Genomic DNA, 72,089 nt, shown 5'->3' with positions numbered 1-72,089 from the left:
GAAAAGCCGGTTCCACCAAAAGCTGAAGACCCCAAGAGCAAAGTTGTTTGCTTTCACTGTAACAAGGTGGGGCACTGGAAGAGGAACTGTAAGGTTTACCTTGCAGAGTTGAAGAAGAAGAAGGGGAGTGAGACTACCGCTTCTGATTCAGGTTTGTTCATGATAGAAATGAATATGTCATTAAGTCAAATTTCTACTTGGGTATTAGATACCGCCTGTGGTTCTTACATCTGTAATTCGTTACAGGGACTAAGGAGAAGTAGGACTCTTGAGGAAGAGGAGGTGATTCTACTGATGGGAAATGGAGCAAGAGTTGCTGCTGAAGATGTAGGATCATTTCATTTACATATGCCTACGGGCAAGACTATTGTTTGAAATAATTGTTATTTTGTTTCCTCGATTGTAAGGAATATTGTTTCTATTCCTATGTTGGATTTGGATAGTTTTTCATTTTATTATTAAGAATAATGAATGTTCTATCCTTAGAGATAATATTCTTTATTGACGTGGTATTTTAAATAATGGTCTGTATGTATGTGACATAATTTACTTCAGATTGAACAAACTAATAAAAGAAAAGGGATGATGAAAATCTCACTTTCTTTTGGCACTGCAGACTTGGTCATATTAGTGAAAATAGACTGCGGACATTGCATAAGGAAGGGTTAGTTGACCCCTTTTGATTTTGAATCATATCCTACATGCGAGTCTTGTCTATTGGGTAAAATGACCAAATCTCCATTTAGTGGATATGGAGAGAATGCTGCAGATTTGCTAGGATTTGTACACACATATGTATGTGGACCAATGTCTACGCAAGCCATGGGTGGATTTTCATACTTCATTACTTTCATAGATGATAGATCTAGATTCGGATATGTGTTTGATGAAACACAAGTCTGATGCCTTTGAAAAGTTCAAAGAGTATAAGTATGAAGTGGAGAAACAAACCAAAATGGTATTATAACTCTTCGATCAGATCGAGGTGGTGAATTCTTGAATGGAGAGTTTCTAGATTATCTCAAATAAAAGGGTATAGTCTCCCAGTGGACTCCTCCAGATTGGTATCTGAAAGGAGAAATCGAACTTTGTTAGACATGGTTCGGTCCATGATGAGCTATGCGAGTCTTCCAGTATTCTTATGGGGTTATGCATTGGAAACCTCAGCATATTTACTGAATAAGGTACCTTCCAAATCTATTCCTCAAACTCTGTATGAGATATGGAAAGAAAGGAAACCGAGTCTTAAACACGTTAAGATTTGGGGATGTCCAGCTTATGTCAAGAAAGTTGATCCAGATAAGCTGGAATCTCGATCCGTAAAATGTAGTTTTGTGGGATATCCTAAAGAGACTTTAGGGTATTACTTTTACACCGATCATCGGGTGTTTGTCTCCAGACATGCTACCTTCTTGGAAAAGGAGTTTATCCTTGAAGGAAATAGTGGGAGCAAAATTGAACTTGATGAAGTTCAAGAAGCACAAACTACTACGAATCAAGTGGAAACACCTGTTCAGACTGAACAACCTTCTGTGGAACAGCCCATTCGTAGGTTAGAGAGAGTGTCTCGCCAACCTGAGAGGTATTATGGCCTTGTCATTGAGAATGACAATGAGTTGTCAATCATTGATGATGACGACCCTATGACCTATAATGAGGCTATGAGTAGTGTTGACTCAGAGAAATGGCAAAGTGCCATGAAATCCGAAATAGAATCTATGTATACGGTATACAAAAGAAATATTAGAGCAGATGGCCAGGTGGAGACCTTTAAAGCCAGGCTTGTGGCAAAAGGATTCAAACAAAGGCAATGGATTGACTTTGATGAAACCTTTTACCTGTAGCCCTGTTAAAATCAGTTCGGATTTTGCTTGTGATTGCTGCTTACTACGACTATGAGATCTGGCAAATGGCCAGATGGTTTTCTTTCCAAGGGAAATAAAAACCTAGTGTGTGTAAGCTGCTGCGAACCATATGTGGTTTAAAGCAAGCTTCTCGTAGATGGAACATCCGTTTTGATGAGACAATCAAAGAGTTTGGTTTTATCAAAAACGTAGATGAACCATGTGTCTACAAAAGGGTTAGTGGGAGCGCGGTAACATTTCTTGTATTATATTGAAAGAGAGTTGACACACATAATAACATAGCAGACCCACTCACAAAGCCACTTTCTGAAAGTCACTTTAATCGTCATAAAGACAGGATGGGTATTAGATACCAAAGTGATTGGCTTTAGTACAAGTGGGAGATTGAAAGAGATATGTCCTAAGTCCAATCAGTATGAGGATTTAGGAATAACTTTTATGTAATCTGTTTTGATTTCATTTATAATTAATAAAAGACTTGTTTTGTTTTTTTATTACGGGCTCTATCTATTTAAATGTTTAAATAAGATATACCATAGTTTAGAGTAAAGCTTTTTATGGATTATGATGAGATCATAATAGTGAGACCTAAAAGATGATAACTCTAAACTTAAATAGTTCCCGGTCATAGGATTACTAACTGGTAATTAATAATCCGCAAAGATTGGTACATACTATGCTTGCTCCCTTCAGGAGGATGTTTGTTCTCATAGGCATTTGTGTGGTGACACTATAGCTAGTATGTAGGTGCTTATTATAGAATAAGTTCACTGAACATGACTCGCACAGCTGAACAACTGATGGAGTTCACTCACGTGTCAACAGTTGTTCACATAGTGATAGTTGTACAAGTATCCTTAGACTTGAGGTCATCATAGTCATCTTGTGTACACTGAATTATGCTTTGGTTTAGTTCTTAGTCTCCAGGGACAATTATTAGGGCTCTACTGGGTATAGGAATTTGTACACGAAGATAGTGTATGATCAATAAAGGATCTAAGGAGTTTCTAATTTACATAGAACTGAGCATAGTGAATGGGAAAGCAAATGATTAAATTAGATAGGCTTGACACAAGATCCATGCCTTGTATTTAATCAGGACATTGGAGGGTAGAAGGAGTTAATTTTATGGTAACTATTCACTGAATAGGTTCTTGGTATTCTAAGCAGTGAATTCATATTATCCGGATAGTCGCGATATGTTGAGAAGCATCACTCACTATGTAGAATAAATATAATTAATCAGTTAATTATATTTAGTGAATTTTAATATTCATATAAATAATTAATAATAGTTTATTATTATTTATTTCTACTACCGGCATAATTTTGAACCTACAGGGTCACACCATAAAAGAATATTTTCTTTGATGAAAAATGAGAGAGAGAATTATTTTCTAAATAGTTAAGAAAAAGATATAATGATTAAAATAGTTTTAATTATTATTAAAGCATTTTATGAAGATAAAATGTTGGGGTTAATATATATAAAGATATATTATAAAACCCTAGGAGAGTCCTATAAATAGAATGAGATGGATGGCTCATAAAATACATAACACACAATTTTGGTTTTGTGAAAACCCTAGCCTCCATCTTCTTCTTCTCTCTCTCTCTCCCAAAACTCCATTTTTATAAAAGCTTAGTTTTATAAAAAGGTTAATCGAAGCGGATCATTCTTGGTGGATACCGGTAGAGTGCTTCACACACTGAGGAGCAACTGCTAGCACTCCAATCATTATAAAGCTTCGATTCACGAGGTATGATTTCGATTCCTCAGTTTTTCCCTTTTATACGTTTTTCTATATGTGCGGTATATGGTTTTTACGGAATAAATGTTTTTTCGCGCTTCCGCTCATCCGTAAATTCCTTCATTGGCATCAGAGCCAGGTTCTGCATATAGAGATTCATATAAAAATTTCAGATTTTTTAATGCATGTATGGATTTGTTATGATTTTTGCAAGTTTATTTGGATTTAATTATGAATTAATTCGAAATAATTTTTGCATGAGATTTTGACTACTGATCTGGATTCTATAAGTGTTGTAGATCATCTAGGTATTTTTTTCATAATTTTGTGATGTGTAGATTATTTGTTATGAATTTTTTAAAAATTGTTTTAATTAAAATTCATGAAATAATTATGCATATGAATAATTATGATTAAAATTTGCACAAGGATCCATGGCTAATTTGGTATTTTTCTGCTACTCCCTGATTTAAGAAATCATATTATTTTGATTTTTATTCATTTATTAATTAAATGTTAATTAATTTATTAATAATAAGATTAAAATAATAACATATTAATAAAGAGTTATTAATATGGGAGTACAGGAAAGGGGGAGTTACTTCTATTCTTTTGTAACAACAAGAAAGACCAACAGACACGGCAGGAAGAAGAAACAAAAAAAATAAAAAAAAATAAAAACCTGCTATCGATTGCTGCAGGCGCGTGCAGCGCACGCAGGGTGGGGGGTGTGTTGCGCATTCCGTGAATGCATTACACACTGTTGCGCATTTACGGAATGCGTTACACACGTAAATGGCTCAACAGTGTTGTAACGCATTACGTGAATGCGTTATAGACCTTGTAACGCATTACTGTAATGCGTTACAGCCCATCTGTTTTTTTTTTAAAATTTGATTTTTGGGAGTTTCGTAACTCCGTTTTGGGCGTGCAATATATCGTTGGATTCATTTTTCCGAGATGGATCTAATGGAGTGGTCGAATATTTTTTATATAAAAGTTTTGAACTGTTTATATTCCCGAAAGTGTTTTAAAGCATGTTTTAATTGTTTTAATTGCTTTTAAATGCTATAATAAATCCATACATCATTATATCAATGTGTGACATGATATTACTTGCATGCTTACTTGTTTTTATTTATTTTTATATATGAGATATATGTCTGTGTTTACCATGCGATGATAGATTTAGGTGAACTTAAATTAATATAAGGCGTGCTCTAGAAAATCTAGAATAGAAATCATTTCTTGCCTTGACAATAATATTATGAATACAATCATGAGATTCTTGTGTTTATGAAACACGTAATTAAATTTGAATTTTCAATTTTGAGAGAAAGGATGATTCTGTCAACAACAGATTTCTATCTGTAAGAAAGTGTTATTAAGTGACGCCTCTTGACAATGCTCCACCCGATCTGGGAATCATCTGATTATCGATTATTATATTTGAAATATTTAATTTAAAAGGAGGAATCTCTTTATAATATGATTATGATTGTAATGTAATATAATCCCTCTAAAATTAAATAATATCAAGTAGTAATTGGCCAATGACACAACGGGCTTGTGTCGGTCATAGCCTTCTAACATGATAGAAAGTGGATCTTATATTTTAAATCATTGTCGTTTCGTGCTACAGCCGAGGGCTTTGATTTCGAAATAAGAAATACTTGTCTATTACATAGAGATGTGTACATTAAATTAGAATCTAAAGGTCGTTACGTGCCACAGCCGTGGGCCGTTGGAGACTGATTCAATTGTACGGAATGTTGGGTTAGACTTGACTTAGAATATTGAGTTTGTCGTGCCACAGCCGTGACTCAAGTATTCAAGAGGCTAAAGTTTGATTAGGGAATAATATAAATGTAACTGATAAAAGTTGTCTGCCTATTGAACATCACATGACGTTTCGTGCCACAGCCGAGGTTGTGTGATGGAATGTAGGATCCCTATTCCCACTAGCATTATGAATGCTTAATTTTTCACGTAGGGGGTTGAATAAATTAGATAAACTAGTGGGAGCCACTTATGAATAAAGACCCGATTCATATAGTGTTTTGAAATGAAATTGAATATTTGTTAAGTGTTGTTATGTGTTTATCATTCACAGATTTACTATATTCGTTATGTCTTCTGCACTATCACTCCGGAGTATACTAGATGCTCACAAGTTGACTGGTCCTAATTTTGCTGACTGGCTTCGAAACTTGAGAATTGTTCTCAGGGTGGAGAAGCTGGAATATGTGCTTGACTCACCTAAGCCTACTGAACCTGCTAACGATTCACATAATGATGAACATGTTGTGTATCGTAAGTGGATAGATGATGCAAATGTTGCTCAATGCATCATGCTAGCTTCCATGAACATTGAGCTACAGAAGCAGCATGAGCATATGGATGCTCACACTATCCTTATGCATCTACAAGAGTTGTATAATGTGGCAGGGATGACAGCTCGATATGAGATATCGAAGGAGCTGTTCGGTTGTAGGATGTCTGAGGGATCATTCGTGAATGACCATGTACTTAAGATGATCAATTTGATTGAACGTCTTGGACAACTTGGTTTTGCCATGGATGGGGAGCTGAGCCAAGACTTGGTCTTGCAATCACTTCCGGGTTCGTTTTCACAGTTTGTTGTGAACTTTCACATGAATAAGCTGGATGTCAGCCTGGCTGAACTCCACAACATGTTGAAGACTGCGGAATCGAATTTTCCCCCTAAGAAGAGTTCTGTTCTTCTAATTGGTGAAGGTTCCAATCCTAAGATAAGGAAGAGGAACCCTTCCAAGAAGAAGAAAGTAGGTGAAGAAAAGCCGGTTCCACCAAAAGCTGAAGACCCCAAGAGCAAAGTTGTTTGCTTTCACTGTAACAAGGTGGGGCACTGGAAGAGGAACTGCAAGGTTTACCTTGCAGAGTTGAAGAAGAAGAAGGGGAGTGAGACTACCGCTTCTGATTCAGGTTTGTTCATGATATAAATGAATATGTCATTAAGTCAAATTTCTACTTGGGTATTAGATACCGCCTGTGGTTCTTGCATCTGCAATTCGTTGCAGGGACTAAGGAGAAGTAGGACTCTTGAGGAAGAGGAGGTGATTCTACTGATGGGAAATGCAGCAAGAGTTGCTGCTGAAGATGTAGGATCATTTCATTTATATATGCCTACGGGCAAGACTATTGTTTGAAATAATTGTTATTTTGTTTCCTCGATTGTAAGGAATATTGTTTCTATTCATATGTTGGATTTCGATGGTTTTTCATTTTATTATTAAGAATAATGAATGTTCTATCCTTAGAGATAATATTCTTTATTGACGTGGTATTTTAAATAATGGTCTGTATGTATGTGACATAATTTACTTCAGATTGAACAAACTAATAAAAGAAAAGGGATGATGAAAATCTCACTTTCTTTTGGTACTGCAGACTTGGTCATATTAGTGAAAATAGACTGCGGACATTGCATAAGGAAGGGTTACTTGACCCCTTTTGATTTTGAATCATATCCTACATGCGAGTCTTGTCTATTGGGTAAAATGACCAAATCTCCATTTAGTGGACATGGAGAGAGTGTTGCAGATTTGCTAGGATTGGTACACACATATGTATGTGGACCAATGTCTACGCAAGCCATGGGTGGATTTTCATACTTCATTACTTTCATAGATGATAGATCTAGATTCGGATATGTGTTTGATGAAACACAAGTTTGATGCCTTTGAAAAGTTCAAAGAGTATAAGTATGAAGTGGAGAAACAAACCAAAATGGTATTATAACTCTTCGATCAGATCGAGGTGGTGAATAATTGAATGGAGAGTTTCTAGATTATCTCAAATAAAAGGGTATAGTCTCCCAGTGGGCTCCTCCAGATTGGTATCTGAAAGGAGAAATCGAACTTTGTTAGACATGGTTCGGTCCATGAAGAGCTATGCGAATCTTCCAGTATTCTTATGGGGTTATGCATTGGAAACCTCAGCATATTTACTGAATAAGGTGCCTTCCAAATCTGTTCCTCAAACTCCGTATGAGATATGGAAAGAAAGGAAACCGAGTCTTAAACACGTTAAGATTTGGGGATGTCCAGCTTATGTCAAGAAAGTTGACCCAGATATGCTGGAATCTCGATCCGTAAAATGAAGTTTTGTGGGATATCCTAAAGAGACTTTAGGGTATTACTTTTATACCGATCATCGGGTGTTTGTCTCCAGACGTGCTACCTTCTTGGAAAAGGAGTTTATCCTTAAAGGAAATAGTTGGAGCAAAATTGAACTTGATGAAGTTCAAGAAGCACAAACTACTACGAATCAAGTGGAAACACCTGTTCAGACTGAACAACCTTCTGTGGAACAGCCCATTCGTAGGTTAGAGAGAGTGTCTCGCCAACCTGAGAGGTATTATGGCCTTGTCATTGAGAATGACAATGAGTTGTCAATCATTGATGATGACGACCCTATGACCTACAATGAGGCTATGAGTAGTGTTGACTCAGAGAAATGGCAAAGTGCCATGAAATCCGAAATGGAATCTATGTATACGGTATACAAAAGAAAGATTAGAGAAGATGGTCAGGTGGAGACCTTTAAAGCCAGGCTTGTGGCAAAAGGATTCAAACAAAGGCAATGGATTGACTTTGATGAAACCTTTTACCTGTAGCCCTGTTAAAATTAGTTCGGATTTTGCTTGTGATTGCTGCTTACTACGACTATGAGATCTGGCAAATGGCCATATGGTTTTCTTTCCAAGCGAAATGAAAACCTAGTGTGTGTAAGCTGTTGCGAACCATATGTAGTTTAAAGCAAGCTTCTCGTAGATGGAACATCCATTTTGATGAGACAATCAAAGAGTTTGGTTTTATCAAAAACGTAGATGAACCATGTGTCTACAAAAGGGTTAGTGGGAGCGCGGTAACATTTCTTGTATTATATTGAAAGAGAGTTGACACACATAATAACATAGCAGACCCACTCACAAAACCACTTTCTGAAAGTCACTTTGATCATCATAAAGACAGGATGGGTATTAGATACCAAAGTGATTGGCTTTAGTACAAGTGGGAGATTGAAAGAGATATGTCCTAAGTCCAATCAGTATGAGGATTTAGGAATAACTTTTATGTAATCTGTTTTGATTTCATTGATAATTAATAAAAGACTTGTTTTGTTTTTTATTACGGGCTCTATCTATTTAAATGTTTAAATAAGATATACCATAGTTTAGAGTAAATCTTTTTATCGATTATGATGAGATCATAATAGTGAGACCTAAAAGATGATAACTCTAAACTTAAATAGTTCCCGGTCATAGGATTACTAACTGGTAATTAATAATCCGCAAAGATTGGTACATACTATGCTTGCTCCCTTCAGGAGGATGTCTGTTCTCATAGGCATTTGTGTGGTGACACTATAGCTAGTATAGGGGTGCTTATTATAGAATAAGTTCACTGAACATGACTCGCACAGCTGAACAACTGATGGAGTTCACTCACGTGTTAGCAGTTGTTCACATAGTGATAGTTGTACAAGTATCCTTAGACTTGAGGTCATCATAGTCATCTTGTGTACACTGAACTTGTAAGTCATATGTCATAGGCCTATTTGTATATTCGAGGATTCAACTCAACTCAAATAAGAATGTAATAAGTAAATAGTGGATCGACCGTTAGAGAGATCTCGCAAAGTAATATCTGTCAAAGGATTCAGAAACAAGGTTCATCTACAGACTTGAGGAGTTAATTCACTGGAAGAAGTTCAAGAAGTTGATCATGCCTCAGTGATATAAATCAAGATCGTGGATTTAATCAAGTGACAGAGATCTCGTCAGAGTATCATTAATTACAAGGATTTAATCTGAAGAAAATCAAAGTGTCAAAGTCAAGACATGAAGAAACGTCACGGAAGTTAGTCACTCATGAACCAGACAGTACATCGAGTGTCAACATTGAAGTGGTGGAATTGATTCATAATTTTCAGTGATTTTCAGAAGATTTGCAGAAGAATGGTTGCTGCTCAAGACTAGAATTAATTCTCTATTAATTAATTAAGTCATCTAATTTAATTAAGAAAATAAATTATATCTGCGAAGAATAATTTATTTATTAATTGAATTAATTGATTAATTAATTCTGAATTAATTTTAGGAATTTTCAGAATTTAAATTGGATTAACATCTGCATTAAATCAGCAAGACAATTGAAAATGAACTAGCATGACAATCAGGATTGTCATACCGATTGTCATGCTAGGCCATTTTCAATAGTCTCACCGAAAGTTACACTAGGAGAAGGATTGTCTTGCTAGTTCATTCTGATTGTCATGCTAGTTCATTCAGATTGTCTTGCTAGTTCTAAGGATAGTCCTACCGATTGTCTTGCTGAGCTCAGGATTGTCTTGCCAGGTCAATTCTATTCTGTTGATTAAAAAGAAGCAGACAAGCAGCAGTCAGAACACTACAACTCAATCATCCAACATACAGAACCCGAGAACAAAAGAAAAAGAAGCAGAACAATATTACATTCTTCTCTGCAAACTTCAAGATCAATTTCTAGATTGTAAAGTTAAATCCAATCAACTAGAAATCTTTATCTTGTTCTTGTGTAACAATCTAGCGGATCAAAATCCCTAGAACTTAATCTCAAATCGCGTTTAGCATTTGATTCTAATTATTGCAAAAATAGAAAAAGTTCATGTCGAATTTATTCTAGATTTGTGATAATTGATTTGAGATTAATACCTTGTAATCGATACAGTTGTTGTAACACCTTTCAAGTTTAATAATATTTTTATTTAACTTGAATTTTGTTTCACATTTTTTATTCCGCATTTAATTCGATTATTCGGTACTGTTTGTATTCAACCCCCCCTTCTACAAACACATTGGGACCTAACAATTGGTATCAGAGCCTTCTGATTAACGAACAAATCAAGATCCTAGACTTTTGTGATTTTTCAACTCCTTGAATTTTTATTTATTCAAAAATTCACAATGACTTCACATAAAGTTGGAACCGTTAAAATTCCACAATTTGATAAAGAGAATTATATCATGTGGAAGAAGAAGATGCTATTATTCTTACAAGTTGCAAATCCCAAATATTCAAACTTGTTAAAGAAGGGTATAAAAACTCCGATGTTATTGAACCGGAGGTAATAATAGATGGTGTGGTGACTACTGAAGCTAGAACCTATCCAAAAGAGCCTGAAGATTTTACTCCTGCTGAGAAGGAAGAAGCCTCCTTGGATGCCAGCCTTCAATTAATATTAATTGATTCCCTTGATCCCTTGATGAACAGACATGTGATGAACTGTAAAAATTCCAAACACATGTGGGAAACTATTGAGGTGATTAATGAAGGCACAGAGGAAGTTAGGGAGAACAAGTTGGAAATCCTAACCTCTGAATATGAACATTTCAAATCAAATCCAGGAGAAGGAATTACTGAAGTGTTTGAGAGGTACAATGCGTTGATCAACAACCTGAACATCAATGGAAAGTATTATTCAATCAGGGAGGTCAACAAAAAGTTCCTTTTAACACTACCAGCTCATCTTGAACATAGAATCACTGCCATTAGAGAAGCTAGAGATCTGAGTGAGATTTCTTTGGACAGGCTCTATGGAGTGTTAAAAACCTATGAGTTGGAGCAGATTCAACAAAAGGAAGTCTACGGGAAGGATAGAATGGTCAGCACATCTACTGCACTTGTAGCTGAAGGTCAACAACAACAACAATCTCAACCGTTAGAAAGAATGGTACAGTTTTCCAAGGGTGAGGAAAATGAGTTAGTAGCAGAATATGATCCTCCTACTACAAATCAATCAAGTGATGATTTTTATTCCTTGGAAGAGCTGGAGCAATTGGAAGATGAATCAATGGCCCAAATTGTCAAGAGATTCTCCCATGTCAGATTCAGGAGGAATCCCAAGCTTAAGTACAAGTCCAACTACAACAAATTCCAGAAAGGTGGATCTTCATCCTCTAACACCAGCAGTGGTGGGTACAAAACAGGGATGGTTGATCGAAGCACCATTAGATGCTATAACTGCAATGAGTTGGGACACTTTGCCACAGAATGTAGGAAGCCAAAGCAAGTAAGAAAGAACTCTGAAAGGGCTTATCTGGCAAAGGGAAGAAGCTGGGATGATACTGACAGTGAAGATGAAGATGAAGGAAATCTTGCTCTTATGGCTGTTGATGGAAAAGCTTCATCGTCAAGAATAGAGGTAAAACTTTCTGATGCTGAAATGGTTTATCATCTAAGAGGTAACTTAGATTGTGCACGTCGTGATAATGAACTGTTAAGTTTACAGATCACGGACCTTGAGAAAGAGGTCAATGAATTAAGACTTGTGCACATTAATCAAGACAAATTAAAAGAACAGGTATCTTTTCTAGAGAATAGAGTTGACTGTTATAGAAAACTCGAAACTATTCTCAAAGACAAGATCACCGGTCTTGAGACTAAGGTTAGTGCCTACTTCAATTCTTGTTCGAAGGCTAAAGAGTTCTACAGTAAGCAAGCTGTTAATCAAACATCTGGAATAGGTTATGATTACAATGCTGCTATTGGAGAATTAGGCATAAACTCCCCTCCTCATGTCTGTGCTAAAGGGAGGGAAGTACCACATGTGCTTAAGGGTGTTGATGAACCCCTCTATAAAGCATCAATTGCTGAACCATTTGATGCGACCTCTTCTGTTATTCAAGAAGAAATACGTGCTGAGGATCATGCTAATGAGAAGATTGTTTCCAAGTCAAGTGAGTCGAAAGTTCCAGTCAAAGTTGTGAAAGCAACTGAGACTAACTCAGACACACATGAGTTGGATAACAATAATGCCATGTCTACCATGCATAAATTGCCTGCTGTTAATCACTCTCATAAAGCATGTGGTGTTTCTAATTGTATGTCTTGTGATTTTAATATGATGTATGCTTATTTTAATGGTAAGCATGTGTCTAATGATAAGACTACTCCTCGTCAGCATGTGAATAACAAGAAGCATGATAGGTCTAAGACTGCTAGTCCTTCTAAGGCTAGAAAGGAGACATTTGTGCCTAAGCTTAAACAGAAATTTGTTAACGCTGTTTACAAGGTCAAATGTTCAGTCATTGAGAAAGTTGAGACCATTAAAATTAAAAATGTTGTTTTGCCTGACAAAGGACAGTTCTACAAGTATGCCGGGCCCAACCAAGTTTGGGTTCCGAAGAAGGTCTAATCCATTTGAAGTGCAGGGCAGTATACAGGTGTAACCGGTAGTGTGGATTCTTGACAGTGGATCATCAAGACATATGACCGGAGATAGAGCCCTGCTATCAAATGAGGATTGAGAAAGCTGGCCCCCTGATTACCTTTGGAGATAACAGCAAAGGTTTATCTGAGGGATATGGCTGGTTGCAAGCTGGGAATGTTATCATTGTAATTTTGTATATTGTGCTAGATTATTATCAGGAAGCAGTATCTAACATATAGCACTAGTGACGAGACTTGAGAATATTACGACATATCAGGCACCTAATGCACATTACACTTGGAATTGGACTCTAGTAAGATGTGTACAAGTGTACTCCTGGTTGGTGAGTCAAAAGAGGAAGTCAATGCACCACAGTTCATGGACTTTGCAGCTGCAGATCTATTGGACTATGCAATCTCTTCTGCACAATCTCACTTTAGGTTGGTATGAACTAGTATACTGCTCAAGCAATCGTCAAGGACATGGTATGGCACTCTAACAGAAGTTGTAATTTTATATGAACTAGTAGAGTCGTCATATTTATGCAACATAACAATTAGTATCTAAAGTACTTGACAAGTATCGGTCAATGATATGTTGTTAACATTATGTTGCAGATATTTGTAAGCTTTTGACATGAATGAGAATTACTTAGACTTTACCCTAAGTGATCAATGTTTTATCAAAAACTCATTCATTTTGAAAAACAAAAATTAAACTTCTTTCTACATTAGTGATTTCTTATTTCATGTAAAATCTTTTGAAATCACTATTGTAAATCATTTTCTCTCTATTACCATATGTTCTATGATACAGGTTCAGTCTCCAATGACTTTCTTTCATTGACAGTCATGAGGTTGAAAACCCACAACGTCTATCCCAGACTGTAAAGACAAACACAAAAGTAGAACCAACCAACACTCTTTTACCACTAAAAGTAGTATGAATGAGCGTGAGGGAGATAGTGCCTTAGTGCACCACATAAGGAAGGTTCTGTAGTCAACCCAGTAGCTCTGTCTCCTACATAGATGAGTAGTATTTAAACCGAGACAACTGCTAGCCCCCATACATCTTCTCAAAAAGATGTAATGGCTGAAAAGGCACAAAAACAGTTACTAGATTCATTCTCTCAACAGGGTGAGTCTATTGAATTTTGCCTGTCGGCCAAGGTATCCTATGTAGTGTCACCACTTCAAACATAAACAATTCTTGATGCACAAGGAGAGGTTACATACACAAAGGATGAGTTGACGGAAACAAGAGTTTCGACCATTTTAAGGTCAGATTCAATTGTTCAAGGTTCGTTAGTGGACCAATTGCCTTTACAGGTGTTAGGAGAGGATACTGATCCAAAAGCCATATGTCAGTGGTCAGTGTCTACCTCCCCAGGCTTAAATCCCCTGGATGCATCTGCGGATAGTGGATCTGACATAGATGCAGATCGGCAACTTGTTGACAATGATTCAGATATTACCTGATGTGTCACAAGGAAATGTCTTCACAGACATTAGAAGGGAACTTTGATATTTATGCTAAATTCGTTGGATCATTGTTTACCTTCCCAGAATTTAAATCTGGAACCCTAAAAGGGAAACTAGCAACTTGTAGATTATGACTCAGATTCATCTGACGAGTTTAACAAGGATGGGGATTTGTGAACTCCCATTGCACCACCTGTGACCTCCTTAAGGATGGCTAAGGTGATTTTCCTTGCAGGTACAGCTGGATTATGGAGCTATGAGAGAAGAGTGATATACTTGTGAGAATGCGTGTAAACACGAGTGGAGAGAAGAGTGAAAAACATGTGAGGTACACTAAACAGAATCACACACTCACAGTGAGGAAGAAAGAGAAACTACTTGTTATTTCTTTTCCAACCAAGTGAAATATGAGAACTCCTTCAGACAATAGCATACATTCCTTCTTTAAGGGGGAGATAAAAGCTTAAGTAATAGTTTGGAGGATTCCTCAACTAAGGGGGAGAAATAGCAGGGAGTAAGAAAAAGATCCTAAAAATGTACACTACACCACACCATTGTTGTTTGTAACTACGGATCCTATTGTACGGGAGAGGTGGTAAACACAAGGTGATTTCCTAGTAAGGGAAGAAGCTGTTAGGGGAGTACCATTGGTTTTTATCTGCGGATCCTATTGTACGGGAGAGGTGGTAAAATGAAGGTGATCTTCTTTAATCAGTTGATTCTCATAGGGGGAGAAGCAAGAGATATGGGCTTCTCAACAGGAAATGTGGTTGTACAAATGAAGATGGAACTACTTGAAGATATGTTCAGTCTAGAGGAACATCTACTTGGAATCTGGAAAATGTTAAATCTCATCCAGAACTTTTCTGCTATTTACTTTGCATGTATGTTTATATCTTTTTCTTATTTGTTAGTTGAGTTATCCTCTAGGTATTTGTGTGTTATTATCTAACAAACAAATAGGGGGAGATTGTAAGTCATATGTCATAGGCCTATTTGTATATTCGAGGATTCAACTCAACTCAAATAAGAATGTAATAAGTAAATAGTGGATCGACCGTCAGAGAGATCTCGCAAAGTAATATCTGTCAAAGGATTCAGGAACAAGGTTCATCTACAGACTTGAGGAGTTAATTCACTGGAAGAAGTTCAAGAAGTTGATCATGCCTCAGTGATATAAATCAAGATCGTGGATTTAATCAAGTGACAGAGATCTCGTCAGAGTATCATTAATTACAAGGATTTAATCTGAAGAAAATCAAAGTGTCAAAGTCAAGACATGAAGAAACATCACGGAAGTTAGTCACTCATGAACCAGACAGTACATCGAGTGTCAACATTGAAGTGGTGGAATTGATTCATAATTTTCAGTGATTTTCAGAAGATTTGCAGAAGAATGGTTGCTGCTCAAGACTAGAATTAATTCTCTATTAATTAATTAAGTCATCTAATTTAATTAAGAAAATAAATTATATCTGCGAAGAATAATTTATTTATTAATTGAATTAATTGATTAATTAATTCTGAATTAATTTTAGGAATTTTCAGAATTTAAATTGGATTAACATCTGCATTAAATCAGCAAGACAATTGAAAATGAACTAGCATGACAATCAGGATTGTCATACCGATTGTCATGCTAGGCCATTTTCAATAGTCTCACCGAAAGTTACACTAGGAGAAGGATTGTCTTGCTAGTTCATTCTGATTGTCATGCTAGTTCATTCAGATTGTCTTGCTAGTTCTAAGGATAGTCCTACCGATTGTCTTGTTGAGCTCAGGATTGTCTTGCCAGGTCAATTCTATTCTGTTGATTAAAAAGAAGCAGACAAGCAGCAGTCAGAACACTATAACTCAATCATCCAACATACAGAACCCGAGAACAAAAGAAAAAGAAGCAGAACAATATTACATTCTTCTCTGCAAACTTCAAGATCAATTTCTAGATTGTAAAGTTAAATCCAATCAACTAGAAATCTTTATCTTGTTCTTGTGTAACAATCTAGCGGATCAAAATCCCTAGAACTTAATCTCAAATCGCGTTTAGCATTAGATTCTAATTATTGCAAAAATAGAAAAAGTTCATGTCGAATTTATTCTAGATTTGTGATAATTGATTTGAGATTAATACCTTGTAATCGATATAGTTGTTGTAACACCTTTCAAGTTTAATAATATTTTTATTTAACTTGAATTTTGTTTCACATTTTTTATTCCGCATTTAATTCGATTATTCGATACTGTTTGTATTCAACCCCCCCTTCTACAAACACATTGGGACCTAACAGAACTATGCTTTGGTTTAGTTCTTAGTCTCCAGGGACAATTATTAGGGCTCTACTGGGTATAGGAATTTGTACACGAAGATAGTGTATGATCAATAAAGGATCTACCCCTTCCAGTGAAGGAAGAGAATGTTCAAAGCTGATCCACTTATGCTAGTTCAGGAATCTCTGGCCAGAGTGAATGAAATTAGAAAGGAGTTTCTAATTTACATAGAACCGAGCATAGTGAATGGGAAAGCAAATGATTAAATTAGATAGGCTTGACACAAGATCCATGCCTTGTATTTAATCAGGACATTGGAGGGTAGAAGGAGTTAATTGTATGGTAACTATTCACTGAATAGGTTCTTGGTATTCTAAGCAGTGAATTCATATTATCCGGATAGTCGCGATATGTTGAGAAGCATCACTCACGATGTAGAATAAATATAATTAATCAGTTAATTATATTTAGTGAATTTTAATATTCATATAAATAATTAATAATAGTTTATTATTATTTATTTCTACTACTGGCATAATTTTGAACCTACAGGGTCACACCATAAAAGAATATTTTCTTTGATGAAAAATGAGAGAGAGAATTATTTTCTAAATAGTTAAGAAAAAGATATAATGATTAAAATAGTTTTAATTATTATTAAAGCATTTTATGAAGATAAAATGTGGGGGTTAATATATATAAAGATATATTATAAAACCCTAGGAGAGTCCTATAAATAGAATGAGATGGATGGCTCATAAAATACATAACACACAATTTTGGTTTTGTGAAAACCCTAGCCTCCATCTTCTTCTTCTCTCTCTCTCTCTCAAAACTCCATTTTTATAAAAGCTTAGTTTTATAAAAAGGTTCATCGAAGCGGATCGTTCTTGGTGGATACCGGTAGAGTGCTTCACACACTGAGGAGCAACTGCTAGCACTCCAATCATTATAAAGCTTCGATTCACGAGGTATGATTTTGATTCCTCAGTTTTTCCCTTTTATACGTTTTTCTATATGTGCGGTATATGGTTTTTACGGAATAAATGTTATTTCACGCTTCCGCTCATCCGTAAATTCCTTCACTATCAACATTAGAGAAGTAATGCTTATAGAATACCTCCTTGAATCTATGTCATTCTAAAGCCTCTGCATACTGCTCCCTTCTAGTAGCTTTCACTCCTCTCCACCACCTCTGAGCATCCTTCTTCAAATTATACACAGCTAACCCGACCTTCTGAATCTCATCACAATCCAATGCATCAAAAATCTTCTCGAGATGAACAATCCAATTTCCAGCATCAATAGGAGTCAGTGCTGCTAAAAGAGTCTGGTTACTGCTTCACAAACCTCTCCAACCATACAAATGGCTCCAACTGATGGCCTTGACCGTTCTGATTCTGATTCCCATTACCATTCTAATTTCCTTGTCCATTCTGATTTCCCTCTCCATTCTAATTTCCTTGTCCATTCTTATTTCCCTCGTCATTCTGATTTCCTTGGTTTGCCAAAGCCTACTATACAGCCTAAGCCACTGTTTGCCATATCATCTCCGTAAGCTGAGCAGGGTCAATATAAAAAGGATCACGTCTAGGAGGCATCTACAATATAAGATAGCGAACGAATGAAGTTTACGAGAACAAATATGATGAAGCAGTTATCAACAGATTTCAAAATGATGAAGTCAAATGAAATGATAAGGAGTAAAATGGAACCAAATTAAGTAGAACACCCATCCTATCGTCTACCCAATTTCACAGGTCAACCTAAGTAGGTTTTCTACAAGAAAGAACCTAAGCTCTGATACCATCTTTTTAACACCCCATTCTCAAAAATAGAAGGAGATATTACTTATAATCCATAAACCTGCAAGCAGAGCACTAATATATTTCTAAATAATAATTAAACAATCTAAAAGCTCCAAAATAATATTAAATCTCCAAACTGTCTAAACCAATAATATAATTGCTGAAATCTCTAAATAAATAATTAAGTCTAAATAATAAGAAAGTCTGAAATCCTAATCGATAAATGGGACAATTCCCCATCACACAGTCCCAGATCCCCTTAAGCACCTGTCAGAAAAAGAATACGGCATGAGCCAAAAGGCCAATACGGATTTGGAATACAGTTTATAAAATAAGAGATCATAAATAAATGATATGCTATGTATAATAAAACAATAATTTTAAAAATAAATAAGGCTGAAGCAACGAGGGGTTAGGATATTTCCTACCGAGATCAGAACAGATAAAAATACACACATCATAGGGTACCTAATGCATGCAACAGAATGGATAACATGTATGGTATATACAACATCACCATAAATCAAATCACAAATCAAATTTTGGATGCACCCACATATCCTTAACAATTATCAAAAGCATAAAAACTCCTCCAAAGAGCTAATAGAAGGATACGCCGTGACCAATCACAGTGTCACAGAATTGTCGTGTCACTGGTGCCGCGATTACACGGGTGTAGTACCCCTATAGTTAGTTAACTTGGTATACCCTAAATCACACTAAGGGTCCAAATGAAAAATATTATTCCTCGAAAAATTTAAAATCACTTGAGACAAATAATCCAGATTTCCATAGCAGAGGGTGTCATATATAATTTTTGAAAACCACATAAACAGATTTAAAATTTTCCAAATCAAAATTTTAAACAATTTTCGGAAGTCAAAATAATCAAACAATATTAAATGAGCAAATAAAATAATGAATTGAACAAATTTGAGATATTTAATTTCTAAGAGGAGTAGCGCCGAATAAAAAGGAGACAGAATCCATATCTCGAATATCGCAAATGAAGTAATACCAAAATCCGCAAAACGATATGCTAAATTCCCGGCCCGCGATCTAAATACAAAATTATAATTTATAGTTAACGTACATTCATCTAATAAAACTAATAATTACTACATCTAGTACTCTAACAAGTATACTAGGAAAAGCAAATGATTAACTTTTATTATTTGGTTAATCAATCACTCGGCACCTTAAACCAAATCATGTTACTATACATAGATAAATAAGAACAAGTCAGGCAACCTAGATTCTATAACCAGAATTTGAAGAAATATTATATTAACATGCTAATACATGAGCCTTGAAAATAATAATAATTAACGCATGACAATGCTAATCTGACTTGCAAAACCAGACCTCATATACTTAAGATTTCGCCATAACCATATTATTAAGTTCACATAAAATTTACCTAGTACAATAAATATTAATATAATATATATTAGATTATAAATATATTACATATCCGGTTTGTGCAAAATCATGACCAAAACAAACTATCAAAATACGTATACATGAATGTGTAAATTATGTGGATCAAAATAGTTTGTGAGCGTAATTAATTAAATAAACACAGGGCTATAGATCTGTATGTACCTAATGAGAAAATAGGGGAAAAGCGTAAACAATCGCTCCTCCGTGGTCTAGTTGGTCTCACTCTCAGCTCTCCGTGCAGCTCAAAAATATTATATTATGGTTATTTATTAGGTAATGATTGGCCGAATGAATGTTTAGGTGTTTATATATATAATAATTAGAGGGACCAGAGAATAATGATACAATTATGATTATAAACTGTTGCATACGATTTTACTTCTATTATAATTGTAATAATAATAATAATAATTGTTAGGTCACACAACACTGTAGAAGGGGGTTGAATACAGTGTAGAATACAATCAAATCGATTTCGAACACAAGTAACAGTAAACAGATATAATAATCATCAAAACTTCCATCAGAACTTGTCCTCGGAATTTATGCAAATGACACTTAACTGTTTGTCAAAAACAATTTAATCACCACAGTAATTTTCATCATTCATATGGAGTGAAAGTGTGTGCATTCAGCAGAATATCAGATAAAGATTAAAGTCTGATAAACTTCAGTACATCTTAGAAATAAGGCATAACTAAGAAAAGTGCTTAAAATTTGTCATCAATCATGAAGTCTAATATAGAACAAATTTATGCAAGAGTCCACCTCAACTATTTATGTTCATTTTATGCATCTTTTGAAATTCCTTTTTACAGTGGCTTCTCAGTGTAAGTGAGTCACGACAGCTTATTAGAATTTATGTTGTTGTCATAGTATTTCTCCAGTAATCAAAGAATGTGAAAAGTCACCAAGAAAATTTATTTGCTTTTCTAATGCATATTACTTAATACCAGCAATGCACTTGGGTCTTCCCTTCCACATATTTACTCTAGATCTCAAAGGAGTACCTGACTTTTATTTCCTTTTCTTTTCTTTTCTTTTGATAAGTGAGGCTTATCAGTATTTAGTTCATTCTTAAGATTTACTAACATCAGAATCTGACAGATAAAAAACAAGAATCTAGTTTGTGACTCAGTAATAAGATACACAAAGTAAACTTGACTAAGCTCAAAATCAGAATTTGCTTGTGTTAATGAGTTTCCACATACACAATTAATTCAAATATGGGATTTCTAGTATATTAAAGACTACTAGGTCAGCATCTAGCACAGTTATCCTCATTGGATTGAATAGTCACAGAACATTCAAAACACTATCAAAGTTTAAAGATCCACATCAGATAACAATCAGTATTTAATGAATTTCAATTAAAGAACAGATTACATGAAGATAAGATAATCTGTAAACACTGATCATAAAGTCTGATGCATGAGAACAAAAACTAAGTAGATTTAGAGAAGAACCTGAAACCATTCCAAGTTCATTTACCAGTCTTGTAAAAGTAGCTTCACATAGTGGTTTTGTGAAGATATCTGCTAGTTGTTGATCTGTTGGAATAAAATGCAATTTCACTGTACCTTCCATCACGTGTTCCCTTATAAAATGGTACCTAATGCTGATGTGCTTTGTCATTGAGTGTTGAACTAGATTACCTGTCATAGCAATAGCACTTTGATTATCACAATAAATAGGGATTTTAGAAAATTCTAACTCATAATCCAGTAACTGATTCTTCATCCAAAGAATCTGTGCACAACAGCTTCCTGCACCAATATATTCTGCTTCTGCAGTTGATGTGGAAATTGACTTCTATTTTTTGCTAAACCAAGAAACCAATCTGCGTCCAAGAAATTGGTAGCTTCCACTAGTGCTTTTCCCGTCTATTTTGCATCCTACAAAATCTGCATCCGGGTAACCTTAAAATCTGATTCTCTAGGATACCACAATCCCAGATCAGCTGGACCCTTAAGGTACTTGAAAATTCTTTTCACAGCTATTAAGTGAGATTCTCTTGGATCAGCCTGAAATCTTGCACAAAGACAGGTAGCATACATGATATCAGGTCTACTTGCAGTTAAATAGAGTAAAGGGCCAATCATACCTCTGTAGTTAGTAATATCTACTGATAAACCAGTATCTTTATCTAACTTGGTTGCAGTGACCATGGGAGTGGATGTTGTTGAACTATCTTGCATTCCAAACTTCTTCAGTAAATTTCTGGTGTACTTGGATTGACAGATAAAAGTACCCTCTTTATTTTGCTTGACTTGAAGTCCCAGAAAATAGCTGAGTTCTCCCATCATACTCATTTGATATCTTGACTGCATTAGCTTTGAAGAGCTTCTTCCACTTTCTTTGGTTCAGTCTGAGATAGAAAAGAATGATAGAGACATTCATTTGATGTTGCAGTTCTAGTTCTGACACCTGCTTCAGGATCTCCAATAATTAAGTCAGGTGTATGTGATTTGGTCCATTTCCTTGCAGATTGAAGTTGACTTCTAGAACTGGATCCTCCCCCGTGATCCATGCTATCTCCATTAGCATTTTCTGATGCTCCCCATGTAGTTATGCTCTCTGAGACTTCAGAATTTGACTTGGATCCTTCAGGATTTGAAGTATCAGAGCTTCCAGAATTATCAAAATTTGGCTCATCAAAGGTAGATGAATCAGAACTTGAAGAGCTAGTGACAGGTTCTGATGCTTCTTGAGAGTCTTGAGATGTGGTAGGATCTTCATCTTGCTCCCCCTGGATAGGTGCATTTTCCTTTGGAGTTAGCACAGATTCAGTGACATCAGTACTTACAGGATCAGAGTATAAGTCATCAGAATTTACAGAATCAGAATTTAAGTCTTCATTTTCAAATCTCAGTTGATCGTGATCATTGAAATCTTCAAGTCCAGTAATCTTCTTATCATCAAAAGATACATTGATAGATTCCATGACAACCCTTGTTCTTAAATTGTAGACTTTGAAGGCTTTTGTGGAAAGTGGATATCCAACAAAAATTCCTTCAACAGCTTTTAGATCAAATTTTGACAGCTGCTCAGGATGAGTCTTAAGAACAAAACACTTGCAACCAAATACATGAAAGTATTTCAGATTTGGCTTCTTTTTCTTCACCATCTCATATGGTGTTTTTCCTTGCTTGTTTATGAGTGTTTCATTCTGTGTAAAATAAGCAGTCTGCACAGCTTCAGCCCAAAAGTAGGTTGGCAGCTTTGCTTCATCAAGCATAGTTCGTGCAGCTTCAATGAGAGTCCTGTTCTTTCTTCTACAACTCCATTTTGTTGTGGAGTTCCAGGTGCAGAAAATTCCTGTTTGATTCCATGCTCTTTGTAGAACTCTTCCATGATTGAATTCTTGAACTCAGTGCCATTATCACTTCTTATAATTTTAATAGAATCTTTGACCAACTTATCCAACTGTCTGACATGATCAGTTAGAGTAAATGCAGTTTCATTCTTCTTGTGCAAGAAGTACACTCAAGTGTACCTTGTGAACTCATCCACTATAACCATAGCATATTTCTTCTTTGCAATAGACATGACATTGACTGGACCAAATAGATCAATATGCAGTAGGTGATAAGGCTCAAGAATTGATGACTCAGTTTTGCTCTTGAAAGAAGATTTTCTTCGTTTTGCCTTTTGACATGAATCACAAAGGCCATCAGGAGCAAATACTGATTTTGGTAATCCTCTCACAAGATCTTTCTTTACAAACTCATGTATATTGTTGAAGTTTAAATGAGAGAGTCTTTTGTGCCAATTCCAGCTTTCTTCAATTGATGCTCTACTTAACAGACAGATTACAGAACAATCAGAACTTGTTGAAAGTCTGGCTTCATAAATGTTACCATGCATGTAACCTTTCAGAACCACTTTGCCTGTAGAATTGCTTACAACTTCACAGTGTTCTTCAAAGAAATCCACATAATAACCTCTGTCACAGATTTGACTCACACTCAGCAGATTGTGTTTAAGTTCTGAGACAAGATCTACTGTTTCAATGATGACATTCCCAAGATTAATACTGTCATATCCCAGAGTGTTTCCCATGTTTCCATCTCCATAAGAAACTCCTGGGCCAGCTTTCTCGGCAAAGTCTGAGAGCAGGGCTTTATTTCCAGTCATATGTCCTGAACATCCACTATCCAGTACTAGGATATTTTTCCTGTTGCCCTGCAATCACAAAGACCACTAATGGTTAGTTTTAAGGACCCAGACTTGCTTAGATCCTTTGGCCTTTTTAAGTTTGTTAGCATTTATAGCGGATTTAATATCAGATTTTATGCTAACATGCTGTTTATCAGAACTTATATCAGACTTTGCATCAGACTTTACACTAGAAGGAATTAAAAACTTTCTTCAAAGAAGGTTTTATTTGATAATAATCATAGTATAAACTATGATATTCCTTACAAGTATAAATGGAATGCCATAAACTTCCAAAATGAAAATAAGGATTTTGTGGCATAAACCTAACAGACTGACTCTTAACTCCTAACTTAGGAGGTAAAGAGTTTATATTCTTATTCTTCCTGCAAAAAGAAGCAAGATGGTTAGAGTTTATAACTAACTCTTTTTCTAAATAATCATTCATTTTCTTATAAGCAAGATTTTCAGAAGTTAATCTTTCACATGTTAAAGTTTGATCTCTGTAGCTAATAAACATGGTTTTAAGATATAATCTCAACTCAGTAATATCATCAGTATGAAAGGCATAAGTTGTTTGAGGTACCTTTAATTCAGCAGTTTCAGGGCTGCCATCAGCATTTGCCATTAAAGCATGATTCACCTCATCTTCAGAATCTGAAGAGTCTGTCCAGCTTTTCTTCTTTGTGACAAGTGCCTTTCCTTTGTCACTATTTCCTTTCTTGTAGTCAGGAGATATGTGGCCTCTTTCACCACAATTGTAGCATTTATAATTTGAGTTATCTCCTCTGTCAGACTTTGCACTTTTGCCTTCATACTTTCTGAACCCTTTCTTATCAGTACTTCCACCTTTCTTGAAAAAATTCTTTCCCCTTCTGAATTTCCTGTAGGCTATCTTTGTGATACCCTTCACCATAAGAGCACACAATCATCATCTCTTAATCAGCATCTATTTTAGGTAAACTTTCAGTTTCTGAATCATCATCATCAGAACTTGATGATTCTGAATCAGACTTTGTGATGAGAGCTTTTCCTTCACCTTTCTTTGAGACAACCACTTTGGGGAATTCCTCCTCAGCCTTAAGAGCAACTGTCCTTGACTTTCTCCCATATCTCTTGCTTCTTTGATCCATCTCAAGTTCATAAGTCTTGAGCATACCATAAATTTCATCAAGAGTAGTTTCACCAAGAGCATAGTTATCTCTTATAGTAGTAGCCTTCAAATCCCAACTTTCAGGAAGAGCTAAAAGGAATTTTAGATTTGAATCTTCAAGATCATATTCCTTGTCCACCAGTGACAGATCATTCAAGAGTTTGACAAACCTGTCATATAAGTCAGTTAATGACTCATCACCTTTTGAGTCAAAGTGCTCATACTCTTGAGTGAGTATAGTCCTCATGTTCTTCTTGATTGCATCAGTTCCCTGAAATCTTGTCTCCAAAGCATCCCATATCTCCTTTGCAGTCTTGCAATAAATTACCATGTTTGACATGACATTATCAATGACACTATGCAACAAATACCTTACCTTTGCATCCTTGGCAATGGATGAGATATCTTCAGCTGTATACTCACTTTTCTCCTTTGGTATGGTCTTTGCTGGCTGATCTGCAACTATAACAAAGAGCTTGGTTGGCTTATGCGGTCCTTCATTAATTCTATAAAGGTATTCTGGATCTGTAGCTTCTAGAAACATAACCATCTTCACTTTCCATATGGGGTACTCAAAAGGTCTCAGTATGGGAACCCTAATAGTCTCATATCGGCTGTGGATTTGAGTGTTTTTAGTTTCTTCAGTTTTGGTGGGCTTGGTTGGATTTTATGCTTCTTCAGACATGATTGTTTGGATCTGTACTGTATGTGTGTTAACAGATAGGCTCTGATACCAATTGTTAGGTCACAAAACACTGTAGAAGGGGGTTGAATATAGTGTAGAATACAATCAAATTGATTTCGAACACAAGTAACAGTAAACAAATATATTCGATATAATAAACTCTGTTACAATGGAACTGTTCTCTCTCAGTGATGAACAAATATCACGAGAGCTGCTAGGTTACAATGTATGATATTCTCGATAATGATAACACATATAGTGTAAACCTATGTCTGTGTTTATATAGTACATAGTTACAAGATAACTTCTAATCATATGGAATATAATTTTATCTCCTAAAATATATCAATCAGATATCTTATACAAGTCTTCTTATCTTCTAACTCTTTCCATGCATATCTTCTTTTGTATTAGTCTTGATCTTCTTTCCTGTAAATCAGCTTCCTTCCTTAACTGTTAGTCCTCTCGTACTTAAGTTCTGATATCCATCTTCTGATATTTATCTTCTGATAATCTAAGTTCTGATATCCTTAAGTTCTGACTTCCAGTAAGTACTGATATTTCCTGTTTGTTAAGATCTGAAAACTAAACATGAAACATATTAGACATGACATCTCAAATGTATCTAACAATAATAATAATAATTATTAAAATAATTCATGTATATTGCATACACGATTTCATAAAAAAATAAGTTCTCACCCTTGGCAAGTTTTTCTTGTTCGTCATAATTTTCTTCAACATCATTTAAATGAAACGATTCTCGAAGTCAGTCTTGTGCACATAACAAAGATTCTACAATTACAGGAGATAGAGAACTCCTAAATGCATCCAATATATGTCCACTGGTACTAAAAATAGACTATGATTCAACTATTGATACTTAAACGCTTAAGATATCACGAGCCATCTGAGAAAGGACTAGAAACCTAACACAATTACCCATCCACCAAGTAAGAATGTTAAACTTTTTCCCGCCACTAACCCTTGCTTCTTCAAGATAAACATCAAGTTCAGAGCTTGCACTACTCCAACCACGAGCATCTCAAATTCTGTCATGTACTCATTCAACCAAACTTGACTAACATCGGAAGACATATTATATTCGCTAACATAAAAAAATGATTGTACTCTTGCCACTAGAACATCCATCATCGGGTGGCAAAACATATTTTGCTTTGTAGTTATTAAACAATTCATATAGTGCATCTTTTTATTGTCACTTCATCGTAGTTGCTAACTGTAACACCCCGGTCCCACATCGAGGAGATGTGAGATTTCTGTTTAGTTTATAAGGTAAAGTACTACTACTATGTGCATCAACAAATCATGATCTTTTGGGGGCCTGTGTTGGGCTTGTCGTAACCCAAGTTGGCTGCACTCGGAACAATATGCTTCGGCTTATTTCGGACTCGTAATCGGGACTTGACCCCGTTTTCGAAAAGTGCTCATGATTTGACCCGGGTTGACACATATGGTATCAGAGCCGACTCTCGAAACCTTAATGTGTCAAGTTGCCGGAGGTGGGGACACGAAGGCTGGTGGTATTATCCCACAATGGCAAGAGGTCCGGAGGTGGGGACACGGAGCCAATCGGTATTATCCCATAATGGCTATAGAGGTACGATCTTGGTCCTATGGGTTGTCTGTTCGGGCCTGATAAGGACGTCAGGAGTTTAAGTGGGGGGGTTTGTAACACCCCGGTCCCATATCGAGGAGATTTGAGACTTTTGTTCAGTTTATAAGGCAATATACTACTACTATGTGCACCAACAAATCATTATCTTTTGGGGGCCTGTGGTAGGCTTGTCGTAACCCAAGTTGACTGCACTCGGGACAATATGCTTCGGCTTATTTCAGACTCGTGATCGGGACTTGACCCGGTTTTCGAAAAGTGATCGGGATTTGACCCTGGTTGTCACACTAACACATAATTTTCATACAAACGCTCCATGGTGAAGTCAACATATCCCAACTTGAAGTGAGGATCAAGAAAAACTCCGATTAAAATTAACTTATTCATCTTTAATGGATCTTCCCAGTATTTTGTCAAACTTTTCTTGCATTATAGAAGCAATCATACTCAAATCCTCATTATCACTCTTGATCCATGACCTTAAAGTACCATTTAATGTCATAAGTTCATGATAGAAGATGTTTATCACCAAATTCTGTTTTATAGTGCTCGCATCTGCCCCTCAATTCACCCGTTGTTTCATCACAAAATCTTACAAAATCATCCCAAATATCTGCAACGTAGTGGCGCTGGCTTCCCTTTTGTTCTTGAACGTGCTTGAATTTGATTGTAAGAATTTTCGTTGAGATCCATATTATTATTAGCTTTCATAAGATTCTGAAAAAATTAAAAAATAACACAAGTTATTATCTTTGAATATTATTACGCATTAGTTATCATTAACACTAGTTTTTGTAGATACTTATTAAATCGTTATGTTAAATAAACCGTAATAGAGTAATATAGTTAACATATATAGAAAAGAAAGTATTAAAGATGTACTTACCGAATTTATTACTGAATCTCTTGCTAAATCCCTCAACAAATCTATATGATTTTTTAGTGATCAGAAAGGTGAAAAGAATCAAAAGAGACTTGGCAGGGTTTTAGTTGACGGCCTGTACAAGGGTACGAGGTGTGTGGTGTTTATTCATACGTTGATATTACCCGAGGCTAAAAGACTGATAGTTAAATAATATTAATATGATATATGCCAGTATTATAAATATAATAGTGTATATTTATATTATATTTATATATAAATGGTTTTTGCTTCTTTCGATTTTTGACAGTTGAGAATCGAAACGAATCGAGAATCAAAATTTCAGAAATTTTAAGAATCGAAACAAACCCAAATAGTAAAAAACCCAATTCGGATCCGAAATTTTTTAACGATTCAGTTCTATTCTCGATTTCGACCTGTAAAATGTTTACTTTTAATATTCGTGACTCATATCTCAGACACAACGTACCACAACGAAAAAAATACATACTTTTTTTGCATACATGTTTCATGAAAAAATATATATACTTTCTCGATGCATAGTTGATGAATTTTTATATTGAATGCACACTTTGTAAATTAATTAATTTTATTATAATAAAATCGAGTGCATAAAATAAATTGGTTAATAACGTTATAAGAACAAAATGGAGTATTAGAGAAAAATAATTAATATTACAGCTATTTAACAACCTAGTAATTATAGTATTAATTAGTATTTTGAAGACCAGCCAAGCGGGCGCGGAGATTGAGCAGCTGAGGAACTTTACTAGGGTTCCTGAGCCTGCAATCGCGATTAAAAATCACTTACAATCAAACAATTTTATCTTACAACTCTTCTTTAATCTTACAAGTACTTGCTCTCACTTATTAACCCATTATACATAAACTTAGTTCACTTTCAGTGGTCAATTCTACTGCTGATACAAAGAAGATCCATATATGTAAGCCCTTTTCTTGAATTTACTCCATGTATTACTGCATTTTCTTGATTTTGTATTTTTGATCTCTTTTTTGGCCATTTGACATTGTTTTGTGATCTGGGTTTATCTCCTGTTTTTGTGTTTATGTGCATAGATTCTTGTTTTTTTGATGATTTATTTATAATATTGCCTTTTATTTAGTTTTATGTCTGAATTGGTTTTATTATTGCTAAAGATTGAATCTTTTTGGGAATGCATGATGGAAATTCACTGGCATTGTTTTGGTGATCTGGGTTTATCTTTATTTTTTATTTTTGCTATGTTTTCTTCTGTTTTTGTGTTTATATGCATAAATTCTTGTTTTTTCGATGATTTTCGTTAAAGTTTGTTTTTTATGTATGAATTGGTTGTGTGATTGTTAAAGATTGTACCTTTTTTGGATTACATGATGTAAATCCACTGGCATTGGTTTGCTGATTTGGGCTTTTTGGCTATCATCTAATCTCCTGTTTTTGTGTTATTTGCACAATTTCTTGCCAATTTTTTACAATTTATTTAAAATTGTACCCTTTCTGTGGTTTTATATAGAATGCGTGTGTAATTGTTATTTGGCTAAGATTATAACTTTTTATAAGTATGCCTGATGTAAATTAACTACCTATGTCGGAAAATCTTAAAATGTGGCCCCTTTTCTGTACTTTTTTTATGAAGTGATGACATGATGCTAAATTGGTAGATTTTTTTGGAATGTGTGATGACAAGTGACAACCCTGCTGTATTGGCTTAAGTTTATGCGAAAATATAAACTTTTAAACTACTCGACAAATTTGTTTGATTATTTTTTTTGCTTGTTTAGTTCTTACAGAAATTATGTGCATCTGTTGAGCATTGATCTTTAAAAAGTCTGATATGTGTTCTATTTTATCCAGGGAGAGAAGATTACATAAACTACCTGGAAAACATTCGCTTGAACATGGTGGGCAGGAGCCTCCTTATTGTCTGCGTAGCTTCAAGCGCCATAAAGTTTCTGCAAGTCCACAGTTTCCTAAAAGTATTGGGGCAATTGTTGGTGAATTTTATGGAACATCTAATGCAGGGGTAACCACTGTTGAACCGGAATTCGAAAATGTGAAGGCCGGACTTTCACCAATTGAATTGGAATCCGTGTCTCTGAAGCCTCCAGTGTTGCAATGTAAAGCTTCTTCGATGAATGTTGAAAAGGGATTATTAGGAGTTCTGGAGAAACCTGAATTGCATAATGCGGGGAATTATAGTTTTATACGTAAGCATTTCGATATCCTGCCTTCCTCTGACACATCTATGCCTTGTGTACTTCCTAGAAAATATCCACCTCCAAAGATTCGAAAAGGGGTTACCATCTTTCGGGAATTTCCACCAGACTGTGGAAGACGGAATCTTGATATGTTTTCTAAATTTGATGTTTTGCCTGAGAGAAAATCTAGCAAGGGAAAGCAGTGTCAAGCTGAAATGGAACAAATTGGAGGCGGATCTAGTGACGTTAGCAGCGAATCTGCAAGCGTAGCAGAAGGAAAGACACTAGAAGATATCAATGATAAGGTAAAAGCAGAAAGTGAAAAGGGTGCTCACGCGGACAAGGCTGAGTTGTTTGAAAAGGTCAATCATTGCGAATGGAAGTTTAATCAGGAAGCGGGCAGCGATGCAATTACCAATACATCTTTTCCAGTAAGTAACTCATCACAAGCAAATTCAAGTTCAAAAATGGCATGTGCTACTGAAGGATATGATGAAAAAAGATTTGAGCTATTGGGTCATAAAGGATCTTATTTTCTGCTTTTGAAACACAATGATATCAAATTTAATGATGGTGGGACTGCCAGTCGAAAGGGAGTAAAAGCTTCAGATTGTGCATCAGCAACTTATGCTTCTGGTGGATGCAGTGACAAAGTATATGAGCTCATGGGTCATAAAGGATCTTATTATCTGCTTCTGAAACACGATGATACCATATTTAGCGCCGCTGAAGAAAATCAAGGGGGAGTGAAAGCCTCAGATTGTACAGAAGCAACTGTTGCTTCTGATGGATGCAGTGACAGCATACATGAGCTCATGGGTCATGAGGGATCTTATTATCTGCTTGTGAAAGACAATGATGCCAATTTTCATGTTCCTTTTGTAGAAGCTGATGTATGTAACGTGGAAGCTGATGTACATAATGTGGAAGCTGATTGGAAGCACAATAGTAATCTTTCAGGGAAACCATCAATAAGTTTAACTGCCGACAGTAACCAGGAAGCATTATGCCGTAGTAAAGTGCGGGAGGTTTTAAATCTATTTCAGAAGACACTTAAAGCACGGTTGCTGAAGAATCAAGTTACAATAAAGGCACAGGGAAAAAATCAGACGATATCGTCAGATGTTTATGAGGAGGTAGCAATGATACTTAAGCAACAAATGAAATGGATTAATATGAATAAACAAGTTTTAGGTGCTGTCCCTGGGGTAGAAGTTGGTGACCAATTTCAATACAGGGCTGAACTTGTCATTGTTGGAGTGCATGCTCAGTTTGTTGCTAGTATTGATTACATGGAAAAGGATGGCAAGAAGATCGCCACAAGCATAGTGTCCACCCATTGTTATTCCGATGTTGAAAAGTTATCAGATGTCATCTTTTTTTGCGAAGGTGGAATCCAAACAATAACCGACCAAAAGTTAAATGATCAGACACTTGTGCGAGGTAACCTTGCCTTGAAGAATAGCATGGACGAAGAAACTCCAGTAAGGGTCATTCGAGGTTTTCAATCTTTGGAGGGAAAAAGCACTACATATACATATGATGGATTATTTACTGTAATTAAGTTTAGTCAAGAGAGAGCGCAAAATGGTGAATGGGTATATATGTTTCAATTAAATAGAATGCAAGGTCAGCCTAAACTTAAAGTAAATAAATTGGGAAGGTATGGAAAATCTAAGGCTCTCTACTATCGCACGTTGATAGATGATATTTCTTACGGGAATGAAAAAATACCTATCCCTGTTGTGAATGACATAGACAATAGCAAACCTCCGGCTTTCAGTTATATAACCAAAATGGTATATCCAAAATTGAAGAAGTCCGCAAATCCAAGAGGTTGCCGTTGCAGTGACGGGTGCTCTGATCTTGTAAGATGTTCTTGTGTGGTCAGAAATGATGGCAGGGTGCCTTTTAATGAAAATGGAGCTCTCATTAAAGCTAAAGAAACTTTTGTCTATGAGTGTGGTCCTTCTTGCAAATGTCCCCCCTCTTGTATGAATAGAGTTAGTCAACATGGCCTAAAAATTCAATTAGAGGTATTCAAAACGGAAACGAGAGGGTGGGGCATTCGATCACGAAATTTTATTTCATCCGGAAGTTTTATATGCGAGTATGTTGGTGAGTTGCTTGATGACAAACAAGCGGAGGAAAGGATAGGTTTTGATGAATATTTATTTGATATAGGAGACGAGGATGGGTTTGCTATTGATGCGGCAAAAATTGGAAATATAGGAAGATTTGTGAATCATAGTTGTTCACCAAACTTATATGCTCAAGATGTTCTTTTTGATCATGATGACAAGATGATGCCTCATGTGATGCTATTCGCCACAACAAAAATTTATCCTTTACAAGAGTTGACTTATAATTATAATTACAAAATTGGTAAAGTTTCCGATTCAAACGGGAATGTCAAGATGAAGAAATGTTATTGCGGTTCTCGTAAGTGCAAGGGGAGGTTATATTAATGCAGCTTTCTAAAGGTGGCCTAAGTATCCATATTCAATGTAAGTTTTTCTTGTATATCATGGCTTGTTATTTGCAATTGCTTTTCAGAATTGTTTTTATTAAAATGCATCAGCATATAGCTACATTTGTGTAAATATATAAGGTTAATATACATTGATATTTGTTTGGTGAGAATCACAACTAGCATTATATATGTCATTCACTATTTTGTTTAACCCTTTTCAAGTTGTATTTCAATCTAGTGGATGAAATGCACACGAGCAATTCATGAAATTGCTAGTTACTCCCTCTCGCCCAAGATAGTTGATGGCCCAAAATAGTTGATGCACGACAAGATATGTAAGCAAATAATAAATGTATTATACAAATCCCAATAATAAAATCAATATTATTCCCAAAAAAGTGTATAATCAAAGCTTCCTAATAATGTGGGGATTACAATATTTTTATAAGGACTATAAACCCTAATAAATAAAGGTCCGTAACAATTGAGCTTTATTATAAATAACCTACTTAATTAATAAACTACTAGCCCCACATATAAAACAAATAGATAAATACATGATTTATCTTTACACTAAATAAATTTAATCTAATTAATAATATATATATTAATTCTTTATTCTCGTTCCTCATCATCTTCCTCATCATCTGTCCCTAATTACATGTCCATTTTGGTTTTCTAGTAGTTAAATTGACTGGTATTTGACTAAATATTAAAAATTACCAAATTGAAATCTTAAAAAACTAAAAGTTACATTTTATATTAATTGGATGTACTTTTTAATGATATAACTTTTTATATATTTTTTAAATATAAAATATAAATTTCAGTCAAACTATAATCGGGTTGACTAATCAAAAGTCAAAATGGACATGTATTTAGGGACGGAGGGAGTACTTTTAATGTGTCTTTATGAGCATTATGGGATTATATCTTTTATCTAAGGGTGATTTAAATAGAAACACTATTTTAGAGATAAATTAGAAAGTAAATTTTAGAATTTTAAAGTTAAACTTTATTTAAAATACACTTCTAAAAAATTAGGCCCATGACCTAAAATACCAACCGACCGACTACCAAAATTTAATATTTAGGTTTTAATAATATTGTATAGATTGGGCTGATTGGTGTATGCATTTACCAAGAGGAGAAATAGTACCTATGAAGGTACTTTGCTCTTTAATTAGAGCAAAAGCACCTAGGAAGGTACTACTACTACCATTACCACTACTACTATATATATTGAATCTGACAAACAAAGAAAAACAAAAATATCAATGGCTTAGTCAATTCCTAATGAATATAGGGATTCGAGTGTGGGGGATTAGGCAAATATTATGTTATATATATATATATATTTAGTAACAGTTTTTAATTTTCCCTCCATCCATGTCATATTTTGCACCCTCCAAGTCCAATAGTTGGCACTCCATAAAAACAAATAATAAAAAAACTAGGTATAATATAGTAGGTAGGTAGGGGTATTTTATACTTTTAGAACAAGTATTTGGGTGTATCCATATAGAGGGGGGCCAATACGGTGCCAAAAGTTGACAACTTCCCCTGGTACCGGTCAGGCACCCTTTTAACTCCAATAGGGAGAGGCACCCAAGAGTGCCATGCTACATAGATTTTGGCACCCCTACTGGAAATGCTTTAAATGCTGCTTCAACATAGGTGAGGCCCAGCAACTTCAAAGAGGCATGCTCCCCACGTGTAGCTCCAAGGATTTTTGCGCCACAGCGTGCGAATACACTTTCAACAAATCTCATTGCACATGGAGCATATGGTGTCTCCCTTGTAAATGATGAAAATTGGGTATGCTACTGTCAATTTTTGGACATGGGTACGGTACGGGTTCACTATAAATCTACTAACAAAAAAGTATATTAAAAATCAGATACCTTAACAAAAAGTGACGATAAAGCTAAGATTGAAGATGATTTTTTGAAGTACTATCTTTTTTCTCATTTTTGCTTCTTTCTTCTCATTTATATATTTTGCATTAGTAGTTTAACTCTTAAGTGTGGTCTTGAAGTTTATCAAAATTTCCACGTTTAATTTAAAGAATCCAACACATAAAAAGTGTTGTATTAAAGTGTCCGGCATGGGTATGATGACCGGAAAAGTACTGACACACTCAGAGTAACGTAGCATTCAACTGATTTCCTATCTTTGTATTTTGAACATGCTTGAATTCTAATTGAGCTATCTCTTAATTGTCTATTGATAGCGAACACAAGTGAAAACAAAAGGGCATTTTAGTATTTATTATTAAATAATTAATTAATTTACAGTAGGTAATTTATTACTCCCTTAGTGCCAGCTAATTGTTATCGTTTTTGAGAGATTGTCCGACACGCATTTCAAGATGAATATAAAGTATAGTTTTATTATTTTTTAAATTTTTTTTTCCTGAATAAAAATAGAATGTTTAAACTTTTATTCAGAAAAAGAATTTTTTTTAAAAAAGGTATAGAACTATATTATCTATTCATCTTAAAATGCGTGTCGGACATAACAATTGGGAGGGACGGAGGGAGTATTAGAGATTTTTAAAATCTAAGGTACTTTAAAGTTCTTTTTTTATGGATCATAGTCCATCAAATTATTTTATTAGGATCAGCCTATATATATATATAATCATCTCCACATAGTGAACGTTGTTATTAAACTTAAAAATTAATCTACCTAAATATCAAACTAAATCTACCTCTATAATCACTTAAAAATAAATCCGCAAAATATCTGATTAGTTTCCATTTGTTATAGTTATTCATAATATACAATTTCATCTCTAGGAAACTTTTTTTATTGTAGGATATAATAAACATATTGGATTGGGTAGTACAATAGTTATCTATTTAGGAGTAGAGATGTAGTCAAATTATGCGATCAATGTAGGACTGCATTATGAAAAATTTCCAGCTTTCCTTCTATTGTTTTTGTTTTGGACCTTGCTATATAAAACTATGTTCGGATGTAGAGGCTTAATATGCTATATATAGACCATTATTTGAAAGAGAACCCTCTTGTATTGTATAGTGTCCAAGAGAGAACTATTTGATTCTAAAATAGAATCTCATAAATAAATCTACTATTATGTTTCGTAAGACATAAAATTTGATCCTATTGAAAATATCAATCATATATAAATTTCAAAAATGAAATTAACACTTAAAACTTCAATACAAACTGCTTTTGGTACTTAAATCTCTGGGTGCCAGTTGAATTATACAATGTCACCTATTCATACAAACTGCTTATCTTCAATGCAAGCTATATTCTTTAAATTAAATCGAGTTGATTTGACTATTAGGCTTGTGCTCTTCAGGTCCTACTATTTGTCGATACTAGAATAATCTTTCATTTCAAATGCCAGGTCTACATTCTTTATGTTGAATTCATATCCTCTCCCGATCAATTGAACTTGACGAAACTTTCATATTCCAAGGACATATATGTGTTCTCAAAATTTGAAAGTATTATGTCGGGGATGTTTGGCTTTTCCTTGCACTTTAGAAGTACCTTTTTTTTATGAAAATAAGTACTTATTTCCAGAAAAAAAAGTATGTAGATGTGTACATTTTTGTAGAAGTATTCACTTTTTATATTTTAGGTAAGCCAAACAGGCCGTTATTGAACTTCTTTTTCTGCAAACAATTACATCAGAAGTTGAACATCTATGAGAGCAAATGATTATCAAACTTCATTTTTAAGAGGCCAAATGTATGTCAGTTTAAAATTGTACATAAATGTTCATTAATGAAAGAATATATGTGGTCTAAACTTTTATTTTTTAATTTTTTGCAGGGTCATATAGTGTCATACGACAGATCCTCTGTACTGAAGCTAATATCATCTTTTCATGTTTGAAGGCATGCTTGAAGCTTAGTGATGCTAAATCCTCTATTTTAGTACCTCTTAGTTTGTTGACTTGGTATGGAATTAGGCTATCAGTGAAGTAGGCTGCAATTTACAGAAGCACTTATAAACTGTCCAGACTTTCTTTTTAAGTAGCCAGATATCTGGGATTTACAGGGGAATTCAGGCTATACAGGTTAGCTTTTGGTACTTAAATATCTGGGTGCTAGGCTGCAAAATGAATTTCAGACTCCTATTCAGCAAATAAAGATATTGCAGGCTTCCAGTGGTGTTTAATAGTCTTAATTGTATCCGAGAAGGACATGAATTACACATGCTTATCAAATTCAGTCTTAACTTTGGACGTTATAATATTGTACCTCAGCTATGATGTGTGTGTGTGTAATTCTAGAATTATGCTTGATATATTTGTATTTTAATGAATTTGTGTGTGTATTTAAGATAATAATTAACCTGTAGAATTTATCTGTATTTCAATGAATTTCTGTCTGCATTATAATGAATATTCTTATTTTAATAACATTGACTAAAAAGTTTGTTGTAGAACTAGTATATAATTGTCTTTTGAGATAGTAAGTTAAGTTGTGAAACACGACTCGTGTTTATAATCAACCATCGTATTTTATAACTCTATTATTATCGCACAAATAATAATTTGATGGTTATTAATAGAACATGACTCGTATTTGGTAACTCTACAACTACCGCAAGAGCAATTGATGCAGGTTTTTTTTTCAACTCATTTATTTATTAAAGTTTATGACCTAACCTGACCCTCTATGTTCAGAAGCAGGTAAGAAGGTGCCCCTTTCTACTGAGTTGCCTGCAAAGTTGATTAAAGTTTTACAAATTACTTCGTCCCCAGTCTCAACCCTCATCTAAGAATGATGCATGTCTAGTATCCTTTATAAATGATTTCTAATGCTGCATAAAAACTGAACTGGTTCAAGATTGATTTAAAAAAGTGAGCGGAAGTAAGAGAAGTGGCAACATTTTATTACAAGATTCGTGAGAAAGTTTTTGGAAAATGGAGTAGAATTGACATAAATGAACAAGTTTTATTCATTTTCACCTCATTTCCATTTATTCAAGCATATAATCAACCAGCTACAACATTTAGCAATCTGTCCTTAATTAACGCAGCTAAGCTGAATAAAGTACATATAAAGAATTTCACATAAACTTCAAGGCCGTAGACATTATTGTTTAGATTTCCAGTCACATGTACAAGACCGTGAGAATTGCCATGGACACATTTATATACATAAAAGCTACAAATAATTGGCAATTCAAAGGATGTAAGATGTGCATATAGACTATATAATGGTATAGACGTATAGTCATCCTGAGAATGGAGGCATAAACACAAATCTATAACGTTCTCATCCCCAGGGTTATAACTTAAAGTTATATGTAGCATGGTGTATCTATAGCCAAGATTTTATAACTTAACCATAGCACCTAATCGGGTCGTTGCAGCCTTTCTCAGTAGATTGTCTAAAACCAAATCGACCACCCTTAGCAAGGTATTGCTGATGGTACTCCTCAGCCCGATAAAACTTTTTGGCAGGTAGAATCTCCGTTACAATTTTCCTGTTCAAGAGCTTCTGTTGTCTTTCTAAGCTTTCTAATGCTTCCTTCTCTTGCTCAGGTGTGTAGTAATATATTCCGGAACGATACTGTGTGCCAACATCATTTCCCTGCCCACAAAATCATAATAGTGATTATTAGAAAAGAAAAATAGATGTTCACGTTTTAAGGAAAAGTGATTCTGACTGGATTGTTTTATAAAATCTTTACAGCTGGGGAGCAAAAAAATATAGAAAATGCTAAAGTACCCACATTAAATCCCAAAATAGTTCCCAGATTCGACGTGACATTCCCTGATTGGTCATAATACAATTACACAAGATGGACCCTCTATGTATTAAATAACTCATCATGCCACGTCTCTTGGCACCGATTTTGCCCGTTTGGGAGCTCTAGCACTACTCAAGAAGAATACATTAAACATGGTCCAAGTATATCTTCCTAGGACTAGATCACCAAAGCACACATTAAACATGCTCCAAACACCTTGTCTTTCACTATTTCACTACTACATCCTTTAGTAAAAGTGAAACAGAGTAGTATCTTAATGTGATGAGAAATATATTTCTGCAAAGATAGGCTAAGCCCAACCCCCTCACAGGTATCAAACAGTTTGCATGTAGTTCTGCTGCGGATTATATTTCTTCGAAATTGTGCACTACAACTAGGAGCTAGTCTTGAAACTCATGATACCATAAAAAATATATTGAAATCTGTTGTGGCAAGTAAAAAAGGAGCAGCTGGGAAGCTACTTGCTCAAATACTTTCAACTATTATCTAAGAACCATGTGAAAAAGGTATTCTTACTTCTACTTCTACTAGGCATATTTAATTTCCACGCAAAACTACTTGAAATATTAAAAAGAAATTGCCAAGTGATATTAACCTTAAAATCCGGAAACTCGCTAATTAGACATGTAATCAAGAACCAATAGAGTGGCTACTTAAAGCGCACAAACACAACAAAATAGCTTATATCTGTGTATGAAGTTTCATAAGTAAATAACAAAGGAAATTTTTGATCAACCAATGATCCTTCTACTCCTTTCCGTTAATTTGTACTAACCTATCCGAAAGAAAAGATTGCATATTTTGATGAAGCATACTAGAAGTTTAAATCGCATATCTATCCACCGCTGCAACCACATACAAGTCACTTCCACTATTCCACCATTAAACTCTATAAACCTCCTAAATTCACAACCCTAAAATTTGAATACAAAAAACAGTGTGCACAATTTTATTTTTGCCAAGCAATAGTGTTAGAACTAACAAATAACCAAAATACAAATAAGTTGATGAATAATAAAAGAGCAAAAACAAAAGTTTGGTCCTTACCTGGCGATTAAGTGTAGTAGGATCATGTCTAGACCAAAACACATCAAGCAAACTCCCATAACTACACTCTTTGAGATCATACTGAACCCTCACAACCTCCGAATGTTTCGTAGTTTCGGAACAAACATCATTATAACTAGGATTATGAACCACACCTTGAGAATACCCAACTTCAGTTTTAGTCACACCAGGCACTCTCTGAAACGCCAGCTCCACCCCCCAGAAACACCCGGCTCCGAACTGGGCAAATTCTTGACCCGGACCCGGAACATCATCGTCGGGTCCTAGAGCAATAGAGGAAGATGGGTCGGTGGTGTATGATTGGGGCGGTGTTCTTGAACCGAAGCCGAGTCTGGAGAGAAAGTTCATCTTTGGGGAAGTGTAGAGAGAGTAGGAGGAGGGTCTTTTGGGTTTGGGAGAGAGATTGGTTTTTAGAGAGAGAGAGATGTGGGGGAGAGAGGTGATGAAGAGAGATGAGGGTGGAGAAGTGGTGGTGGTAGTTTTGATGATGATCATTTTGATGGTTTGGTTTTATCTAGAATGTTTGAGATTTTAGATATGAAATGTAAGCATGTACCTCTGTCCTCTGCTCCAGATAAATATTGTGACAAACTAGAAAAAGTATTTGTAAGTTTTATTATATTAATCAAAAACCTTTTTTTTTTAATCTTGCTAAATAAAAATTTATTCCAATCAAGTTATTACTTATCAATATTTCAAATTAGTTTTATAGGGGAGAGACTATAGGTTCGACTCCTCGACCCCATCTTATATATGATTATTTAATTGTATAATAATAAGTATTGAAAAATCTAAAATTATTTTATAAATTACCTTTTTATATACTACAAATTGAATATCTATAGTACTTAAATTTCAAATAATTTAATTATCATCAAGTATACATTGATACTTTTACAATTATCGAGTTATCGAGTTAAATTGAACTCGTACTACAACAAGTCCTAACCATTTAAATTTTATATTTGAAAGATTTTTTTTATAATTTTTGTAATTAAGGTTGTTATTTATCCAAACAAAGCATATTTACAATTTTTTGTGGGAGTAATTAATTTTCTAATCCTATTTTATTTAAAAAAATTCTTATGATTTAGGAACATATGAAGCTAGGGAAACTGAAAAATTTAAAAAGAATGATATCTAATTTCTTTAGCTAATTACAATAACAAAAATAATACATATTAGCTCCATTTACATCACTGATAAAAATAATTAAATTATTAAAATTAGAGAATTACATTTTGCACCCGACAAAAATCAATTTTGTATACTTATTTTCATAAATTATAGTTTGCATTCTCTTACTTTGAAATCCGTTTCAAATTGCACCATTTTTACCAAATTTTGTCAATTTTTTAGCCCAAATTATTGTCTTCAATAACATATATAATCTATTATTGAAGAAAAAAGATGAATTATATCGTCGGAGACAATAATTTGGGCTAAAAAATTAGACAAAAAAGGTGTATATTAAACCAGATTTTAAAGTAGGGATGCAAACTGTAATTTATAAAAATTAATATACAAAATTGAGTTTAGGGGATGCGAAATACAATCCTCTCTTAAAATTATTCCGTTAATTAAAAGAAGTACGGATAAAACAGGTCTTAAAAATCACGATCAACAAATTGATGCCCAGTCTCGTTATATTGAAAGAATAGGATAAACTTCACAAACAATTGTTTTCATTAACTTGAGAAACACATGCAACTCATTAAAAACGTCAAGTAAACAACTTGCTATAAGAAAACCGTAAACATGAACGTTATCAGAAGACTTGAGAGCACTAATCAAGTCAATATGGATATTAGAAAACCAAACAATCCAATGGACAAAAACTCAGATAACGTAACATTAAACAACGGGGGTGCTGCTGAACTGGGAACAACATTCGAAGGCTTATTATTCTTCGACAAAGGTCGAGGAAGATTGGATACTCTTCCCCCAGATTTCGGCGCCTGAGCACTAACCGGAGATTCAGCCGGAGATTCTACAGTAGAATTAGAATCTCCTATAGCAGTAACCTTAAGTTTCATTCCTCCCAGACAATGTAACTTGTTACCGCAAATATAGTAGCTATCACCTGGTTCTGTCAAGGTAAACGATGAATTCCCCTGGTTACCTGATTCTCGTAAATTTTTTGTATTGCATGTTTCGTAGTTGTCTTTGTTTACCTTCCAAACACTGTGTGTTGATGAGTATACAAAAACTTCACAAAAACATATCAAATCAAATCTAAATGTGAAACACCAAATTCAAGAAAAAAATGATAATTATTTGATTTAAATTTAAAATTAAATGAATTACCAAGAACATCGCCGACATTGAATTGTTTATCGGTCGTCCACGAATCGAGATTAGTGCTGATGTCCCAACCGGAAGTGCCCCCCACCATGTAGGTTGAAGCCGTGCATTCTGATGAAACACTGAGGATTACAAGAAGAGAAATGAGGTGTAGTTTTGGCGCCATTTGTGAGCAATTGAAATATTGTTGCATTTATGTGACAAATTTAATTGTAGCATATATATAGGATATGTGGTCTTTGATTAGATGGCCTAACGAATGTAAAGTAAAAATTATTACATGTACTCCAACTATTCCCTTGTGCTTCTTTTTCCATTAAAGGATTTATGCCTATGTTTACAAGTTTTGGTTATTTAGTCCTTTAAAGTTGGATGGATGTTTATTAGGTGACTCTGTACACATGATAGTTGAAAAACAAATTGACACATATTTATCTTACCAAATTTTACTTGGATTCATCACATTTTTACACTAAGTTTGAACTCGAGTGATCGACAACTTTCAATTTTTTATTACTTTTTTTGTTTTAAAATAATTGTTCACCTTTCAACTAAAAAATTTATTTCAAAATAATTATTCATCTATATTTTAATGTTGCTATTAAAATTATAAAATATAGTTCATATTTTCAAGATAAATTTTACATCACATATAATTAATGTATCATTAGTTTCCATTTTTAAAACTAACTCTATGACATAAATAATGGTAAATTTAATATAGTCAATTTAATAAATATGAATTCTAATATCATTTTATTAATATTAGCATTTCTTAATATGGGTAATCTTTTTAAAATAGGCAGTTATTTTAAAATGGAACGTATATATTTCTAAACTTTTTTCTTCAATTTCACGTATGCACCAGATCACCAATTTAATTGTGCAGTTTGACTTTTGCACATAATTTAAGATAGATTGACCACCTCTATTAATCATTTTTCAAATTTTATTTATGTGAATAAAGTTTAAAATTTAAATTTTATTAATAATTTAAAAAAAAATAATCAACAAAAATACTTGATTAAAGAATTTTAAAATATACGTAAAAATTAAAGTGAACAATTAAATTATGCCGGAATATATGACTACACACTAAAATAATATTTGATCACAATATAAGATCCATTTTTACCCGATAATCCCAACTAATATATTGTAATCAATCACTTTTTTTCTCATAATACCATTCCATTAATTTTTAGATATCATGATTAACGGAGTTCTACTTAAAAACAATCAAATAGCCGTCCTTAAAAAAGTCATATTTTTATCGTGTATATACCCTTCACGATACTTAACATGATTGTAAAAATCGGTAATTGGTACTAATCGGTTTAGATACCGATTAGAGATTGATCGAAAAATTAATTGAAATAAAAATAGGATATATTTAAATATTTAAATAGTATTTAATATATTTACCCTATTTATTATGAAATATATAATTTAAAAATAATTTGTAAATATAATTCAGATTTCAAAAATTAAATCGACCAAATATATATACTATTATATTAAGGAAGAAACAATGAAAGTGTGGTTGGTGGTCGGTCTGTCACCGTAATTATAGTAATATTTAAAATAACACAATTTCATAAATCGATAAAATTCATAACATAATTATAATATGTCTAATGATTTTCATTAAAACAAAAATAATATATAAAATTCACCCCGTTGTGCTAAATAAAATTATACTATTGATCCAATTTTAAATAAAAAATTATAAAAATACATATAGTTAGTTGGATTTGAAGAATCGGGATAAAATAAAATAATAAATATTATTGATCCCACTCAAAACATTATATTATTGAATCAGACTATAACAAAATAAAAATTTGAAAGGAAATTCGTGAGGTAGATATAATGACATCAAACTAAAATAAAATAATACATATTATCCAATCGGTCTAAAATAAAATAATAATCACCCCAAGGTTAAAATAAAATTAAACAAAATAATAAGTATAATAGCTGGATGGATGTAATTAATATAACGGGACTCAAACTAACATAATTTTTTGTCAATGGCACATAAAATTTTACCATTGATTCGGGTTTAAACATATTAAACTAACATAAATCTAAATATAGTTAGTTGAATTTAGTCGCTTAACAAACTAATGACAATTCTTATAGTATTGATCTCATGAGCTAAAATTTAGTTTTTAACTCAATATAATAATTTTTCGTAAACAAACCCATAGTATCAATAAAAATATAAATTTCAATTATTACATTATTTTTTAAAATTATTCCTATGTGTATATTAATAAGTATTATCAAATATTATTGTTAAAATTTCAAATAAATAAATTTCATAACTTAAATTTTTTATTTCAAATTAAAATGCAAAAAAATTATATAATATTAAAAATAATCCGTATATCACACGGGTTTTAGATTAGTATTATTTAGATTTTAATGGGGGATTAATCGTGAATTTTTATAACAATGTATGTAAGTATAAAATATCAAGATGCCTTTTCAAATTATGTCAAATACTTAATTACAAAAATGCGTACTAATATTTTTATTTGTTATTCAGATTATTTTAACTCGCTGATCAAAAGTATTGCCCTAGATCAAATATAAACGTTTTCATTTCAGAGCGCCTCATCTCACATATTTGTTAGAACAGAAGTTGAGAGTGTTTTTAGAAAGGTCCGAATTACTATTTGTGTAATGATTTTCAACCCCAACTCGCACCAAATTATGTTAATCGGTGGTTGACGTTAGTTGACAGGCAGTTAAACCCCTCTCAGTCCCAGCTCGAGTACTGTTTTGGTTTGCTTGATTTTCGGGCAACTAAAAAAGGCATCCAATAAGTTGGATAATTGCATACAATGCAAATTTTCAGAAAAATTTAATATTTGATTTTTATTATGTAATAACTTTATGCACGGATCTCACGTATCCTTTTCTAATATTATATTATATATTTTTTTTAATTTTTTTTAATTAAATTCTTAAATTTGTTTAATTAAAATTTTAAATAATATAATTTCATAATAATTATATTAATACACATATATATATTATATCTATTTTTTAGAATTTTTAAACCTATTTAAATTAAGAGAAAAAAGTCCCTAAACTTAATTTTAGTAAAATGATCTAAAATTACTAGAATTTTGCATAAAAAATTAAATGATATTTTTGTAATAATAGAATTAACCCCTCCCGCATTTATCAAAATACCCAAGAATTTCAAAACACACTTAATTTTAGATTATTAGCTAAAGTTAATTTTATGATATTTAAACCCAATAATAACCCATGTACCCAAAAAAAATATTATTATAGCAAGTTTATTATTTTATTAAAAGGAAAAATTACAAACTCTCTATTATGTCGAAACTTCAAAAATATATAATTTTAGCTAGTTATTACTTAATCGATTAACTATAAGGAATATTTAAAAAATATGATGTTGCTGATTGAACGATATTGTTTTATTAATAATTCTATATGTGTTTTAAAAATAAAATTATTATATTTTAATTAAAAGTTATTTTTAATTCAGATCTATAGGATACAATTTATGTTCAGTCTTATATTAATTTGATTTATCCCGGATCACCGATTTATATTATTTTATTTTTAACCCGAAGCTCATTATACAGACCAAATTCAACTAATTATTTTTAACTAAATTTTAATTTTTAAGTCCGGATTTATAAAATAATTTTGTTTTAACTCGGATAATTAGTATATATAATTTTATTTTTAGTTGGTCAAATTATATTTTAATTTTAATTTTGTGTAGTTTGGATCAATTATATAATATATTTTTTCTGGTATGAATAATATGTATTATTTTGTTTATCCAAATTCAATATTATTTTTTTTAACCGGAACACTAGTATATATTATTTTGTCTTAACCCGAGACACATTATCTCAACCAAGTTCAACTAATTATATTTGATTTTTTAAAATTTATTTCATTCATAAATAACAATTAGAATAATATAGAATTCAATATGAAATAAAACTTAGATTGGTAGAAGAAGTTGACTTTACTATCAATTATAATGATATAGAGTTCGATATGAAATAAAATTTAAATTGGTAGAATAAGTTAGAGAAACTCCAAGAGTTTAGCTATTTGGAGTCTTAAAATACAATATAAAAAATATGGGAAAAACGCTACTCCAACAATATCATAGTGATTCCTCAAATCACTAAGATTTTCTTCCAATTCGTTATCTTTAACTAACCTCTCCCATCTTTTGACTTTTATTTTAAAATATATATTTGAAAGAAACAAGTTTTCTTTCTTTTCTCTTTCTTCACTTTTTGTAATAATGATACTTTTTAATGATAAAATTTTATATAATAAATGGATACATAAAATGTTGTTGGAGGTAAGGATAACTGTTGATGTCTTAAATTATTAAGATCCAATATTTTCTATTAAATTTAGGGAATGAATTAAAAAACTGTTGGAGATGCTCTTAGACTTTAATATCAACTAGCCTAATAACCCGTGCGAGGCATGTGCCAGTTCCTAGCGATGTTTCGTAATGCAGAGAATATGATTTTTGAATTTTATTTTGCACGATTTTTGTTAAAAAATAAAATATATAGTCCTTAATAATTTATTTGAATTGTACGAAAAATATCACTCGAAATAACTTATAGTTAATGATTGTTTACACCTTTAAGTGATTAATATTGTGCAGTGTTTACAATTTTTTCTTTTCGGACTTTGATGATTCTGGTCATGATAGATATTTTGGGTATATGTGATCTTTGAGTTAAAGATATTTAGATAATAATTGTAATTTGTGTAGGTCCAATATTTATGGGTGTAAGGTAATTGAAACTTGTTATATTTGGAATCGATAATATCCACGTGCAACTTCAGTGCTCTCGTAATAAAATGTTGGTACAAGATTATTATATTCATGCCAGCAACGTGCAGTTAACATCATACGTATGTCAAATGAGATATATGTATTTTATAATATGTTATAGTGTTGGTCATGTTGATATAGGTCATACATCAATTATTTTCAAGTATAGAGATTAATATAGCATTATTTTAATCGTTATCGACTTTTATTCGTGAATGATTTCAACTTGTTTTCATATATTGATTCAATAATAATAGTTATTTATTTTCAACCCCGAGATTACTCGATCAACTTGGTTCATAAATTCTACCAGCAAGCACACATCTTGAAAGTTTGGGTGATTGACAGATATTGTGACGACTCATGTCAAATTTCATGTATGTCAAGTCCATAAATTAATCTTTGTTCAAGTTAGTAAATTTGATATAAAAAATATCAAACACATTTTATTGATATAAAACATCTTGTCTTACTGATCGGATGTCCTCGTCAGACTCGTAATTTAAATTGACTAAACTTACTTAGTTAATCGGTTCACATAACCAAATGACAAATATTTTTCAAAAAAATGGTCAAATTCCGAATTCAAATTAAGCTGAAGTATTTCAAGTATTTTTTTTTTAAAAAAAGTTGTGTTAAATTATGATTTTGAATTTAAATGCAGTACACTGACTCTTTATAGTCGTGACCCATGTATGTATGTATGCATGCATGTATGTATGTATGTATACATGCATGCATGCATGCATGTATATATATGTGATTCTATTTTTAAAAAATTAGAGATTTGTAGATTTTAATTTATAAATAAAAGGTTTAAAACATATTTCTAAACATAGAAATTATTAATAAGCAATGTAATGATTTGTTAATGTATTATATTTGAACTTATATTTAAATTCAATTTATTAAAATTAACTCCACAAATAATCTAACATTTATGTTTGAAATTAAATAAAAAATTTCAGTATTAAATGACACTCACATATTTTATGTATGGTGAAAACTACAAGTGAAAATTTGGTGTAGTGGTTTACTGGTATATTACGGAATGATTATACTCAGGTTTGAGGTTTGATTCCCATTAGTAACATTTTTTTAAAGATAATAAACCCGTAGGTAAATCTCTCATTTCACGAGAATAAAATGTCTCGCTAATATTATAGCCATGTCAGGCTATTATATATAGAATAGGTTAAAATTAGAATTGACCGACCAAACAACTGACAAATTAGAATAATTAAGTAAGAATACATTAGTAATTTCATCATTTACTGAATGACGTGCTCTCACGGCCCGCCTACCGGGAAATAGAATAGGAAGTGTTAGGTATGAAATGCAACACATAGGGGGGTGAATGTGTTTTCTTGAATTTGGATTATTTTTATGGCTTATAGAAGAACAAAACAGTTTTTATGAATTTACAGAGATAAAGTACTCATGCAGTACACACAAGCACTTATCAAAAACTCACTTGATTTATTAAAATCTAATTTTTACAAATTTGTGTTCTTAAAGATAAGAACTCAGTTAAAATTCTAGAGAGAGAATTTAAGATTTTTCCTAGATCTATTTGTTACTTCTACACAAAGGACCCGTGACATACTTTATAGATCAACATGCACGGGATTACAAAACTTGCACTAAAATGGACTAACACAGTTTCTAAAGCTGCTTTGTATATTTTTAATTTCCAGTGTTAGCAAATCTGTGCAGAATATAATAGGTCCGTGACCCTCCTTTGTCCAGTGAATCTTGGCCCTTGATCTTGAATTCTTCAAACTTTTTTTGTAGTTTTTCCAATTCAGTGATATAATTATTTGTTGACTTATAATCTTTAATATTTAACTTATCTTCATTTTGAATTATGGAGTTGTTTGTCGAGATCTCTTTTTATTATATAAAGATGTCACATATCGATAAGTAAAATGACTTATCGATATCTTGAGTTCTTTACATGTGTCTTTGACTTGTCGAGGTCTCCAGTTCTCTACAAGTAAAATGACTTGTCGATATCTCCAGTTCTCTACATAGGCTTTTGACTTATCGATATCTCTAGTTCTCTACATGAAGATTTGACTTGTCAATATCTCTAGATCTCTACATGAAGAAATGACTTGTCGATATCTCTAGTTCTCTACATGGACTTTTTGACTTGTCAATATTTGAGATCTCTACATGCATATTGACTTATCGATATCTCTTAATACTTCTCTACAAGTTATTTTGGACTTCTCGACATACTTCTCGATATTTCTTGATCTATGACTTGTCGAAATCCGACTTAGAACATTTTTCCTAGAACATCATTATTCAAATCCAAGCTGCTATACTTCTCTCTGAGGCAAGTACTCAAGAACATTCAGTTGCTATTTCCCTGCAAGAGGAACACGGGTTTGAGGCCATGGTACATGAAAGTAACCTGGTCAAATCCCCTCCAATTCAAATGGAGGTTCACTCATCTAGTGAACAACACACTGTCATAACCACAGCTCCCACTGTGAGTTCAACTATGACTCCTGTCATATGTATAGTGTCACCCTCCATACCATCAACCTCAACCAATCATGACCAACCTTCAACCTCTACACAATCACCACACCTCTTATCACAATGGCTGAATGATACTAAAGCTCCTGCTCAAACTGTAGATGAGATGCTGGTAGATCAAATTGAAGGGTTTGCCTATATATCTCAATAATTGCTCACATCCAACATGACAAATCAAGACTATCACACCATCCTTCTAACCTACAGAGAAGAAGTGGAGAAACAATAGGAAAATATTGTTGATGAAGCTGATAGATATGGAAATGTGGATGCCTGGCTCTCCAAGACATTTTCTATTGATATGGAGGAGGCATTCACCAGGTTTGGGGAGGAGTACATTATTATTCTTGGATGCAATGCCAAAGTACTCACTCCACAGGAAGTGTATGATGCCATTTGTTAGATATTGAATGTAAAGAAATATAACACAGGGGGTGAATGTGTTTTATGGATTTACTTGGTTATCAAAACTCTTTGGATTATGGTTGAACAAAGCAGTTAAAAAATATAGAGATATTATGTTTAACAGTAATCACATAAAACTCAATATATCAAAAACGCGCTTAATTATATTAATAAGTTTGACTTGCTACAAATCTGTGTTATTAGAAAATAAGAACTCAACTACTATCTTGAGAGAATACAAGATTTTTCTAGATATGTTTTTTGCCACTAAACTAAGGACCCACACATGCTTTATAGACTAGAAAAAAGGGTTTACAAAAATTGCACTAAAATGTACTAAACCAATTTCTAAAGCAACCATGTCTATTTCCTTTTCCGGTGTTAGCAAATCTGTGCAGAATCTTGCAGGTATGTGACCATCCTTTGTCTAGTGAATCTTGGCCCTTGATCTTGTATTCTTCAAGCTGCTTTTGTAGTCTTTCCAATTCAGTGAATGAATTTTCTATTGATTGATAATCTTGAATCTTGAACTTGTCTGCATTCTGATTTTGAGATAGTATGTCGAGATCTCTTTTGTTCTGTAGAGAAATGACATATCGATAAGTATAATGACTTATCGATATCTCGAGTTATCGATATATATAAATGACTTATCGAGGTATCTAGTTCTCGATATGTAGAATAACTTATCAACATCTCTAGTTCTCGATCTAGACTTTTGACTTGCCGACATCTTGAGTTCTCTACATGAAGATTTGACTTGTCGATATCTCTAGACCTCTTCCTGAAGAATCTGACTTGTCAATATCTCTGAGATATCTACATGCAGAATTTGACTTGTCAATATCTCTGAGATCTCTATATGAGGAATTGACTTATCGATATCTCTAGTTCTCTTCATCTTCATTTGACTTGTCGATATCTTAGATCTCTACATGCATAAGTGAATTGTCGATATCTCTTGGGACTTCTCTACAAGTCATTTTGGACTTCTCGACAGACTTCTCGATATCCCTTGATCTGTGACTTATCGATATCTTGACTTAGAATATTTTTCCTAGAACGAGATTATTCAATTCCAAGTTGCTATACTTTTATCTGAGGCATGATCAGGATTTAATTTTCTTCCAGAGTTTATTCCTTAGCTTGAATATTGTTCACAGAAAAATCCCCCAGTATAATCTACTAAACATTTTTATAGACTCGAGGAATACAATTACAGAATATAAATATTGATTAACATACAACTTAATCTTAGGGTTGTCAATATGACTTTGTCTTGTTATATACATGCATGTCTTGCACAAAAATCTCCCCCAATTTGTGAGAATATTGCTTATCACAAATTCATGCCTGATAACAAGACTGACCCCAAGCTAAAATCAAATACAATAAAATTGACAGATTGACAAATACACTTTTTATACATTTATCAGTTACATCAGTTCACAGTTACAAACATAGGTGAATTTCTTATAACCAGCCTCTTTTTCAATGAGGTCCTTGATCTTTACTAGAACTTCAAGTTCTTCAATCTTTTATATCCCTCTTAGAGCTTCCACTAGTTTGAGCCATTCTTCCGATGAGTAATTATTGAGAAGATGAATCCTGAATCTTAAAAATCTGCTAATCTTGATATTCAGAAAATGTCTATCTTTAGAAACCTTGCTCAACCCCCTTGCCTTGAGTTCATTAGATCTTTGTTCAAACATCTCAATTTCCTTGGCATGATTACTTTCTCTTTCTTCCCTCTCAGCCTTTAGCCTAACATGCCTTATATTCCTTTCTCTCAACCTTTCATCTAACACAACCCTCCTCATTCTCATACTTGCATCCTTATCCTTCATCAAACTGATCACCCTCTTTAATTCTGCAGTTGAAAATGTCTCCATTACTTCTCTATTAAGCAAAATGAAGAAGCCATCCTTGTACTAGATTCTGACTTCTCCCATAGAAACAACCGAAACTTTGACTATCTTCTCAGCTAGTTGTTGGTGATAATCATCATCTGTTATGCTCCTTGAAACTGGTAATAAGTCATCTTGATTGAAATAGTTCCAAATAGCACCAACATAAGCTTGAATTTTTCTTGGTTTTCTTCCTACAGTCTTGAAGAGAGTTTTGGTTGGAGGTTTGAATGAAGGTGGTTTTGATATTTTCTTTAGGGAGACTTGGCTAGCTGTGATAGGTATCTTGAGTATGAATTTTGCAGTTGGCTTGTATAGGTATTTGGGCTTTCGAGTTTGGATTGATTGAGTGTCTATTTGGCTAGGTTTAGGGGTTTGAGTTTGGTGAGTTTGAGATATTTGAGTTCCTTGGATATTATGTTGCTTTGCTACACCTTCTCCATCCCTTATTCTCTTCTTTCCATCATCCCTACTTTTCTTGTCCTCATTCTCCTTCTTCTTTTCCTCCACCTTACTTCTAGTTGCTTTGCTAGACTGACTTGGATTTGAGCCAGAAGATTTATATTAATCTTTCTTCTACTCATCATCATCTAAGTCATCTTTTGTGTTGATTTGAGCTCCTGGCAATATGGATTCAACATTCTTCAAATATTTTGCAATTATTTTCAAAGCTTCCACATCCTTAACATTCTTGTTTTTCTTTGACTTTAAAATTTTCTCAATAATCATTAGTAGTTTCTTGTTTCCCATGACATAGTGCTTAGGAATCTGAAAATGTTTGCACTGTTTGGTGCCAAATGTAGGCCACTCCTTTGCTTGGATGAAGGTAGGCTAGGAAATGCAGCCAGTAGACCCTTTTTGAGTTTATTGAGCAAGAGAGTGTCATATGAAATCACCCTGTTGACTTTATTGATTAGGATGTCCAGCTCAGATGCTCTTCTTGATTGGAGATAAGAAAGAGACATCTGCATGCACCTGTCCACACTAGAGTCATTGATATTGGAAACAATCCCCTTTTCTTTGAAGTTTCCACTGATCACCATCACCACCCTCTGAAAATTTATATTTCTATCCAAAGCCTTATTGTAAGTGAAGTAGTTGTTATTTAGAGAGATTATGAGAGCTTAAGGAGTTCATCAAATTCCTTGTTAAGACAAGGTCGCTCAGCTGCCTTCAAAAGTCGGTCCATTCCAACATCATCCTTCTTTTGAATTTGAGTTGTGTATTAGCTTGTTTTTAGATGTCTCTAAGACTCCATATCCCCCTTAGTCTTGATAGAAGGCACAACATGTGTAGGTAGAGAGATTTGGCCCTTACAGCTTGAGTTGTTTCTAGAGGAGGTATCTTCAAAGCTACCATAATAGCTCCCAAAGATACTGAATTTTTCATCTGTAGATATTTTTGAGAGTCTATTAAGGACTTGATTTCTAGTTGTTGGCTGGTGACCAAGGAAGTTAACTGAGATATTTGAGCAGATAAGGAGTTATTGGAAGTTTGTAGATTTAAAACTTGATTTTGTAGATTTTGGATTTGAAGGTTGGTTGAGGTGGAAGTTATAGGTTGGGAATTTGATGCAGCTAATGTGCCAAAAGAATTCTGAACAGCATTCTTGATCTCCTCCATGAACATAGCTGATGGTTCAAACCTACCCTTGTACAATTGATCCAGCTTGACCTTTGAGTCATTATTTTGAGTTATCTGCTTCTTGATCACTTCATGCAAGGCTATGAAAGAGTCTCTCAACTTGGATACATTTTCTTTAACTGGTGAGAGACAGAGAGCTTAAAGCTTATATGGAAACTTGTTGAAATTTGATTTGATATATGTAAATATGGGCATCAGTTTTGTGAATGTGGGCATCAGTTCATCAATCTTATCATTTATCACTTTCTTGACTACAACTTGATGCTTGTCTAGTGTGTTCTCCATAGCTCTTCCAGTATTATGAAAGGCCTTCAATTAAGCTTTGTACGCATCTGTCATAGCATCATAAACCTCTTGAAGAGTGAGGACCTTGGCATTGCTTCCCAGAATAGTGACATAATCCTCTCTGAATTTTGTCAAGGCCTCCTCCATGGTTGATGTGAAGTCTTTTGAAAGCCATGCATCCGCATTACCATCTGCTTCATCTGTAATCTTCTCCTGTTGCTTCTCAACATCCTCCTTGTATGAAAGAAGTATAGCCTGATAGTCTTGGTTGGACATGCCAGTTGTAAGGAGTTGTTGGGTTATGTTTGCTAGGCCTGCAAGCTGATCAACCAAAAGATCATTTACTGTTGTAGGTTGGGCTTGAACATCTTGCAACCATTGGGAAATTAGGTGTTCATATAGTTTGGTATGGTTGAGGTTGATGGTTGTTCTGTTGTGTTTAAAGTGGATGGGTTGAAGGTGGTAACTGTGCCTATGACAGGGGTCACAGTTTGACTCACAGCATGAGCTGTGGTTGTGATAGTGTGTTGTTCACCACTAGTGGGAACCTCCATTTGAAGTGGAGGGGATTTGACCAAGTTACTATCATGTTCCATGACCTCAAACCTTATTTCTCTTGCAAGAAACTTGCATTTAAATGTGCTATACTTGCCTCCTCAATGACTGAATCATTGGAAATTGGACTCCCAGCTTCAATTGACAAGCATTTTCATCCAGGGTTTTAAGGGGACTTGTTACTTATTGAGAAACCTCCAATGGAATTGGAGAGGATTTGAGTAGCTCCCCACCAAGAGTACTACCCTCAAACCTATCAGTATGTGAAGATTGTGGTGCACATGAAGGTGCTAGTAGAACATGCACAGGTTCTTCAGTAAAAACCAATGAAACCCCTATATTTTTGATGGTGTCATTAAGGTCGACCTCAGCTTGTAGGCTCTCACCATCTAAATGTTGTGTCTGAGTGGTGATCACATTTTCTAAAACTGTCACTTGAGTTTGGCAGGGCTTGAGAAGTGGATTCAAGACCTTCATTATAAGAAGATGAAATTTGGGAAATAAGATTAGAGATTTCAGAATTGATTTTTGGCAACTCCCCCTAAATGGATGAGGGAGTTTTAAGAAATGTGCTTTCATTGGGTGTGCCAACCGAATTACTTCTTTCAACCTCTTAACAGTGCTCAAGAGGTGTTGCAGACTCTGTACAGGATGCATTGAGGAGAATGCTTTGTTCAATAGTAACACCTTGTTGGGAAGGTGCCCCTAGAGTCTGTTCATGCCCCTTTGTAACAACTGCATCTTTTTGAGAAGATGCAGATGTGGCTATTTGAGCGGTCAACTCAACCTTCCTTGACTTCTTTGGTTTTCTGACTAGGTTTGAATCATTATTTGTTTGGTCTTCACCACTCTTAGTAACAACAACCAATGGTATTTATTTTCTCTTCTTTTTACTAACTCCACCCTGTTGAGAGGATGAAGTAGTTGGTTCCCTAGCTTCTAATAATTTTGAAGAAATGGTCTTAGTTGTGGAAGGCTCATGTTGGTTATCCAGTTTGTGTACTTCTATTGGTGCATGAGGCATAACTGTACTAAAAATGGCACTAGACCTCATGTCAGACATAGGATAAGGGTAGGTCCTGAATGATTTTTAGCAAATAAACGCAACGAAAACGTAAATTTAAATCTTAAAAGAAAAACGAAACCCTCCGCAGGATCCATGCGAAAAATAATATTTAATTCGTAGTTCAGTATGTTTACCTTAAGAAGCTTTACGTTAATGGAAAGATGGAGGTCTTTAATGGCGATCCAAAAACGATGAACGGAGATCCTTAGCAGCTGCTCCTCAAGTGTGAAATACTCCACCGGTATCCACCAAGAAAACGATGTAATGAAGGAGGAGGAGATGAAGAGACTTAGGGTTTTGTAAATCTTTTTGGTTGAGGCAAAAATAGGGTCTATAATAGTATATTTATAGGCAAAATTTTCAGCTGAAAATTTTCCCATAAATTATTATTATTATTAACCCTTTATTATTCTCACTAATAATTAAAACACCTTTTAATTATTAATCCTTTTTCTAAACACTTTAGAAATAATTCTCTCACTTGATTTAATTTTCAAAAATTAAATTCTTAATTAATAATATTAAGAACTTTTTCTTAATTAATTTATAATCAATTAAATCTCATTTAATCAATTATTAAATTTGCCAATTAATTATTTATTTCATAAATAAATAATTATCAGCCACTATTAATTAATTTCTCCACCATTAAATCATTCTCTTTTATGGTGTGACCCTGTAGGTTCAATATTAAGCCGATAGTAGAAATAAATAATAATAAAACTATTTTATCATTATTTATATAAATCCTCTAATTCATTAAATATGATTAATTAATTAATCATATTTATTCTACATCGTGAGGGATACTTCTCAACATATCGCGACTATCCGGATAATACGAATTCACTGCTTAGAATACCAAGAACCTATTCAGTGAGTAGTTACCGTATAATTAATTCTTTCTACCCTGCAATGTCACTATTAAATACAAGGCATGGAACTTGTGTCAAGCCTATCTTATTTAATCACTTGCTTTCCCATTCACTATGCTTAGTTCTATTTAATGTAAATTAGAAACTCCTTTCTAATTTCATTTACTCTGGCCAGAGATTCCTGAACTAACATAAGTGGATCAGCATTGAACATTCTCTTCCTATACTGGAAGGGGTAGATCCTTTATTGATCATACACTATCTTCGTGTACAAATTCCTATACCCAGTAGAGCCCTTATAATTGTCCCTTGAGACTAAGAACTAAACCAAAGCATAGTTCGGTGTACACAAGATGACTATGATGACCTCAAGTCTAACGATACTTGTACAACTATCACTATGTGAACAACTGCTCACACATGAGTGAACTCCATCAGTTGTTCAGCTGTGTGAGTCATGTTCAGTGAACTTATTCTATAATAAGCACCTACATACTAGCTATAGTGTCACCACATAAATGTCTATGAGAACAGATATCCTTTATAATGAAGCAAGCATAGTATGTACCGATTTTTGTGGATTATTAATTACCAGTTAGTAATCCTACGACCAGGAACTATTTAAGTTTATAGTTATCATCTTTTAGGTCTCATTATTATGATCTCATCACAATCCATAAAAAGCTTTACTCTAAACTGTGATATATCTTATTTAAACATTTAAATAGATAGAGCCCGCAATAAAAACAAAACAAGTCTTTTATTAATATCAATGAAATCAAAACAGATTACATAAAAGTTATTCCGAAATCCTCATACATGATTGGACTTAGGACATATCTCTTTCAGGTCCCAAATCTCTCCAACATTAAGTCGGTGACATTTAGAGCTACCTTTACCTGATTCTTTATAATAAGTGACCCAAATAAAATTGTGGACACCTGTTTACAATTGCCTATTTTAGTTCTATCAATTCCTTCAAGCAAATGAATGTCTGTAACTTTATAATTTAAAGTGGATATTATGAACCTAGAGAAGAAAATTTCCTGACCTCTACTTACCAAGGGCATTTTTAGCCTGGTGCTTAGCTCTTCCTGGATCAATAGACCAACATTGATGTGCTTGTTGTATTCCATGGAGAACACCATCTTTTGTACAATACTGAATATGTTTTCATACCCAGTCTTCCTGCATGTGAAAGCTCGAACAACGGAGTCAAAGATAAAAAACCCTTCCCTCTTTAGATGCTTCTTGTTCAGGCTAGCCAGGTTAAATTTTCTTAGTGTAGTTTATGAAATCCATAAACTTAGTCAGCTCATGTACTATTGGTACCTTCACCATGCCATCTGTAGGAATGCCCAAATCCTTGTTTACATCATTAGCATAAAACTCCATAGGCATACACTGAATTGAGCAAGAAGACGAAAAATATGCGACCAATTCTTATGCTTTTATTGAATAAAAATAAAAATAGTGAAAACATAACACATTACATAAATATTTATATCTTAGAATAAACTATATTATGATTAGTTCTTTTATATATTTTAGTTTACACATATGTTGTACATTATAATTTTATTATTAATTGCACTTTACAAATATATGTATATTAATGTTTTAATTTAAATATTTGGTTCGGTTCGGTTATATCGGTCGGTTTGGAGGTAAACCAAACCGAAAAAATTCGGTTTTTAAATTGCCAATCCGTAACCGAACCAAACCGTTAGTAAATCGTAAAATTCGGTTTGGATTGGGCGGTTTCGGTCGATTTGGCTAATTTATGCTCAGCCCTATTCACAGTAGCTGATTTCCAAAACTCATTGAGCATATCCAAGTAGAGAACAGGATTAACAGTCAAAGCTCTTGCAAGATAAGATTCAGATAAAAACTTGACAAAATACTTGAAACTATCAGGAGCTTGGTTTGTATCAATAAATGCCAGGTAATTGGTACCATCCTTTGAGATAACAACTCTAACATTGTTGGCAGCCATTGAAAGTGTTTGAGTTTTAATGGGTAAGAAATTTGAGAAAGAAAGAGTTTGAAACAAGTGAGACAGGTGAAGATTTGCAAAAGTTAGGTCTCGAAAGCGTAAAGAGGGGTTATGTCGAGATGTCTAGGTATTTATAGGCTAGAGATGTGACTTGTCGAGAAGTAGGAATAAATGGTTGATATTTGCTGTTGTGCAAGACATGCCTGCACTATAACAAGACTAAGTCAAATTGACAACCCTAAGTAAGTAGTATTGTAATCTAAGTTTACATTTTGTATTATATCACTTAAGTCTATAAAAATGTTCAAGAGCAGATTTGAGTCTTTTTCTGTAAATAGTATCAAGCCTAAGAATTCTAACTGGAAAAAGATCAAGAAGATCATGCCTCAGAAGAATTATGAAGAAGCTTGGAGTTAAATAAATCTGTTTTGAGAAAAATGTTCTAAGTCAAGATCTCTACAAGTCACGGATTAAGTGTTATAGAGAAGTCATTCGAGAACTCCAGAATGTCTATAGAGAAGTCAGGAAAGCTACTAGAGAACTCAGATATATCGACAAGCCAAATTGAAGACATGAAGATTGGAGATATCGATAAGTCATTTCTTCACTAGAGAACTCTAAAGATATCGATAAGTCAAAATATCACTAGAGATCTCTGAGATATCGATAAGTCAAAATACCACTAGAGATCTCTGAGATATTGAAAAGTCAAAATATCACTAGAGATCTCTGAGATATCGATAAGTCTATTTGCCACTAGAGAACTCAGAGATATCGATAAGCCAAAGTGAATACATGAAGATAAGAGATCTCGCCAAGCCAAATTCTCTTATAGAGAACTCAGAGACTTCTATAAGTCAAAAAAACTATAGAGTGATTAGAGATCTCGATAAGCCAATATACTTATCGAGATGTCAAGTTCTCTATTTACCAAACTGGAGATCTCAAGGTAAATTCAAAGTACAAAGTGCAGATCAGTTCAATATCCAAGATTAACAATCAACAAACAATCCAATCAGTTTGAAAGATCAGAAAAAGATCAGAAAAATATTGTATTCTCTCAAGGAAGAAGCTAAGCTCTTTGTCAACAAAGAGCCTAGAAATTTTGTAGCAAAACATTCTTAATTTTTAAAATAAAATTAAGTGAGTTTTAAAAGATCGGTGTCCACTGTTCTTGCTTGCTTAATTTCACTATTAACATATTTTACTACAAGATTTAATTTACTTTGTTCACCACCTTAAACAAATCAAGAAAAGCAGAATAATACTAAAACACATTCACCCCCCTCTGTGTGTGATTTATTATCTAACAAGTGGTATTAGAGCAAAATATGAAAGTAAACAGATTCAAGATCTTGGAAGAATGAATACACAGAAAATGAGTAGCATCAAAATCTCAACTTTTGATAAGACTAACTACACTCTATGGAAGAAGAAAATGTTGCTGTTTATCAGGATGACCAATCCATTATATATTCGGATTCTCAAGAATGGGCCTTTCACTCCTATGGTAATAGTTGAGGAATCTACAGATGGAGACATGGTCATTCCAACTCATTATTCTCCTAAAGACCCTTTTGAGTACACTGATCCTGAGAAAGAAAAAGTTTCCCTAGATAGTGGCTTGCAACTGATTTTGAAAGAGTCACTTGACAATGTAATGTACAATAACATTGTCACTGCTAAGCAAATCTGGGAGAAGATTGAAATACTTTGTGAAGGAACAGAGGAAGTTAGGTCAAATCAAAGAAGAATACTGATTTCACAGTATGAGGGATTCATGGCTTAGCCAAAAGAAAGTATTACTGATGTGTTTGAAAGGTTTAACAAGCTGATTAATGACTTGCAGATGCATGACAAATACTATGAAGCTGAAGAAGTGAACTTGAAGTTTTTTCTTACACTCCCTGATCATTTGGAACAGAAAATTTCAGCAATCAAAGAAGGGAGAGACTTGAGCAGAATAACTCTGGAAGTTCTATATGGAATCTTAAAAACATATGAATTAGAAATGATTCAAAGGAAATCATTAAGAGCTTTTCAAGGGCATGTTGTAGATGGTTCAAGTGCTCTAATTGTCAATGAAAGCTATACCTCTAATGATGAGCCAAGATCCCAGACTCCAGTTGCCTCAACAAGTGAGCAAAGAAACAATGATTCACAGGAACAAGTCATACTGAAATTGGAAGAAGATAAGTTCTACACCCTGGATGAACTTGATGAGCTTGATCAGTCAATGGCCTATCTAGAAAGAAAGTTCTCTAATGTTAGAGTAAAGAAGCCAAGATTCTTCAAGGGTAAAGGACAATCATTCAATAAAGATAGCAGCTGGAAAGGAAAAGAGAAGTACACATCTGATAGCAAAAATGGTTACAAAACTGGATTCCGTTGACAGATCAAAGATAAGGTGCTATAACTGTGATGAGCTAGGCCATTTTGCTACAGAATGCAGGAAACCCAAAAAAGCAAAGAAAGACAAAGCTTATCTTGAACTAGAAGCAAATTATGAAGCTCTTATGAAGAAACAGTAAAGCAAAGCTTATATTGCAGAGGGAAAGAGTTGGGATGATTCTGATAATGATGAAGATGAGGAAGTTGGAAAGTATGCATTTATGGCCTTGGAGCAAGGAGAGTCATCCACATAAAAAACACAGGCACCAACTCTTATCACTATTGATTTAAATGCCAGTCAATATAAAGAAACTTTTGAAAAGATGAGCACATAAATGTTTCAGATTTATACAAGTATGGTTGCTACTAATGAAGAGGTTAGCAGACTAACAAAGATAAATGAGAAACTTGAAAATGAGAAGCAAGAAACTGAATTATTGCTGGTGGAGCTTGAAGCTGTGAAACAAGAAAATGCATATCTAAAGAACAAGCTCAAGTGTGCAAATAAGATTGAAGCAGTGTTAACGGAGAAGCTAGAAAAGAATGAAGTCAAGTTGAAATCTTTCAGGAACGCATCTGAGTTGGTTGGAAAATACCATGATAAGAACAAGCCATGTGCTAATATTGCTATTGGTCTTGATAATGATGCCTTGAACAACAAGAAGAAAGATGTAGGTGAAAAAGGAAAAGCAAATGAAAATGAAAATGTTCCAGCCATGCTGAAAAAGGTTGGTTCACCTATGTTCAAAGCACGTGAAGTAGATTTCAGTGAAGAAGAGTTGATTATAAAGCAAGAAATTGCTGATGAAGACAATAAGAAGAAGAATACATAAACAACTCCAACTTCCAAAGCTGAAAAGAAGCCCATGGTCAATCAAGATTCTAAGACACTTGTCAAGGAAATCATAACTGAAGATGCAAGAAAGAAGAAAAAGAATAGAAATGGGAAGATTGGGATAAACAAAAGAAATAACTTTGCTTATGTTGCAGATGCTCCAAGAAAGAAATGTGAAAAGTGTAGCTTTGTGAATCACCTAACTCACCTTTGTAAAAAGGTTGTTAGCAAGCTAGCTGAAGGAGCCTGCAAGTATAATGAAGCTAAGGCAAATGATCCCTATTCATTTTGTGATAAGTTTGACTGCATTCCCTGTAACTTAAAAGTAATGAAAAGTTGCCACAAGCTGAGAATAGATTTCAAAGAAGTCAATATTGGATCTATAGATGTAAGGAAAAATGCACAAACATCTATTAATGCTATTCTTTCTGATACTTCTAACTCTACTTCTGCTAAATTAGTTAACAAGAAGAAAATACCCAACACTGCTTGGGTTGCTAAACACACTTAAACTCATTGTGTGCAGGGCAAAGTGAAGAAAGTCATATGGATCATAGACAGTGGATGCTCCGGGCATATAACAGGTGATAAGACCCTGCTATCACAATTTGAGGAGAAGGCTGGCATTTTGGTGACCTTTGGAGACAACAACAAAGGATTCACAATGGGTTATGGCAAGATTGTTTCTGGAAATATTGTCATTGATGATGTAGCATTGGTAGCTGGTCTTAAAGTAAATCTTTTTAGTGTCAGCCAGTTTACAGACAAAGGTTTTAGAGTTCTATTTAACAAAGAAGAATGTACTTTCATCAGCATGAAAACCAATAAAGTTTCTCTGAAAGGAGCAAGGATATGAAGCTTGTTTGTTGCAGACTTGGACTCAACAAATGAGAATAGAATTGGTTGCTTCTACACCAAGGCATCTATAGAGCAAAGCAAGATATGGCATAAGAAACTCTCATATCTAAATTACAAGGCAATCAACACTCTGGTCAAGAAAGAGTTGGTGAGAGACATGCCAAAATTAGAGTTTGCTCAAATTAAAGTCTGTGAAGCCTGTCAGAAAGGAAAAATGAAAAGATCAAGTCACAAGTCAAAAACAGTGAATTCCATAAGTGCACCATTGTAACTTATTCAGATGGACTTGTTTGGGTCAGTAAATGTCTGATCAATTTCAAGAAACAAATATGCACTTGTGATGGTGGATGACTACTCAAGATACACATGGGTAGAATTTATGCATTCTAAAGATGAAATTCCATACATCATAATTGAGCATATAAAGAAGATAGAGAAACAGGCTGAAGATCAAAACTGTGTGAAGAGATTGAGAAGTGATAATGGAACAGAATTCAGAAATACAACATTGAGTGAATTCTCCAAAAACAAAGGCATTGTTCAAGAATTCTCTACTGCTAGAACACCTCAACAAAATGGGGTAGTTGAGAGAAAGAACAGAACATTAGTAGAAGCTGCAAGGACAATGCTGCAAGATGCCAATCTGCCAACTAGTTTTTGAGAAGAAGCTGTAAATACTGCATGCTACACTCAAAACAGATATCTCATTAACAAGAATCATGGAAAATCACCTTACTCAATCATGTCTAAGAGAAAGCCTACTGTAAAGCATCTTCATGTGTTTGGAAGCAAGTGTTACATTTTAAAAGACAACTCTGAATATGTGGGAAAATTTGACTCAAAGGTTTTTGAAGCAATTTTTTTGGGATATTCATTGGAGAGAACTGCCTACAAGGTCTATGTAATTGATCAAAAGAAAATCATGGAGAGCACAGATGTGACTTTTGATGATGACAAGTGTCCAGGTTTGGAATACCTTGATGATAATGAAGTTGAAGCCCTTGCATTTGAAAACCTTAACATTAACAGTAATTCTGATGAAGAAGATAAAGTCAATGCACAACAGATGATGAATGAAGAGTCTACTGTATAGGAAAATCATGAAAATGGGAGCTCATCTCAAAGACCTGAATTTGATAGCACAAACTCAGGGGGAGAAAGAGAAGAAGGATCTACCAGTCATACTAATAATGAAGAAAATGATCAAGGCACTAGTCAACAAACTCACACCAGGAAATGGGATAGGAGTCACAATTCAAATGCAATAATTGGTGATCCCTATGCTGGTGTAAGGACTAGAAGTGCTACTGCTAATGAGTGCCTATATGCATGCTTTCTGTCATAAACAGAGCCCAAGAAAACTGAAGAAGCTCTTATGGATCCTGATTGGATATCTGGCATACAACAAGAGCTGAATCGGTTTGAAAGAAACAAAGTTTGGGAGTTAGTTCCTGCAGCAAAGAACAGAAGTATAATTGGAACAAAATGGGTGTTCAGGAACAAGATGGCTGAAAATGGTATAGTTACCAGAATCAAGGCAAGATTGGTTGCAAAAGGCTACTCACAAGAAGAAGGAATTGATGTTAAGTGGCATTTATGACACTTATTTATGCTCTAATAAGCTTTGAGTTGGTGTATTTGTACTCAAGTTATTTGTGTTTTAACGTGTTTTTGCATTTCAGGATTTTAAATCCGGTGAATTAGCATTATTTTGATGCTAATATGGTATTTAGGATGTTTTGGAATAAAAGCTTGAAAGACTGGCTCGAAGTTGCAAGGAATAAAGAAGAAGAAAAAATGAAGTTTTGGCAGAAGGCAGGCGCGCCCGCGCTAGTGTTGCGCGCGACCACGCCGGGAGTACAGAAAGGCAGTGCGCCCGCGCTGGTGAAGCGCGTGGCCACGCTGGGTCGTGATATTAAAATCCTTATTCTTTTATAATTCAAATTGATGGACTCATGGGATGCATGGACTGCTATATAAACATAATTTAGGTCATTTTTCAGGAGATATTCAGAGATATGAAGATATCAAAGAGGGAGAAGACGACAAGAGACCTCTTGGCACAATTCAATAAAGGCGAAGACGAACTAGTTTATTCTCGTAAATCTTTATTTTGAGCTGTAATTTGGATGCTTGTTTCTTATTTTACTGAACTTATATTCTTGATTGTACTTTGGTTATTTATTCGTATAAAGACTACATTTTCTATATCATGTTTTCATTGGAACCCACGTTGGCGATGAGTTCGATTATGGGCTAATCGTTATCGTGGGGTTCTAGCGGATTTACTTATGGATTTCTTTAGTTAAATTGTTTGATGCCTTAGTGTGTGGTGATTGTATGATATCCTAGTATTGGTTGTGCGTATTCGTCTTGTGAGCGTCGCGAACTTATAAGATAGCGTGTTAATTCTTAATGAAGCGAAAGTGAATTTAAGGATTTAGAACTTGCCATGCTAGCATAGGTTCATGTATTGTTATGCATGATTCGTAGGTAATTTTAACCATCTTACTTGCCCTATGTAATCAAGATAGATAACTTGTGCTTAAACCTTTATGTTGTCAAATTCTATAGACATATAGGGTCTCAATATAATTGGTGCCTATTTAGCTTCTATCTCTTTTGTAGATGTCTGGTAGAATGGTACTCGTGCAATGAAAGTTGGCGTTTATCAGTTTCGTGTTGTCTGATTAGTGTCATCACCATTGCATGCTAAGGCTGAGAATAATAAGGCTATTGAATAAAGTATTTAATGAAGTTAGAATCCCATGTCTGTCATATATATTAACTCAGTAAAGCTTATTCTCATAGTTATAATAGTTAGCGTGATTCTTAGTTATAAACATTCTCAATTTGTTATTGTCTTAGCATTGAATAATAACCATACATTGTTGCTTAGGTGCGTAATTTAGATAGTTAACCAATACAGTCTCTGTGGGATCGAATCTGATTTATATCTTATACTACTTGTGAACTCGTATACTTGCGTGTAATATTAGGGCGCGTTTAGCGACTAACAAGTTTTTGGTGCCGCTGCCGGGGACTGCAGTGTTAATTACTAGTTTATGTGCTTTCCATCAGCGGTCATTAAAGTTCATTGACTCGGACATTATTACTTATTTGTTTTCTTATTTTATTTCAGGTGATCTAGCGAGGGTGTATGCATACGTGTTCGCGTACTCGTAAGAGAACACTGGATAAAGCCGAGGAAGAACTTGTGGTAATTCGTAGGGAAGTTTTTGAGGAAGAAAAGAAGGTAGAAGAAGAAGAGAAAGTTGAAGAGCCAATTATAGTAGCTATGGGTGATCAAGCAGAAAATCCGAAGGCTTTGATGGACTATTCTAAGCATAAGATTAATGACATTCAGTCTAGCATCATTAGACCAGCCATCGCGGGTAACACTTTTGAGATCAATTCAAGCACGATCCAGATGATACAAAACTCAGTTCAGTTTGGGGGTTCTCCTACCGAAAACCCCAACATGCATATCAGGGATTTCATCGAGATCTACGACACTTTCAAGTTCAATGGTGTGACTGAAGATGCTATCAAGCTGCGACTCTTCCCATTCTCTTTGAGGGACAAAGCTAAGTGCTGGTTACACTCTCTACCGGCAGGGTCTATCATAACTTGGGAAGATCTTGCTCAAAAGTTTCTCACTAAATTTTTTCCCATGGCAAAGACTGCAGCAATCAGGAATGCTCTTACCCTGTTCACGCAGCAAACTGGAGAATCTCTGTGTGAGGCTTGGGATCAATATAAGGAGATGCTAAGGAAGTGCCCACACCGTGGCATGCCTGATTGGATGATTATCAACTGTTTCTACAATGGATTGGGTCCTACTTCTAGGCCCATGCTTGATGTAGCATCAGGAGGAGCCTTGTGGGCTAAGAGCTACGATGAAGCTTATGAACTTATTGAACTAATGGATACTAATGAGTACCAGAATCATTCCCAGAGAGTGACTCAGGGAAAAGTAGCAGGAATTCTGGAGTTGGATGCAGCAATTGCTATAGCTGCCCAACTTAAGGCTTTGACAATGAAGGTGGACACTTTGGCTAATTATGGAGTTAATCAAATCACTAGTGTCTGTGAGCTTTGTGTTGGTGCCCATCAGACTGATCAGTGCGCAATTTCTAATGAATCAGCTCAGTTTGTGAGCAACTTCCAGCGATCGCAACAATCTGTGTCAGCCACTTATCATCCCAACAACCGCAATCATCCCAATTTCAGCTAGAGTAACGCTCAGAATGCGGTTCAAAAGCCTTATCAACAGTATCCAGCTAAGCAGTATAACCCCCCTGGTTTTTAGCAACCGCAGTATGCACCAAAATAACAACTCCAGCTGCAACAAGCTAATGAAAAATCTGAATTTGAGGAGTTGAAGCTCATGTGCAAGAGTTAAGCTATTTCTATCAAGACCTTGAAAAATCAAATTGGGAAAATTGTCAATGCCTTGCTAAATCGTCAACCTGGTACATTGCCTAGTGACACTGAAGTGCCAGGAAAGAAGGAAGCTAAGGAGCAGGTAAAGGCAATCACTTTGAGGTCTGGGACAGTTACAAATCCCGATCAAACTCAAGAGTTGACTGAAAAAGTTGGGGTTGAGGAAGAAGCAAAGCAGCAGGATGAAGAAGTGGAACCAAGGAAGACTATTGTTGAGCACACTCTGCCTGAGGGTAATACAGGGGAGAAACAGATCTATCCTCCACCGCTTTTTCCTAAGAGGCTACAGAAGAAAAAGCCGGACAAGCAATTCGAGAAGTTTCTGGAGGTGTTCAAGAAACTTCATATCAACATACCTTTTGCTGAGGCTCTTGAGCAGATGCCTAATTATGCAAAGTTTATGAAAGGTATTCTATCTCGGAAGGTGAAGCTAGATAATTTAGTGACTATCGCTCTCACGGAGGAATGTAGTGCTGTGCTGCAGCATAAGTTACCTCCAAAGCTTAAAGATCCAGGAAGCTTCACTATTCCATGTACTATTGGAAAAGTATCTTTTGACAGATGCTTATGTGACATGGGAGCTAGCATCAACATGATGCCTTTGTCAATCTTCAAGCAATGGGACTTACCTGATCCCAAACTGTAACGTCTGGAAAATTTACGCCTGTATTATATTATATTTATAATAAATTATGTGTGTTAATGTGTCAGTTATGTGTAATTATCCATCAAACCCTAATTGTTACGTGTTATGTGCATTCTGTGTCATTCCGGTATTTTTAAGATATTTTTTTAGATATTTTATTTTGCATTTATCGCTTTAATTTCAAACATTTTACGACCCGAACCATGATTTTAAAGCAAGTATTTCAAATAAAATAATGGGCCTTATTTTTCATCAAACGGCTTTTATCATCACATTATTCTGAACATCTAGGCATTTTATAAACTTTCTCGTTTTATGAAAAATGACTTTTCCGGGCCCCATTGGGTGTTAAAAACCCCTCAAAAATCACATTTTTATTTTTATAAAATTATAGGACTTTCATTTATATCATTTCTTTGCATTTTTGCATTATTCACAATTTTTAGGAAATTTTGGCATATATATTGTATATATAAAATATTTATAAATTAAAATTTAATACTCAAAAATTATAAAATTTAGGGGCCTATTAATTTTAAAAAGTGTAGAATTAGGGCCTTAATTTTATTTAGGAGTATTAATTTTGCTACTATAAATAGCCTAATTTTTATTTAATTATTAACTAAAAAGCAAAAATTAATTGATTTTCTCTGCAAACTGGGTCAGGAAGAACCAAGTGAAGTGTTTTTAGCACATAAACGCAGCGAAAACGTAAATTTAATCTTAAAAAAAAAACCGAAACCCTCCGCAGGATCCATGCGAAAAATAATATTTAATTCGTAGTTCAGTATGTTTACCTTAAGAAGCTTTACGTTAATGGAAAGATGGAGGTCTTTAATAGCGATCCAAGAACGATGAACGGAGATCCTTAGCAGTTGCTCCTCAAGTGTGAAGCACTCCACCGGTATCCACCAAGAAAACGATGTAATGAAGGAGGAGGGGATGAAGATAATTAGGGTTTGTAAATCTTTTTGGTTGAGGCAAAAATAGGGTTTATAATAGTATATTTATAGGCAAAATTTTCAGCTGAAAATTTTCCCATAAAATATTATTATTATTAACTCTTTATTATTCTCATTAATAATTAAAACACCTTTTAATTATTAATCCTTTTTCTAAACTCTTTAGAAATAATTCTCTCACTTGATTTAATTTCCAAAAATTAAATTCTTAATTAATAATATTAAGAACCTTTTCTTAATTAATTTATAATCAAATAAATCTCATTTAATCAATTATTAAATTTGCCAATTAATTATTTATTTCATAAATAAATAATTATCAGCCATTATTAATTAATTCCTCCACCATTAAATCATTCTCTTTTATGGTGTGACCCTGTAGGTTCAATATTAGGCCGGTAGTAGAAATAAATAATAATAAAACTATTTTATCATTATTTATATAAATTCTCTAATTCATTAAATATGATTAATTAACTAATCATATTTATTCTACATCGCGAGGGATACTTCTCAGCATATCGCGACTATCCGGATAATACGAATTCACTGCTTAGAATACCACGAACCTATTCAGTGAGTAGTTACCGTACAATTAATTCCTTCTACCCTGCAATGTCACGATTAAATACAAGGCATGGAACTTGTGTCAAGCCTATCTTATTTAATCACTTGCTTTCCCATTCACTATGCTTAGTTCTATTTAATGTAAATTAGAAACTCCTTTCTAATTTCATTCACTTTGGACAGAGATTCCTGAACTAACATAAGTGGATCAGCATTGAACATTCTCTTCCTACACTGGAAGGGGTAGATCCTTTATTGATCATACACTATCTTCGTGTACAAATTCCTATACCCAGTAGAGCCCTTATAATTGTACCTTGAGACTAAGAACTAAACCAAAGCATAGTTCAGTGTACACAAGATGACTATGATGACCTCAAGTCTAAGGATACTTGTACAACTATCACTATGTGAACAACTGCTGACACGTGAGTGAACTCCATCAGTTGTTCAGCTGTGTGAGTCATGTTCAGTGAACTTATTCTATAATAAGCACCTACATACTAGCTATAGTGTCACCACACAAATGTCTATGACAACAGACATCCTTCATAATGAAGCAAGCATAGTATGTACCGATCTTTGCGGATTATTAATTACCAGTTAGTAATCCTACGACCAGGAACTATTTAAGTTTAGAGTTATCATCTTTTAGGTCTCATTATTATGATCTCATCACAATCCATAAAATGCTTTACTCTAAACTGTGGTATAACTTATTTAAACATTTAAATAGATAGAGCCCGCAATAAAAACAAAACAAGCCCTTTATTAATATCAATGAAATCAAAACAAATTACATAAAAGTTATTCCTAAATCCTCATACATGATTGGACTTAGGACATATCTCTTTCACCAAATCGGATCGAGGAATTAAACTGTGATTTTGATCTGATTTCTTCACCAAATCAAGCAGTTCAAGTACTCAAATCAAATGTTTTGATCTGTTCTTTCTATTTTTGATATTAATTTCATGTTTTAATGCATCGTTTTTGATTTTCGATTTCTAGGGTTTATGTTCGAATTAGGCCTTTTTGATTTCAGGGTTATTTTGATGTTTTGATGATTAATATAGCTTTGTCAGATGATTAAAGTTGATTCATGGTGTTTAATTGATTAAACGATGTCTGTATCGTGATTCACCATTATTAGGGTTTATACTGAATTTTCAAATTACAACTCGATATTTTCTGTGAATCTTTGGTTCCTGAAAGGTTAGGGCTTTGACTGTATATGTTCTTAGCTTTGATTTGCACTATAGAACGTTAAGTTTCGTTTACAGAATCAAAAGATAGGGTTTTGGCCGGAGTTTAGGTCGGTGTTTGATCGATTTTGGCCGGAGAACTTGTTACAGGGATGATTTTGTTGAACAAATGGCTGGACTGAGTTGTTGATGTGATTTGCAATGAAAAGCACCCAAAAACTGTACCAAACGGTGCTGATTTGGGCCTGTAATTGATTCACCGGAATCCGGTGAAGTCGTCGGATTCTGGAAAAATCCGGTCATGTTCTTCATGACCCGGATTGTGACCTGATTGACCCGTTTAGTTAACCCGGGTTTGATCTGTTTCTGTCAGGATTTGATTTCTGACAATTGTTTCTGGGAATTAATTTTATTTTAATTATAAAATCAGTTTTATTTATTATATAAATTAATTAATTAATTATTTAATTAATTGATTTATATTATAAATAATTCTGAATTAATTTCTAAAAATTAGATTGAATTATTTTCTCAATTATTTATTATTTATTTATTAGTTATTGATTATTTATTAATTATTTAAAAATGATTAATTATTTTGATAATTAATCAAATAATTTTCAATAAATCATAATAAATTCATTTTAATTCCAAAAATTATAGAAAATTCATTTTCTAATTCTGATTTTTCTTAAATAATTATTTAAAAATTATTTTAGGATTTTAAAAAATAGGAATAATTAATTATATTGAATAATAAATTGAATTATCAGTGTTTAATTGATAATAATTAGACTGTTAGTCCGATTCGAGCGAAACGAAAGCCCTTTGACTCTGGAAAATGAATTCTTTCCTTTAAAAATAATATTAAAGCCTAATTTCTTCTAGAAATTAGTTGACCTTATAACATTTTTGATTGTTAGTCGAAATGCGTGCCGAGACGAATCCGAAAAATTCCGGAAAAATGGGAAACGAGCAAGATAACGATCAGTTGGGCGATCAGCGAGTCGATTTTGATTCTAAAAATTATTTTAACTATAAAAATGACTATGTGCTTATGTGTTTATGTGTATTATGTGATTAATCAAGTCTTACTTGTTAATAAATAATATATGAGTTAGTCATAAGCGCATGGGTAGACGTTAGGAACAGTGTGAAGTCGATTCAAGATGCAATTGAAGTACGAAATGACTAAATCAGTTTATTTCTCCAACAGAAGCTAAGCCAGCAAGGCAGGTTGAGTCGGTAATAGACGAAGGTGATGCAGTTGCAGTAAGTCGCGCAGAAGGCAAGTTTTTCCCCTATTCTACTTTCAGAATAGTGACATTACTTCAGATGCTTATCACGTTTGCACTCTTTTGATTCTTGTGCATAATCACGGATATACACTTATTATTCCTTTATTCATATTTCATTTTGATTCTTGATTTTTCAGTTTCCTTGAATTCTTGATTCATTGGTTACACATTGATATTGATATATTCTGGTGATTAGAATATATCAAAGCATACTGATTGTTCCGGTTGCTAAGCGATGGACTGGATAATGATATTTTGGGGATTGAGTGTGTCTTAATCCTGAGGACCGGGATATGACTGGTGCCTCGATATGGGCCGTAGTGCCCGGGTACCTGACTGGATCTATATATGGAGATATAGATCTGTATTATATTCTAACTGATCAGCAGGATATAAATGCGAACTTGTGTTCAGTTTAGTTCATTTGTACTCGCTAGTGATGGCCTTCTTTCTATTCTCGCGGGGTTATATCTTTGCAGATATACCCGGGATTGCGGTTTCGTTTAAATTGCTTTAACACTGTTTATATTTTGTGGACTTGTTGAGCAATTTTTGGCTC

General features: G+C 34.0%; 3 protein-coding genes and 1 non-coding gene across 4 annotated transcripts; 1 reads left to right on the top strand and 3 right to left on the bottom strand.

The window, feature by feature from the left end:
- Positions 1-29,073: 29,073 nt before the first annotated feature.
- On the top strand, positions 29,074-36,949 carry LOC141720823 (histone-lysine N-methyltransferase, H3 lysine-9 specific SUVH5-like). The gene is made up of 3 exons (XM_074523457.1): positions 29,074-29,309; positions 30,218-33,068; positions 36,848-36,949. Coding segments are annotated over exons 1-2 (2,814 nt in total). The 5' UTR covers positions 29,074-29,307; the 3' UTR covers positions 33,030-33,068; positions 36,848-36,949.
- A 1,128-nt stretch (positions 36,950-38,077) lies between these two features.
- LOC141720822 (peptide methionine sulfoxide reductase A3-like) lies at positions 38,078-40,429 on the bottom strand. Its single transcript, XM_074523456.1, has 2 exons — positions 39,848-40,429; positions 38,078-38,619 (listed from the first exon to the last, which is right to left on the bottom strand). Exons 1-2 carry the CDS (start codon positions 40,361-40,363, stop codon positions 38,368-38,370), a joined length of 768 nt encoding a protein of 255 aa, XP_074379557.1. The 5' UTR covers positions 40,364-40,429; the 3' UTR covers positions 38,078-38,367.
- Positions 40,430-41,576: 1,147 nt separating this feature from the next.
- On the bottom strand, positions 41,577-42,407 carry LOC141717100 (chemocyanin-like). Its single transcript, XM_074519212.1, has 2 exons — positions 42,176-42,407; positions 41,577-42,077 (listed from the first exon to the last, which is right to left on the bottom strand). The coding sequence occupies exons 1-2, from the start codon at positions 42,363-42,365 to the stop codon at positions 41,659-41,661; spliced, it is 609 nt and encodes a 202-aa protein (XP_074375313.1). The 5' UTR covers positions 42,366-42,407; the 3' UTR covers positions 41,577-41,658.
- A 23,687-nt stretch (positions 42,408-66,094) lies between these two features.
- Positions 66,095-66,201, bottom strand: LOC141721967 (small nucleolar RNA R71). Its single transcript, XR_012575007.1, has one exon. It is a non-coding gene; the product is annotated as a small nucleolar RNA R71 (small nucleolar RNA).
- Positions 66,202-72,089: the final 5,888 nt, after the last annotated feature.

The sequence above is a fragment of the Apium graveolens genome, chromosome 4, assembly GCF_009905375.1.
Source record: "Apium graveolens cultivar Ventura chromosome 4, ASM990537v1, whole genome shotgun sequence".
NCBI lineage: Eukaryota > Viridiplantae > Streptophyta > Magnoliopsida > Apiales > Apiaceae > Apium > Apium graveolens.
This window is presented reverse-complemented; position numbering and strand designations above follow the sequence as displayed.

Coding starts and splice junctions, on each gene's coding strand:
- LOC141720822 (XM_074523456.1), bottom strand. CDS start 40,363: ATGATCATCATCAAAACTACCACCACCACTTCTCCACCCTCATCTCTC. Junction 38,620..39,847: donor CTACTACACTTAATCGCCAG/GTAAGGACCAAA, acceptor TTTTGTGGGCAG/GGAAATGATGTTGGCACACA.
- LOC141717100 (XM_074519212.1), bottom strand. CDS start 42,365: ATGCAACAATATTTCAATTGCTCACAAATGGCGCCAAAACTACACCTC. Junction 42,078..42,175: donor CAATGTCGGCGATGTTCTTG/GTAATTCATTTA, acceptor GTTTTTGTGAAG/TTTTTGTATACTCATCAACA.